The sequence below is a fragment of the Bidens hawaiensis genome, unplaced genomic scaffold (assembly GCF_021521415.1).
Source record: "Bidens hawaiensis isolate Kalapana, Puna unplaced genomic scaffold, B.hawaiensis_p1.1 tig00035931_1, whole genome shotgun sequence".
In the NCBI taxonomy this organism is placed as follows: domain Eukaryota; kingdom Viridiplantae; phylum Streptophyta; class Magnoliopsida; order Asterales; family Asteraceae; genus Bidens; species Bidens hawaiensis.
In genome coordinates, this window is record NW_027496259.1 from 101,042 (window position 1) to 172,152 (window position 71,111).

The 71,111-nt window shown below is 36.2% G+C and overlaps 8 protein-coding genes and 1 non-coding gene across 9 annotated transcripts in view; 3 read left to right on the forward strand and 6 right to left on the reverse strand.

The window, feature by feature from the left end:
* LOC143587952 (uncharacterized) overlaps positions 1-2,252 on the reverse strand; it is a 3,418-nt gene extending 1,166 nt beyond the window's left edge. The window contains exons 1-4 of the mRNA XM_077069098.1: positions 2,130-2,252; positions 1,931-2,064; positions 1,052-1,223; positions 38-184 (exon numbers count right to left, since the gene is read on the reverse strand). Coding sequence (XP_076925213.1) covers positions 38-184; positions 1,052-1,223; positions 1,931-2,064; positions 2,130-2,252 — 576 coding nt within the window. The remainder of the gene's footprint in view (positions 1-37; positions 185-1,051; positions 1,224-1,930; positions 2,065-2,129) is intronic.
* A 2,516-nt stretch (positions 2,253-4,768) lies between these two features.
* LOC143587953 (uncharacterized) lies at positions 4,769-8,527 on the reverse strand. Its single transcript, XM_077069099.1, has 3 exons — positions 8,152-8,527; positions 7,006-8,091; positions 4,769-6,417 (listed from the first exon to the last, which is right to left on the reverse strand). The coding sequence occupies exons 1-3, from the start codon at positions 8,525-8,527 to the stop codon at positions 4,769-4,771; spliced, it is 3,111 nt and encodes a 1,036-aa protein (XP_076925214.1).
* A 1,168-nt stretch (positions 8,528-9,695) lies between these two features.
* LOC143587948 (guanosine nucleotide diphosphate dissociation inhibitor At5g09550-like) lies at positions 9,696-12,070 on the forward strand. Its single transcript, XM_077069093.1, has 10 exons — positions 9,696-10,123; positions 10,193-10,365; positions 10,472-10,586; positions 10,663-10,743; positions 10,829-10,891; positions 10,986-11,084; positions 11,160-11,284; positions 11,363-11,573; positions 11,676-11,750; positions 11,877-12,070. Exons 1-10 carry the CDS (start codon positions 10,019-10,021, stop codon positions 11,928-11,930), a joined length of 1,101 nt encoding a protein of 366 aa, XP_076925208.1. The 5' UTR covers positions 9,696-10,018; the 3' UTR covers positions 11,931-12,070.
* A 2,875-nt stretch (positions 12,071-14,945) lies between these two features.
* LOC143587954 (F-box/kelch-repeat protein At2g43270-like) lies at positions 14,946-15,973 on the forward strand. The gene is made up of 2 exons (XM_077069100.1): positions 14,946-15,690; positions 15,777-15,973. The coding sequence occupies exons 1-2, from the start codon at positions 14,946-14,948 to the stop codon at positions 15,971-15,973; spliced, it is 942 nt and encodes a 313-aa protein (XP_076925215.1).
* A 5,378-nt stretch (positions 15,974-21,351) lies between these two features.
* Positions 21,352-31,998, reverse strand: LOC143587949 (uncharacterized). Its single transcript, XM_077069094.1, has 5 exons — positions 31,711-31,998; positions 30,896-31,112; positions 30,096-30,633; positions 29,926-30,024; positions 21,352-21,702 (listed from the first exon to the last, which is right to left on the reverse strand). The coding sequence occupies exons 1-5, from the start codon at positions 31,950-31,952 to the stop codon at positions 21,449-21,451; spliced, it is 1,350 nt and encodes a 449-aa protein (XP_076925209.1). The 5' UTR covers positions 31,953-31,998; the 3' UTR covers positions 21,352-21,448.
* Positions 31,999-37,481: 5,483 nt separating this feature from the next.
* On the reverse strand, positions 37,482-37,553 carry TRNAH-GUG (transfer RNA histidin (anticodon GUG)). Its single transcript has one exon. It is a non-coding gene; the product is annotated as a tRNA-His (tRNA).
* A 318-nt stretch (positions 37,554-37,871) lies between these two features.
* Positions 37,872-41,018, forward strand: LOC143587955 (ubiquitin-conjugating enzyme E2 22-like). The gene is made up of 7 exons (XM_077069101.1): positions 37,872-37,958; positions 39,644-39,712; positions 39,832-39,976; positions 40,065-40,142; positions 40,216-40,328; positions 40,429-40,532; positions 40,619-41,018. Exons 1-7 carry the CDS (start codon positions 37,872-37,874, stop codon positions 40,977-40,979), a joined length of 957 nt encoding a protein of 318 aa, XP_076925216.1. The 3' UTR covers positions 40,980-41,018.
* A 4,387-nt stretch (positions 41,019-45,405) lies between these two features.
* Positions 45,406-48,361, reverse strand: LOC143587950 (proline dehydrogenase 2, mitochondrial-like). The gene is made up of 4 exons (XM_077069095.1): positions 47,846-48,361; positions 46,206-46,854; positions 45,675-45,915; positions 45,406-45,561 (listed from the first exon to the last, which is right to left on the reverse strand). The coding sequence occupies exons 1-4, from the start codon at positions 48,359-48,361 to the stop codon at positions 45,462-45,464; spliced, it is 1,506 nt and encodes a 501-aa protein (XP_076925210.1). The 3' UTR covers positions 45,406-45,461.
* Positions 48,362-53,267: 4,906 nt separating this feature from the next.
* Positions 53,268-55,920, reverse strand: LOC143587951 (putative inactive ATP-dependent zinc metalloprotease FTSHI 3, chloroplastic). The gene is made up of 7 exons (XM_077069097.1): positions 55,534-55,920; positions 55,361-55,441; positions 55,116-55,164; positions 54,381-55,003; positions 53,969-54,292; positions 53,591-53,891; positions 53,268-53,509 (listed from the first exon to the last, which is right to left on the reverse strand). Exons 1-7 carry the CDS (start codon positions 55,723-55,725, stop codon positions 53,334-53,336), a joined length of 1,746 nt encoding a protein of 581 aa, XP_076925212.1. The 5' UTR covers positions 55,726-55,920; the 3' UTR covers positions 53,268-53,333.
* Between the last annotated feature and the right edge of the window lie 15,191 nt (positions 55,921-71,111).

Here is a 71,111-nt window from a genome sequence, read left to right on the forward strand (position 1 = left end):
TATAGTAAAATAACTATAGTAACTTCAACGAATTTACCTCTATTATTTTCAAGCCAGATGAAGGAAACTTGTCTAAACAGTATTTATTTGTCAGAAAATCATCCTGCCTCGAGGATCTCTTAGTGACTTTTCTCTTTAATCTATCAGAACGATCCTTGTTCTGTTTCGTATCAGGATGCAGATTCTACAATTGAAATTATTATGCAGAATAATAAGTGCCTAAACTGTTAGTCAAAAACTATTTAAGCATGCCATTAAGTCTAACACTAACAAGTTTATGACTTAAAAACACAATCTCCAATGATAAAATCATACCATCTGATTGAAAAGTTAACTAAAAACACGTGTTGTTTGAGCCAATTAAGCTCTGGCAAGTGGCAACAGATTTGTATAAAGAAACAGCATAAACTCTATAACAGTCAAGAATGATGTTGCATCTAAGGGGGTGTTTGGTAGAGAGAGTTGTGGGTGGAGAATTGAATTTCTCTTGTTTGGGAGAATTGAGAGGAGAATTGGGTAGAGAATTTCAATTCTCTGGGAATTGGGTTTAGTGTAAAATTGGAGAATTGGATTTCTCTCCATTTGGAAGAGAAATGGATTTCTCTACTCCCTTCTTCATCCCTTCCTCCCGCCGGCCATCACAGATTCGCCGCCGCCACTTCCGGCCAACTCAGGAAACCCACTTCTGCGATGAGGATGATGATGATGCCGACCGGCGATGAGCCGCCACTTCTGCGTTCGCGTCCGTTCATAACCCACGTCCCTAAATCGGAACCCTAAATCACGATTAGGGTGTTGCGAGGATGATGATGATGCCGACCGGCGATTAGAGCCACCACTTCCGGCCACTTCCGACCTGCGATGAGCCACCGGTGATTAGGGTCTCTGCTCCCGTTTCTCCGCCATTTCTCCACCCATTTCTCTATTGTACCAAATAAAGGAAATGATTTTCAAATCTCCACCCATTTCCATTTCTCACCAATTCCATTTCTCTCCCATTTCCATTTCCATTTCTTTTCATTTTTTTTCTCTGTACCAAACACCCCCTAACCTCTTTCAGCAACGAAGAATTCATCCACTCATCATCATCATCTTCACCAGACTCAACATCGATTACCGGTTTTTTGGATATGTTTCTGGTGGTGGATATTTCATCTAACACACTTCTAACTTCATTAACCGCATTCGGGATCTCCAACCGCAAGGGCCCCACCTCAAATCCGCTACAAAAGTTTTTAATCAAATCACATTTGAATAACTTATCAAGCATTGTTACTTTGCTAGGCCGGTAAACGAACCTAACATTCAGTGAGCTGTTCGTGAACCGTTTGGCGGGAAGTTCATTTATGTTCACTTATTTAATAAACGAACAAACATGAACAACAAATCTGTGTTTGTTTACTAAACAAGCGAACATGAACACATGTTTCATTCGCTCATTTATGTCGGTACACATTTGCTTATTTATGTTCATTTATGTCCAATTATTTATGTTCGTTTATGTTGGTACAAATATTAATAGAAAATAATAAAATACCACCTCGATAAGTCATCTACTTAATGATTTTATATTTGTTTGTTTGTGTTCTTATATGTTTATGTGTGTTCATTTACGTTTGTTAACGTATGTTCACTTATCTTTTTAGATATGTTCATAAATTGTTCATTTAGATTTTAAACAACGAACATAAACGACCACGAACATGTTCGTATTTTAAACGAACGAACATGAACACAAATATTAGTCCGATTAAGTGTTCGTGTTCGTTTAAAGTTAAATGAACGAACACTAACATGCCCTTGTTCGTGTTCGTTCAGTCGTTTACAAGTCTAAGCATTGCTCTACCCAAAATGTGAAATTGGGCACAGTATTACACAAATTAGTGCAAGCAAATAACAGCATTTATATTAAAAGCATTAGAAAGTATACCATTGCTTCATATAGGGCCGCTCAGAGACACGCGTGCCTTGCTTTATACAATCCTCAATCCAACGATGATTGACCACAAATTTGTTAAATTTTCTAGCAAATTCATACTTCTTTCCTTCGAATTTGTGACACACCTAATCAATCAATCAATCAATTGGAAGAAAATTAGGGTTTTAAAAAAATGGAAAAGAAAACTTACGAGATGTGTAGTAGAGGAATTCATTGCTCCAACATAGCTAGCACCGGATTGAGATATTAGTTTGATGAGTTTGAATCTCTCGGATCCATGGTAACCGCTAACGGTAGCGATAACGGAGTCCATAATTCGAACAGTGAAATGGAAATGGAAATGGAAATGGAAATTCGAGGTTAGGGTTTATTATTTTGAAAGGCTAAATAGATCCAAGAGTTGAACTGGAAGATTGAATCTCTACCATATAGTTGAGTGGAGGGACTGGAAGATCGTCAGTTTGCTGTGCTGTGGGTGACGGTTAGGCCGAGGGGTGTGGAGCGCGAGAATGGGCGCAAGAGGCCAGCCGCTCGCGCCCCGGGGCGCGAGCACCACACCACCGAGGCGCGAGAGGGGCGCGAGCGCGGAAAAAGAGGCAGGCGCAGGAGGGGTAGCGCGCGTGAGAGGCATCGGAGTGTGTAAATAGAGCCGTTGGGAAATAGGGAGTATTTTTTAATAATCCCAAAAAATGAAATTTCTGTAGCTGCAACGGTTCTCGGAAGTTTATGATGATGAATATGAAGATAGCATGAGGAGAAGAAAGGGAGTATTTATAGGTGGGAAATAGGGTTTTAAAAGTGGGCTGGATCAAGTGCAACGAGGTTCAGTGTACATTACGTGGCCCACCAAGGTCCATATCACGCAACCAACATAAAAAAAAAAACGTTTTTTTTTAATAATACATTTTTTTAATACATTTATAAAAAAATAAAAAAACCGCTCGCGCCCCCTCTCGCGCCCCTCCACACCATGGCCCGGGGCGCGAGCACCACAACCAACACCCATCTTATCAAGTTTCTCTCTCTGCCACACGTCACAATATTATTGGCTGGCGCCCCCACTCGCGCCCCCTCTCGCGCCCCCCACACCCCTCAGCCTTAGCGGGAAGGTTAAAAATTTTTGAATCTTTAGTTTGCTAGTAATATGAGGCCGATGGATTTATATTTTTGCAGTAATTACGAATTAAATATTTATTTCGAATGATGACGATAAAATGCACATATCATTTAATCATTTATCTTTACTTGATTAAAGTTTTGAGTCACTACCTCCACACTGTTGTAAAATTTTAGCACCACTGATAAGTGTTAACTGCCGTTTTGATATAACACATTGGTTGTTGAACCGTTTTAAATAACAGATTTCATATTTTGCAACACAACATATATAACGGTTTCCTAACCGTTTCAAAACCCCAAATAACGTTTTAAATGACTTTTTATTGTATCAGTTTCTCTCTCTTATATATGACACAAAACTTTTATATTAAAGCATATTATCCGTATGAAATCAATTATTGGATAATATAAAAGGTACAACACGAATGATATGTATTTTTCTCTGTTAAATTGATGTAAAGTCATTTATGTAAATAGACCAGAGGCTTCTCTTATATAGGTTGGAAATTGTCGCAACATTTCGTTGAATCAATGCAGCTATTCGTGAAAGAGTTTTAGTTGGTGGTTGCAATTGTATGCAGTTATTCAGTTACATCATCATAACTTTTGCAATCAGAACCCAATGAGCGATCACTTAGTTGTTGATAAGTAACCACTAACAAGCATGATGCTAATGCATAACTCAAAAAGTGTTAGTTGCTCATATATAGTTGTCCCCGAAGCATGATTGCTACTAATATCAGTTACCATTATAACATTCTTATACCGATGACCAATTTCCATACAACTTTTCATTAATAATGTAAATTCAAGGCAACTTTCATTAAAAGTCTAGTATGATAACTTCTAGCACATTCGCCACTAGAGGCACTGCTTCTTTAGATCACATCTAGGGCGATACATGTCAGAAACAAAACCTTCGTCTTTTATTAAATCGATTAGAAACCCTAAACAATCTGGATAATGTTTGTTTAGAGAAATACAAGAAGATGAACAGAAGGAATATATCTCTAAAACGTAATAAACGAACCCTCACTTTTCTAATTAAAACATCAGCTAAAAATATCCACCAAATGGGCCTCCATGTAACTTGTAGCTAACTCCTCATGTTTGACCCAAACTTGTTTAAGCAGCCCAAAAAGAAATCCAGACTCCAAAGCCACATAAAACATAAAAAAGAACACTAACATTAAAAACTAACACTATTATTGAATTGAAGAAGTAATACATTTTAACAACCCCCCCCCCCCCCCCCCCTCAATTCAATATTTAAACACTTCATGTAAACCCAATTTAGAACAAACATTATGATGAACATAAGGAAACAAACCTTTTGTAAAGAGATCTGCCAGCTGATCTTCTGATTTTGTCTTCAAAACTTTAATCATCCCGGAAGCAATTTTTTCTCTCAAATAAAACAAGTCAACTTCAAAATGTTTTGTTCTATCATGAAAAACTGGGTTTTCACTAATGGAAATAGCTGCAGAATTGTCACAAAACAACTTCACAAGTAACTCAACCGACACTTTTAACTCTTTCATCAATTTTGTTATCCACACGACTTCATCTAAAGCAGCACACATTTCCCGGTATTCAGCTTCAGCTGTTGACCGGGAAACAGTACTTTGCTTTTTTACTTCTCCACACAACTAAAGAGCTTCCCACAAACACACATATCCCAATCACAGACCTACTTTCTAGGCATTTAGCCTAGTCTGAATCAGCATAGGCTGTGACTTGAGTCAAAGATCCTTTTCTTATCATTATACCAGAACCAGGTGACAACTTTAAATATCTCAACAACCTCAGTGCAAGCTTATGCATAAATTGACTAAGAAATTGCACCGAATATGAGATGTCTGGCCTGGTATGTGATAAATATATCAATTTACCTACAAGTTTTTGATATTTAGTTATATTTTGTAATTCAGAATTACTGATCTTACACAAATGATTCACAGAATAGCTTTGTTCTATAGGTACATTAACTGGTTTTAAAGCAGTCAATCCAAATTCAGCTAACAACTCTAGACAATATTTTCTTTGAGATAAGCAAATACCTTGATCTGTTTTAAACACCTCAATACCCAAAAAATACTTTAGTTCACCCAAATCTTTAATGAGAAATTTAGTTTTAAGTAAACTTTTAACACTTTCAACAGCACTTACACAATTACCAGTGATGACTATATCGTCAACATAAACAAGTAACACAACTAACATATTACCACTATTTTTAACAAACATTGAATAATCATTTTTACTTTGAATGAAACCTATATCAAGTAAAACACTTACAAGCTTTTTATTCCACATTCTTGGTGCTTGCTTAAGTCCATACAAAGACTTGTTAAGCTTGCACATCCTAGTTTCATCTTTGGAAAAATATCCTTCAGGAAGTGCCATATACACTTCTTCATTCAAATCACCGTACAAAAACGCATTATTAATATCTAACTGGAAAATAGGCCAGCTATTATTAACAGCTAAATTTAACACACATCTTACAGTAACCATTTTCACAACATGTGAAAATGTTTCATCAAAATCTATCCCTTTCTTTTGATTAAACCCCTTAGCAACTAATCTAGCTTTATATCTATCTATCTCTCCTGTTGCCCTATATTTAATTTTGTATACCCATTTGCATCCAATGGGCTTTCTACCACTTGGAAGATCAACCAGATCCCAAGTGTTATTTCTATGTAATGCTTCCATTTCACTATTCATAGCATCAACCCAATGTTTGCCTAACACAGCATCCCTATACCACTTAGGTTCAATACTTTTGTTTAATGAAGACACAAAGGAAAATTTTTCATGGGATAAATTAGAATAATTTACAACCTTTTCTAATCCATATTTAACTTTACCCTCAATCATATAATCTTGTAATCTTTTTGGTAAAGTTGAACTCCTGGTTGATCTCCTAACAATTGTTTCAGCTTCTACATTTGTTTGTCCACGATTTCCCTCAGATAAGGTTATATGTTCACCATTATCAGCGTTAAGACCTACCTCACTAGAGCTGCCTCCTAAAACACTTGGTCCCTCAAAACTAGAAGATCCTAAGTATTCAGGGGTAACTCTAGGCTGCTGGTCAGTAACACTAGTATGAGTATTAACCCCCTCTTCATCATTAGGAGTATTTACACTATGAGGAATATTTGGTTTAGTGTCATCATACATATCAAAGAAATTTAAGTGATTAATAATTTCAGTTTTCAAAACAGTTTCTTTCAAAACATTACTATCTTTAAAAGGATATATTGTTTCATAAAACTTAACATCTCTTGAAAAGAAAACTTGTTTTAATTCTAAGTTCCACAACTTGTAACCCTTTTTATTAAAAGAATAACCTAGAAAAACACATTTTTCAGCCCTTTTTTCAAACTTATTAGTATTATTTAAAATTGTGCTATAACACAGACAACCAAAATTCCTTAAGTGTTTCAGAGAGGGTCTAAAGCCAAACAATTGTTCATAAGGAGATTTACTATTCAACACAGATGTGGGAGTCCTGTTAATCAAGTAAGTAGCAGTTAAAACACATTTTGATCAAAAATTCAAAGGTACTCCTCCTTCAAAAAGGAGGGACCAAGCGACATTTAATAAATGTATATGTTTTCTCTCAGCTATCCCATTTTGTTGGGGCGTGTGTGTACATGTAGTTTGATGTACAATACCATTTATCCTAAAAAAGTTTTGAATTTGATGATTTAAAAATTCACTTCCATTGTCACTTCTAAATATTCTAACAGTGACATTGAATTGAGTTCTTAACATATTAAAGAAAGTTTCAATGCTATAAAAAACTTCTGTTTTATCTTTAATCATATACACCCACACGGCTCTAGAGAAATCATCAACAACAGTTAGAAAATACCTATAACCCTCTTTACTTCTGACCCTATATGGGCCCCAAGTATCAAGGTGCACTAACTCACCTATCTGAACAGATTTGTGATCACTCAAGGGAAAAGGCTCCCTATGTTGTTTTGCTTTGTGACACACATCACAAGGCACATCAAGGTTTACACTTTTAAGACTTAAATCATTTTTAAGAACTTCTAACATCTGATTTGCAGGATGCCCTAGTCTAGTATGCCAAATATTATAATTATCTATACTATTATAACACACCTTTAGTTTACGAGTTGCATCACCACAGAAATATAAACCATCTATTTGACTACCAGTCATCAAGACTTTCTTTGTGCGTAAGTTCTGAAGAAAGCAATTATTTTCGTTAAAAATTACATCTAGCTTATTATCACTAGTAAGTTTATAAACAGATAGCAGGTTCACACAATATTCAGGAACCACAAACACATCTCTTAAAATAACATCACTTCTTAGCTTAATATTTCCAATTTTAGTAACACTAGCATTTGATCCATTTGGATGCTTAACACTTATGCTAAATTCAGAAACATCCAAAGAATCAAATACATCTTTATCATCCATAACCATATGTTGATTTGCACCAGAGTCAATAACCCAACCTGAATCAGAACTATTTGAATTAAAGCTACTAAAACAAAACACATTTCTTGAATAACAACTAATATTATTACCTCCTACGTTACCACTCTGATGGCCTTTTTCATCATTCAACAATCCTAATAACCTGTTCACTTGATCAGGTGTGAGTGTACAAGAAGTAGAATTCGAAGAAGACCCGGGCTTATTAACATTTGCATTATTATTATTCGGAGAAAAGAGTTTTTGGTATCCCCTTGGTCTAGGACCTTGAGGATACCCAACAACTTCAAAACATCTCTCAAAAGTGTGTCCTATCTTATTACAATGAGTACATTTGAGATTAGGATTAGGACCACGCATAAACTTTTTCTTCATATCAATAGTTTGACTACTTTTAGACACAAAACCAACATTTATCACTTGACTTTTAGACAAACCATTAGAATTCCTGTGTGACTCTTCCCTAGAAACTATAGAATAAGCAACTTTAACAGTAGGAAGAGGCTCACGGGTTAACAAGTTGGTCCTAACAGGTTGATAAACATCATCTAGACCCATAAGAAATTACATAAGAAATTGCTTTATAAGTGTATTAAAGTCATTAAAACCTTTTGAAGCTTGGCATGAACAAGAAGGTAACTGAACCATTGCATCAAATTGTTTCCAATAAGTATTAAGTTTGTGATAGTATTCAGAAACACTTGAACCATTTTGAGTTAACAAATTAATTTTCTGATACATATTAAAAACAACAGAACCATCTATTTTTTCATAAGTTTCCTTTAAATCCTGCCAAACTTCAGAAACTAATTGAGAGTATACTTGACCAACATATAACTCTTCACTCATAGAATTAAGAATCCAAGTTAAGACAATAGAGTTACACATTTCCCAATGATTTTTGAGAACCTCATCATCAGTGGGTTTTTCACAAGTACCATTAACAAAACCTAACTCGTTTTTAACTTGTAATGCTAGTTTCATAGCATTTGCCCACATAAAATAATTTTCAGTCCCTTTTAATTTGAAATTAATCACTGTTAAGGTATTACAATCACTAGCATGGAGAGATAACGGATTGCTAATATCACCCTCGTAACTCCTTGGTTACTAGTGGCTTCACCGTCTTAAACCACCGAGTTTGAAGATGCCAAGAATACGAACAATATTTAATTAAACTAAAATGATATTAATGACATTAACATTACCAATTTTATTTTCTATGTTTGCGTTATGAAATAATGCAGGATGTGTAAAGACCCAACACGTAGTAGCATGAATCCTTGAAATCTGGGGGACTTAATAACCGAATATTTCTGCTTAAGACGTGTTCGTTCGTTAAAACGATGCCCAATTATATCTCTTTCATCTCAATCAATCTGCAAGTTTTTTGTTGATTAAAATCATTCCATTCACCTATTCATTTAATTAATTAATGTTCTATTATGGATGAAGAGTATGACGTCATCGTTCTCGGCACCGGTCTCAAAGAATGTATCCTCAGTGGTCTCCTCTCCGTCGATGGCCTCAAAGTATGCCTATATGTCTATGATACATGCAATTTGTTAAACTTTTTATTCACATTTTTAATTCTATTGCTGTCGATTTAGTTAGGATCAGATCAAATGATATCGTAACTTTAGGATTCCGTTCATGGACTCGTTTCAAGCTTTTTTTCTAAGGCTAGTTTAAAAATTATAAATTAATTTATATACAATTTTTTATTACTTTTATATATTTTGAGGAAAACTTTAAACGTCGAGCTCGTGTGGTATACCTTAAATGAGCCAAAGCTCGGCTGTGAAATAAAACTTAATAATACGCAAGGGTAGACGAGCCTAACGAGCTTCCCATACGAGGCTCGAAACAAAACGTGCTTTATTTAAGAGTCGGCTCGAGTTTAAAAAAACTCGGCTTATTTCGAGCTTTTTCTATCGATCCGAGCTCGAGTAGCTTGCAAGCATCTCAGCTCGTTTGCACCCCTAATTATGATATACATGACTAGTATAACTTGATATAAAAAAAAATAATAATAAGACATATTAACGAGATTGAATTCAAGTATGTTGTAGTGAACATGAAATATATCATTCTTATTTGTTGTGAACTTGTATGATCATTGGTCTTATTATATGTAAAGGTACTGCACATGGACAGAAACGATTACTATGGAGGCGAGTCAACTTCACTAAACCTTAACCAGGTATAACATACAACTGAATGATTTATATAAACTAATATTTTTGCCGAATGACTCATTTGACAATAATATTTTTGTTCTGTATAGCTATGGAAGCGATTCAAGGATGGCGAAGCGCCTCCTGCAGAACTGGGCGCGAGCAAAGATTACAATGTCGATATGGTCCCTAAGGCATGACTAGTTTTATTACTACTTGTAAAATGATTAAATGTTAAATAGTTTCATACTTTCATTCCATCACATTGCACTGATCATCTTATTTTTGTTTGCAGTACATGATGGCTAATGGCACCTTAGTTCGTGTTCTAATTCACACCAGTGTCACAAAATACCTTAATTTCAAGGCAGTTGATGGAAGCTATGTGTTCAATAAAGGAAAGGTATGACTTGTGAGCATACTCTTACCATCTACTCGCAACACCTTTTATATTCGTTTGATTTTCTTTCAGGTTCACAAAGTACCAGCAACCGATGTGGAAGCGCTTAAATCTCCTCTCATGGGATTATTTGAGAAGCGTCGTGCTCGCAAATTCTTCATTTATGTTCAGGATTATGATGATAATGATCACAAATCACATGAAGGGATGGATCTCACAAAAGTACCAGCAAAAGATCTCATTTCGTACTGTCTTATCCTTCCCTTTTTCATTAACTGATTAAATCATCAAAAGCATGCTTTGTTAGCTTTATTGATCCTATTTTCGCCTGTTTTGACTTGTTTCATGTAGGAAAAAATATGGACTAGATGATCATACGGTTGATTTCATCGGGCATGCATTGGCACTCTACAGGGATGACAGTTATTTGGAGCAGCCAGCCATCGATTTAATCAAGAGAGTTAAGGTCAGAAATCCAACTTTAACACATTAAAACAAACCTGCAACTTTTTATATAACTTTCTAACTTCTGTCTTGAATAGCTTTATGCAGAGTCATTAGCCCGATTTGCAGGTGGTTCCCCATATATTTACCCACTCTATGGATTAGGAGAATTACCTCAGGTGCAATAAATATCATTGGGAGAATATATAAATTATATACGTTGTTGCTTTACCTATCTAACTGAATTGAGGAAATATTTACCAGGCGTTTGCTCGCCTAAGTGCAGTCTATGGTGGGACCTACATGCTTAACAAACCAGAATGCAAGGTGATCCACTAACAACCTTAAAGTTTAATGTAAATAAACTTGTTTTAGATAAAAAGACAATGCATATGATTAGAGACACTGCAATATATGACAGGTAGAGTTTGAAGATGGAAAAGTAGTCGGTGTGACATCAGAAGGAGAAACTGCAAAGTGCAAAAAAGTAGTATGTGACCCCTCGTATTTGCCCGATAAGGTAAATCGTCACCATCTACTTTTCATTTAATTCTTTTATTCATTACGAAATATTATATCGTGTTTATTACAACAGGTAAAGAAGGTCGGTAAAGTAGCTCGTGCTATATGCATCATGAGTCATCCCATCCCAAACACTAATGATGCTCATTCAGGCCAAGTTATCCTACCTCAGAAACAGCTAGGCCGTAAATCTGACATGTATGTTTAATTTATTCCAATATTTACATTTTTAACCTTGAACGGACATGGAAAATTTCCCTAATACCATTGTTCCAGGTACCTCTTCTGTTGCTCCTATTCTCACAATGTAGCCCCGAAAGGCAAATTCATAGCTTTTGTAACCACAGAAGCCGAAACAGATAATCCCGAGACAGAATTGAAGCCTGGGATTGATTTACTTGGACCTGTGGACCAGATCTTCTTTGACACATATGACAGATATGAGCCCGTTAACCAGGGTGAAGAAGATAACTGTTTCATATCTACTGTGAGTATTGGATTTTGCATGGAAGATAAAAAGAAAATTCAGTCTCTTCCCACTTATTATTGTTATTACTTCACATATGATTAATTCTCATGTGTCCTACAGAGTTACGATGCCACAACGCATTTTGAGTCCACTGTAGAAGATGTGATTGCCATGTATAGTCGCATAACCGGAAAGGTAAACCTTATTACACATATTTTTTCTTAAATACATTTATTCACTGATGAATACAGTTTGACTATTATTGTCACACATTCATGGAAACAACAATTGATTAATGTATTTGATGGTGTAATGTCACAGACTCTTGACTTAAGTGTGGATCTAAGTGCTGCAAGTGCTGCAGGCGATGAGTAGCAGTAACAGAATCGGTCTCTATGTTGGACATCACATTTTCATCTACTTTTTTATCACATACTGAAGAATCTATGACTCTAATTGGAATTAGTTATTAGTGTGTATTTTCCCTTCCAGCAACAATATCTTGGTTGAATAAGGATCTGAATTTTACATATATAGTTAATTATGAAATAAAGGTACAAAAATGTATTGGATTACATCGAAACAGAAGGCAAGCGGGCAACAAGCTGCGCCGCTACCCCCCTTTTTGAATCGCAAAACCCAATCTTTTAAAAACTATATTTGCTGATCTTGGAGTCATAACATTACTATGCATGACCCGCTGAACACGGGTAAGTAGCTCCACAGCTTCAGGCGCGAGGAAACCAAAAGTGTCAAAAGCAAAAGGAATAAATACATGTTGGTTGTCAAGACACGCCTTTTCATGTTGGTTGAATAATGATTTGCTTAAAATGGCACTTTAAATCAATAAATTTAGGCAATTTTTCTTTGGTTTAAATTCAAATAAGTGATTCTTTTCAATGCATAGAACCACATCTAATAAGATTTCGGTGAACATCTTCTGTCCATCCATTAGAAGTTCCATTTCATACAAACTTTAAAAAGTTTAAACATAGAACTTGAACTTAATGCAAAAGTTCTAACACTTCTTTCAAGTTCATAATGAATATTTACCGACACTATTTCTCTTTTGAACATTTAGATCTATATTCTTTCAAATAAATTAAGTCTATAAATTGAAAATAGAATATTGTTTCAGTATTAATTGTTTAAAAATGCAATTAGTATTATTTGTTCACAGTAGCTTGGTCTTACAACAACCAGATGGTTGTGGATTTTAGTTTCACTTGGTCTTAGCGTACTTCTTCTGCTTCGTGTGGCCTATCATGTGTTGTTTAGTTACTCATCTTTGTGTCTCTTCCTTTCTTATCGGTGTTTAACTTGGTCCTACTATGTAAGATGGAGTCGAGAGTTTCATTGAAGCAGTCTCTCTGTCTACTAGGTATTATTTGAGCTTTTTTTATTTTTCTTCATGACAAAATTGAAGGAATTTCATTTCCTTTTCTCAAAGATAACTCAATCATGAGAAACCAGTTCTAATTTTTAAGATCAACAACTTAGAAATCTTTTCTAAACCTAATATGAAAACCCTTTCATGTGTTATTAGTCAACAACTAACAATTTGTTTGAAGATCAAACAGTTTGGTTTTGTGGTGAATGTGCAGCCAAGAGTGTCATCTTAGCTCTGTGAGAAGGAATAAACCCGTGTAGTTACACGGACTTGGGCAAAATATTATAAAGTTAATAAAATGGCTGTAAATTTTACTTCTTATAATAGATATTTACTTGTTAGATTGTAATAATATAAAATGATAATTGTTACACTTACAACTACAAAACTATAAATAGTATAATGTTAGTTATCTCACAGTAAACATTATTTATGAAATAGTATAGGAAATAAACAAATTAGTTCTTCACACATGTTCAAGGCTTTTTCAATGGTAGTTAACTAATTTTAAAAATTAGATATCTCTCCATGGCAAGTATTCATTTTCAAGATTAATTTCATTCATTTTCAAGTTTGACTTTAATATCCTTTTTATTTTCATAATTAATTTTTAACATATATTATTTTCTCTTACAAATTTTAAAATACTATGTTTTCTTAAATTCCAAATATACAGTTAGGACATGCTTATTTTAATTTACGTTTTAGTATGATCATCTATCATAGTCGGATTCTGCCCTTGGAGGTGTTGGAGTCGTAGTGGCTTTACCAGTTGTCATCTATTGTTGACTGTGTAAATTGATTGCCCGGCAACACAGGGTCAAAAACCTTGTTACAAATTAAAAGTGAATTGACCAGAAAAATTAATTTGTTAAAACTTACCATAGTAGTTGTTATGTGGTTCCTTGTTTGATCAATCAATTCATGCATTGTCCATTAAAATCACATTTGAAAATCATTTAAAGGTTACTAAAATATCTAAAAAGTTATAATTAAGCGCTCTTGAGCTTTATTTATCAAAATAAATAAGGTGTAATATTAGTTATAATTAAGCGCACTAGAATATATATAATGCCAGCTGGGCTAGTCCAGTTGGCCAGGCAAAGGATGGGAAGACACGGGGAGACCCGGGTTCGATCCCTGATACCGACCGGATTTTCTCTGATGCATAAAACCTGTCGTGCCTTCGGGCGGGGTGAGCGGGGGTTTTACCGGGAATGCCAAATGATCCTTAGGTTCCAGCGTGGGTCCTGATAATGTCAACATAGTCTGGACCGAGGGTGATGGGGCCATGAATGCGATCGCGTTATCACTTAACTGAGAAAGCCGCCGTTCATAAAAAATATATAATGCCACATTTAACATTAACTTCCAGGTTTTTGTATACTCACATAATGCCCAGAATTCCAAACCCTCAACATTAGAGGTGAAAAAAAACTAGATACCAGAACCGCGGGGTTTTTGTTACCCGTACCCGACCCTACCCGGTAATACCCGAAAACCGGAACCGGTTCCATACCTGGAACCGGGTTTTTCAAATACTCGAATACTCGATCTATACCCTAAAAATACACGAAAAATACCCAAAAAAAGTGCAGCCCCTTAAAAAACTCAATCTATACATGGAAAAAACCCAAAAAACCCGAAAATAAGGTTTTCTAAATACTCGAAAATAGGGTATTCATATACTCGGTTTTAGAATACATGGTTATAACTTATATACCCGACCCGAACCCGATGCATAAGGTATGGTTTTTAGAGACAATATCCGGACCCGATTTTCCAATACCCGATCATACCCGGAACTGAGCATTAGAAAAAAAACCGATTTGTGCATCTCTACTCAACAATGCGACTTTGACTCGTCCGGAAGAAACACTTTTGGGCTGGGGTTTGTTAATATTTTTTGGGCAGGCCGGGCTTAAAACATAGAAGATGTAACATTGTAACCATATATAACGCAGCCACGTTAATATTCTTCTGGAGCTATTAGGGTTTGAATGGCGGAGGTTGCGTCTGATGTGGTTGAGCAGATACTTGTACGATCGGAAGCGATAGATCTAATCCGATACAAGAGCGTTTGTAAGTCATGGCACTCTCTTATATCCAGTCCTACTTTCGTTAAAGCTCAATTGAACCATTCTTACAACAATGATCGTAACAATCGCCAACTCCGAAATAGAAGGATTTGTATGGGGAAAGTTGTAGATCATGCAAAGGCCTGGCAGTGGGACCAGCGATCATTACGTGTTGCTGGCTCTTGTAATGGCCTCATATGTGTTTCTCCTGAAGTTGATGAGCCTCCTGAAGTTGATGAAATTGTATTAATCAATCCTTTAACTAGAAAGGTGAAGATACTACCAACGCCGCCCTATTCGCCCGAAATTCCAGTGAACGTATGTTGTGGCTTTGGTTATGATTCCTCTGCAGATGATTACAAGGTTATAGCAGGCTTCATGAAAACGGATGGCCAAAAGTGGACACTTTTCTATGTCTTCACGTTGAAATCGAATACTTGGAGCGTTATTGGAGAAATCGAGTATGGTACTGATGGTGTCTTATGTGGTGGAGCGCTTCATTGGTTTATGGATAGCGATGCAAAGCAGAAAGTTATTATTTCTTTAGATTTAACCACACACGAGTTTAAAGAACCCCCCCAACCTAAATTTGACGTCAATGACGATCACAAGCTCGGGATTATAGATGAATGCCTATGTATATATCCATCGGGCTCCCGTTTGTTTGGTAAGAAATGGGTAATGAAAAAAACAAGTGGGAACTATATAATGTTGATCGTTGTGAGACCAAGTATGATGTTTTACACATCGTAGAGGAATCAGAAAAGATGACTAATGTGTTCAGTGTTACTGATGGTAAAAAGGTGTCCGGTGGATACTTAATCTTTGCTAATATATTTGTCAAAAGCCTTGTATCTCCCCATTATAATTATGAGAGACAAAAGGGGAAAAATATTGACGAGGAACAAGACACGAACGGCAAGGTTCAATCTAAAATGTCTATGTATTGAAATATAATATATATTATACTGATACTAAAATGTCCTAATATTTGTTTATATATACTTGCAATGCAACAGGGCAGCAAGATAATGAAAGTGTTAAAAGTGGTGTCAAGGGCAACATAAGAAAGAGGAAGAGGTATAAAAAGCCACTCTTAGGCTGAGGGGTGTGGAGCGCTAGAAAGGGCGCGTGAGCCCATCCGCTCGCGCCCCGGGGCGCGAGCACCACACCACCGAGGCGCGAGAGGGGCGCGAGAGGGGCGCGAGCGCGGAAATCCAGGCAGGCGCGGATGGGCTAGCGGCTGGGATAACGCGTAAATGGCCTGCGAATGCGTAAATAGAGCCGTTGGGCTCGTTTTTTATTAAAAAAAAAAAAAAATTCTCTATATAACCTATATCAAACACAAACCAACAACAATATAACATACAATTTTTTCTCTCTATAAAACCTATATCAAACCCAAACCAACACCAATATCACATACCACACCCAAAACCCAAAATCACCCCATCTTCCAAACCTTTTTTTAAAAACATGGCTGGAAATTGGTACCCAAACCTAGATTCAGATTACAGTTACGACGATTTATGGTCGGCACCGGACCAAGCGATGTTTTATTCGGGGTCGCAACAATCATCCGGCTTTCAACCATCCAACATACAACCGTCTCCTAACTTTGTAGTTCCGGAGACACAAGAACCAGAAGGTGAAGCTGCGGGACAAAGAAGACGCGTCCACCGGAAAAAACAAGTTGCAACGGACGGGTCGGGTTCGGCTTCGACTGGAAGGACGAAACGGAAAACCACTCCGTGGTCATCGGATGAGAAGGAAGCCCTGTGTCGGGCTTGGATAGTCATTTCTGAGGATCGGCGTTGTGGTAATTGTTTTAACGTTTTTAAAAATGATTTTTAATAAAAAAGTTAAATAAAAAAGTTAAATGACTTACAAATTTATTTATGCATTTTGCAGCGGACTACCAAAAGAGCAAGGTCTTTTGGACAAAGGTTAGGGAGACGTTCTATTCGCTCGTTGGGAGTACAGAGCGGAACGCCGATATGATTTCGGGTCGGTGGACCGAAATCAGAAAATTTGTCGGCTTGTTTACTAATCTGTTCAACAGGAACGCCGGTCGTATGAGACCAAGTGGCAGTGACGATTTGGCGGTTTATAATTTCACTGTCGAAGAGTGGAAGCAGGAGTGCCTGCGGAGGTATGGGACGGTGAAGACGTGGGACGGTGTAAAGGTGTGGGAGAGGTTGAGAAGGTGTTCTAAGTGGGTTGAGCTGGTGGCGCCGGACCTTGATGCGGAAGTAGGGCCGAAACGGACTAAAACTAGTTCGTCTGGAGCGTATAGCACTTCCGCCGGGTCGGATTGCCGGGTTGGATTCGACCTAAACGTTGCGGGGGAGGAAACGTCTTCACCGCCGAGGAGGCGGCCATTGGGAAGGGACGCCAGGGGCAAAAAACCGGCTGAGGGGGAAGCCGTAAACATCAACGATCTTGTTGAATCCCTCAATAAATTCAACAAAACCATGGAGGTGGTCTCTAATGACAAAAAGGAAAAAAAAAAGAATGAGAGATTTGGACTTCCTTACAAGAGACTTCAGTAACCTAAATCTGGTCGACCAAATGCTGATGGAAAAACAAAAGGAACGTATCCGGAAGAGGTTGATCGAAGAAGACCAAGCCGAAGAATAAGAATAATGTTTTTTTTTAGTACTTTAATTTTTTTTTAGATATTAATGTGTTTTTTTAATTAATGTGTGTTTTTTTAAATAATTTATGAGTTTTTTTAATAATACGTTTTTTTAATACATTTATAAAAAAATAAAAAAAAAACCGCTCGCGCCCCCTCTCGCGCCCCTCCACACCATGTCCCGGGGCGCGAGCACCACAACCAACACCCATCTTATCAAGTTTCTCTCTCTGCCACACGTCACAATATTATTGGCTGGCGCCCCCACTCGCGCCCCCTCTCGCGCCCCCCACACCCCTCAGCCTTATGGATTTAAGACCTTCTCTGACCGGTGGTGGCTGTTTATAATATATATATTAATAAATTAGTTGTTTTTTTCCCTTTCTTTTCTTTTTTAATCTTTAATAAATATGCACTCCTCAGGTTATCATACATCTATAATTATTAATGAACTCCTAGTGAATATTCATTTAATGTCTCATCTCGTTATAAAGTTTTAGGACTTTAACGTATCTCATATGTGAGAAGAATTTAAATTGGCTGCATTAGATCCTTACGATGCTTGATGTTACTAAACGCTATATAATAAGATACAACTACATGCTAAGTTTACTTACTTTGCCCGTAGGATTCATGCTTTAATGCGTAGCTTATTTGTAAGTTAACATATAGCTATTTGGATACATAATACATATACAACTTTTGTAATCAGTCATTAGCATCTTATCAGTAACAACTCAACACACATATTCATTCCTCCACAGGATCCAACATATATAATTACTATATTTACATAAACATATATAAGAAACATGATATACGAAACATTTACTCATGCTCCTAATCCTAAACTACTTCAAGAGAAAATAAACTCCTATGTTAAGTTTTTTGAACCCCGGTCTTCACTGATAAAGGTAAGAGTTTTTACCACCCAATCGGCTGGAATGACAGGCTAAATGATTATGTATGGATAGATAAATTGTTTATTTAGCTTTGTCCATCCTATCAAAATATCATATAAATAAGATCTTATTCTCACTGTTTTAGTTTTTCATAATATAAACTAGGTTGATAGCCGGCGCGTTGTGCCGGGGCTGTTCTGTGTTGATAACACCTAGGCGTCGTTTATGTAAGTTGACGCGAATTCGTTTGGTATCGGCTACGTTCTTTCCGGTATTAAAACTAAAACAAAAAAAAAATTCCCCAAACTAACGTATTTAAAACAATTAAAAAAACAAAACACCATACCACCTTACTTTTTCATTGTTTGATTTAGTATTAAATCTATAAATACAAAAATCTATTTCTATTTAAAAAAACAAAAAAATACAAAAAACGGAAAAAAAAACAAAAAACAAAAAAAACAAAAATACCGGCTTCAAGAAGGCTTGAACTCAAGACTTGCAAGTTGCAACAATACAACAATACCATACCGCCGGCTGCCACTTAACAGTCGTTGTGCCACCATAAGAGCAGGGCTCTCTGGTGTAACATACGGTGGGACGAAAACCTAGGTGGGCTCGGGGTTTAAACTGACAACCTTTGCACACAAGGTCTAGCTCAAATCCTTCATTAAGTCTTCATTGGAAATTAAAACCCAAGCCTCTTACTAATAGGCCACAATTGAAGGATGTTACGAGGATTTATTCAGGTTTTTGTTTTTAATAGTTTTGCTATTTTATATTTTGTAGGGAGTTGTTTATTTTTTAAGGTAGTTTTGTTTTGATTTAATACGTATATATTACTTTTTTAGGTTTATTATATTTTTTAACGTTTGAGCTCTTTCAATTGAGATGTATAGGTTTTTTAGATTTTTAACCAACGAACACAAACATGTTGATTTTTTTAAACGAACAAACATGAACACAAATTCTTGTCTTATGAAAATTAAAGGGCGGTTGATGTAGGTGACGATGGTGGTTGATGCATGAGAGGGGATGTTGACAATGATGGGTGGTAATCGGAAGTTAACCGGTGATGGAGATGATAGACCGGCGACGGAGAATGTGTAGAGGAGAACAAGTAAGTTAGAGTTTGATGATTAAAGGGTTTCATAAATAAATGAGGTGTTATAACGAATTTAAGGGCTATCCGAGTTTGGTAAGACTCATGACCCATGAAAATTATTGTTTGATTATGAAAGGGTTTCACACATAAATGAGATGTTATAACTCATTTAAGGACTATCCGGATTTTGTGAGACCTATACCCGATAATTCGGGTCAAATGTATGAGAAGACTCAAATCACAAATCAAACAATCTGGTGGTTTGAGAGGAATTGGGAAGCAACCAAATACTGTCACAAATGATTTTGTAATAGACATTTATATAGATAGATATACATGTTGTGTGAAGAAATTACTTTTTAATACTCTTTGAATTCGAGCATACACTTGCAACGTGCTTCTTTTAAATATGCGTTTCGAACACGACTCATACAGTTATTTTTGCAATAAATGTAGGTCGTGTTCGATCCAGCAAGTTTTGAACTTTTAAAAATCGTGGGTGAAAAATGCAAACCTTCAAACAGCTTGAATATAATATATCACATAATTAAATCCCAACTATATAGGAAAACATGCCTTCCTGTTTTTGAAAGATAGAGAGGGAGAGACATACTCGGACAACAAATGTTCAAATCTTATACCAGAAAAAACAACCATAACTAACAAACATCCATTATTATTCAATTCATTCTCTGTAGCATATCCTAACTAAATTTTACCAAGAACCTTATTGAAAAAAAGGGAGGAGACAATGGGTGTGTTTGCAAAGGTATTCCTCACCATGTGGTTAATTGGTGGAACCGCGGGCTCGATATATTTGCTAGCCAAACGATTTGTAGACCTCGCCATGCGGGTCGTTAAACTGCATAACGAAACATGTTTAGAGGACCCCGTGTTGTGGCCAACATGGCTAATGACCCTCATCTTGGTTTCATGCGTCCTCGGCCTCATGGGAATCGTATGTAAGATCAAAATTTTCCAATGGTTCTTCAGTTTCTTAATAAACATCGGCGTTATTTACATCATTTGCATCATGGTTTGGCGTTTGATGGTATTCGGGTGGCTCAGAAAACCTACGCCCATGAGTTTTGAAGAAGTTTATAAAAACAACTCGCCTCTAGACGATGAGTATAAGCCTATGTTGATAGACGAGATGGCTTCAGACCGCGTATGGCCCGAGGTCGAGGAATGCTTGACCGAGATCAAGTTTTGTGAAGAAGCAAGTGGGAAGGATAAAATCTTTGCTAAAGAAGATTGGAAGATAGAAACTTACTATGAATATTACTGGGTATGTTAAAAGTATCAATTTTGTCACACGTTTTATTATCATAACCATTATATATTGTGACTAAACTAAAGATTTTCAGGAGGGGTGTTGTGTGCCTCCGCCAAGATGTGAAAACAAGGTGCTTTCGCTTAAAGGTGTAGGCGACGAAAATGACGACTGCTTGCGGTGGGCAAATGCAACAAGGAACAAGGTAAATAATCATATCAAATGTTTCAACTGTGATTCATGTAAGGCGGCCCGGTTGGCGACTTACCAAACGGACCAAGACAAGGTTCGTATGTATTCTCTTATTGCTGCGGTTTTCCTGTTTATCGCCAACCTCTTCGTTTCAATGGGTGGATTCGAGTAATATGACGAGAAAAGCGACACGGTCGTATTACTATTTGACCATGTAATGTGAATTAAAATTAATGTATTTGTAATGCTCTTATTATTATTAGTTTTATTTCAATGATTTAAAGATTACAACATAAAAAGACAGTAACTTTTTAGCTAGGACATATGTGGAAGGTTAGCAAGAGAAGCTTGCATTTTATCCTGTGAGAAAGACAGGTCAACCATGGCACCCTGCAAGTACTTCTCATAAGCAGGAAGGTCAAAATGGCCATGTCCACACATTGCGGTTAGTATCACTTTTGATTCCCCGGTCTCTTTGCAGTGAAGGGCTTCCCGAATGGCTGCAGCTATCGCGTGTGTGGGTTCAGGTGCAGGTATCAGTCCTTCTGACCTTGCAAATTGTATGGCCCCTGCACGCGTTTAACTCACCGAATTAAGATCAAGTAGAGATGGCAATGAGACGGGTTTGGGACGGGCATTGGTAATCCCAGTCCCATATCCGGGCCCAATATCAGGTATACTCGTTAATTAGTTTGTTAAAAAACACCCATTGGGATTTCCAAATACATTTTTTCTCTTAACCATTCTAATCTATATAAAGGAGTAAAAGATATTAAAATATGATATAACACATTCATATCAGTATGACCATAAAATTGTTTGAAATATTTTTAAATGTAAATTTCATGATGATATAAATTACAAGCAATAAGTTCATACTTTATAGCATACAAGATAAGGTGAAAATAAAAATTTTTTAAAAATGAAAAAAAATCAGGAATATGGTTAGGGTAAACGACTAAACGGATATATGATCTTAGGTAATCAGGTCATATATCACCTAATTCCATACCTACAAAAAAATAAAATTAGGGGCTGTTTGGGATTGCTTATTTTCACCAACTTATAACTTATTAACTTTTTAAAAAGTAATAAGGTGTTTGGGATTGTTTATATTATGAGAGGAAAAGTTCCATAAGTTACACTTTAGTAACTTATTAACTTAATGAAAAGTTATAAGAAGGTAAAATAAGGAATCCCAAACACCCCCTTAATCCCATACCCGAATATCGTCCCAGATGTTTCGAGTTTGTTTTTGAAGAGGTAGGTCCCAGCAGAGCCCAGTTGGACCCGCAAGACTCACCTCAAAGAGGGACGTCTGCGCAGTTGGACCCGCAAGACTCACCTTCAAGAGGGACGTCTGCGCAAAGACCAAACTCGCAAGACTCACCTTGAAGAGGGACGTCTGCGCAAAGACCAACTGGATCCGCAGGACCCACCATGCTCAGAGACGCGACGTCCTTACGCGCAGTACGCAAGCTGTTCCCGCAGGAAAAGCCTCCCAATGGTGACGTACTCCGCCTGTTCCCGCAGCTACGGATACTAGCCATCAGGGAAGGCTACCCGCACAGCAAGGCTACACGCACAAGGCACTAACTCTCAAATAATTCAGTAATGTCACCTGAAGAAGGAATGAGCAAGCCGGGAATACTCCCGCCCAAAGCCGGGAAAACTACCGCCCAAATGAGCCAGTCCGTACGCTACTGGAGGATCTTTTGTACTATACCTGCCAAGGTATGGACAAAAGATCTGACCAAAGCTGCGACAGCTCACTGACAACAGTACGACGAGCAGCACGCTCTAGTACTTAATGTCACTATCAGCCGCTGCCTACTCACCAACCCTTGTCGTGGCATGTACATAGCCTGCAGTTGGTGGAAAAGGAATAGTACACAGCCGGCCATGTCACTATCAGCCGCTGCCTACCCACCAACCACCAGCACGGCACGTGCGTAGCCCACAGTTGGTAGAAAAGGAATATTATACAGCCGGCTGTACCTTCTTGGACACCTACCTTCGGCTATAAATACTCCAACACCTTGGAAAGGTATCATCATCTTCTCTCTAGCTATTTCTCTTAATATACACTTATATTCAAGAGCAATCTAGTCTGATTCTCACGCCGGAGGGTGGTCACAAGGAGGTAGCCCCCCCCTTCTCAGTGACGAGCTCACGGTGTCTGTTTTGCAGGTCATCAGAAGAACAACCATCTTTGCCGGACCTAACCCTCGTGGGAAACATCTATTTAACCCCCAGATTATCCGTAATCTGCCGGGGTCGATTAGTGTTTCTTCATTGGCGCCATCCGTGGGACCCGAACCCACGACCACGTCCGGACCGCCCGGCAAATCAAAAAGAGGAAGCTAGGCATTTGGCAGTCAAGGGTAAACTTTGACACCTCATCCAGCTCTCGTTCTTTAGTAGGCGGAAGGGATAACACGCACCCATCAAGCCGATACCCCCGGTGGACGCCGCTCACCAAAAGCGTCACGGAGATATTTGCCACTGAGAAACTCCCATGGCCAAAAGCTCCAACGGTCCGGCACCGACCTGACGCGGATCAGAGCAAATCCTGTGACTTCCACGGGACAAAGGGTCACACCACTGAGAAGTGTATATCCTTGAGGGATATTGTTGAAACATTCGTCAATGATGGAAAACTTACACACCTTGTGGCATCAATCAAGAATGGAGGGAAGAATGACAACCGATACAAAAGCAACGGACGAAAGCCCGTTGACATCAGCATCCACATGGTTCATAGTAACATCAGAGGAAGAAAAAGACGGACGACAGAACCATGCGCATGGAAGGAAGCTGAGGTGCGCTTCCTGCGAGTGCCAGGAGGACCCAGCAAAGAGGGCCCTATCGTCATCAAAAGCCAGCTGGGGCATTACATCACTTCCCGCACTCTTGTTGACAACGGCGCCTCGTCAACGGTTATGTACAGGCAATTCTTCGACAAGCTAGACGACGAAGACAAGGAACGCCGGGAAACGGTCTACGCCTCGATGGAAGGGTTTGACGGCAGCACAAACACCCCCCTGGGTATCCTATCCTTCCCCGTCATTCTCACAGACGGGAAACACTCCCGCACAGAAGACGTGGACTTTGTCGTAATGAGGAAGCCACACCACACATACGACATTCTCTTCGGGAGAGACGGGATGGCAAGATTCAATGCCGTGGTATCTTCAGTCCACGGCATGATGGGATGGCCGACAGCTGAGGGCGTAGCGATGGTCACCGGTATTCCCCAGGTATGCATCGCATCTGTCTCAACACCCAAACCAAAGATGGCTAAACCAACCATCACCGAACCAGAAGAATGGGCCTTCAATGGCAAATACCCCGACCAGGCGGTTACCATTGGCCCAACAGTCACTGATCCTACGCGCACCTTACTCAAACGCTTACTACGGAAAAACGCGAATATCTTCGCGTGGACACCAGCTGACATGACTGGTGTACCTCGAAGTAAGGCAGAGCATAAGCTCAAGTGTGACCCGGCTTTCACGCCAGTCATACAAAAGCGCAGAGTAATGGGGGCGGAACAAGCTAACGCGTGTAGAACCCAAGTCAAGGAACTCCTTGACGCGGGCATCGTACGCGTTAGCAGATATCAAACATGGGTTGCAAATCCCGTCATGGTACCGAAGTCTAACAAGCAATGGCGCATGTGCATAGATTTCAAAGACTTAAACAAAGCATGCCCCAAAGATTGTTACCCGTTACCCGAAATTGATCTTAAGGTAGATTCGTTAGCACCGTTTCGCCTTAAATGCTTCCTTGATGCGTATAAAGGGTACCATCAAATCCACATGGCCGTTGACGATCAGGACAAAACCGCATTTCGGACGCCCGATGGCACATTTTGTTATCAAATGATGCCATTCGGACTTAAGAATGCCGGGTCCACATACCAACGCCTGATGGACAAAGAGTTTCATACCCAAATTGGGAGGAACTTGGAAGTCTACATGGATGACTTGGTCATCAAAAGCCTTGACCCAGAAACAATGTTGAAAGACATCGAAGAAACTTTCAACACGCTCAGAAAGATAAACATGAAGCTCAACCCGAGCAAGTGTTCCTTTGGGATGGAAGAAGGGAAGTTCTTAGGAGTCATTGTTACTAAAGATGGCTTCAGAGCAAACCCTGAAAAGGTCGAAGCCATTATCAAAATGGAATCACCTACTACCATCAAGCAAGCTCAGACACTGAATGGACGCCTAGTTGCACTTAACCGCTTCTTGGCAAACCATGCGGATAGGTCGTTCCCATTCGTGTCGACGCTGAGAAACTGTTTAAAGAAAACGCACTTCCGCTGGACACCAGAAGCGGAAGCAGCTTTTCAGGAAATTCGGTCACGCTTGACCGAACTCCCAACGCTCACAGCACCAGAAGCGGGGGAGGAATTAATCCTATACCTCTCCGCCACAGATAGAGCAACCGGGGCCGTCCTGCTAGTCGAGCGAAAAGGCATCCAGATGCCAATCTACTATGTTAGCCGTGTCCTAACAGACGTAGAAACCCGGTACTCTACCCTGGAAAAATTAGTCTTAGCACTTGTACAGGCTTCACGCAGGCTAAGACGATACTTCCAAGGTCACCCAATCACCATTCTCACCAACTTCAAACTCGCAAACGTTCTAGGCAAACACGAATTGTCGGGACGCCTAGCCAAATGGGCAATAGAATTGGGAGAATACGCGATAAAGTACAAGCCGCGACCAGCCATAAAAGGCAAGGTCTTGGCCGACTTTATTGCAGAAGTCCCCGCCTCGCGGGAGAAAGAGTGCCAGGAAGAGGCTCAACCCTCTCCAGCACAGGACATCGATGATGTCTGGCGACTCTACACTGATGGAGCAGCCAGCAACGAGGGCTCAGGCGCAGGATTGAAACTAATCAACCCAGCGGGCCAAGAATACACTTACGCTATTCGACTGGATTTTCCAAGCACAAATAACGAAGCAGAGTATGAAGCATTCTTGGCCGGGCTGAGAATTGCGCGTAAGATGGGAGTGAAGAACTTGGAAGCCCACGTGGATTCCATGTTCGTAGCCAACCAAATAAACGGGACGTACACGGCCGTGAACGACACAATGGCGCTGTACCTCGCACAAGCAAAAACCCTCATGCGCGATTTTAACGATTGTAAGGTCATACACGTCAAGCGTAGCGAAAACAAATCTGCGGATGCGTTAAGCAAGCTTGCGTCATTGGCCTTCACCCACTTGGGAAAGGATATCCGCATTGAACTCCTTGGCGCACCATCAGTCCCGCACAAGGAAATCTGTGTCATCCAAACCGGCACAGAAACATGGATGACACCAATAATAAATTACCTTGCGACGGGTATACTACCAGAGTCAAAAACACAGGCAAGAAAACTACGCTGTAAAGCACTGAACTATCAACTCATCGATAACATCCTTTACAGACGTAACTTTCTTGGCCCACTCCTCAGATGCGTTGACGACCAAGATGCCGACTACCTCCTAAGGGAAGTACACGAAGGCATCTGTGGGATACACGCAGGTCCACGCGCAGTTGTAGCTAAGCTAAACAACGCGGGATACTTTTGGCCGGGGATGCATACGGATGCACTGGCATACATCAGAAAGTGTAGGTCTTGCCAACTCTACGCACCCAACACGCATCGCCCGAAGAATGAACTTGTTCCAGTCACCTCTTCATGGCCATTTCAGAAGTGGGCCATCGATGTGACAGGCCCATTTCCCACAGGAGCAGGGAACGTTCAGTATCTAGTGGTAGCCATCGACTACTTCACCAAGTGGATAGAAGCAAAACCCTTAGCCCAAACAACAGCAAAACATATCAAAAAATTTATTTGGGAATTTATTATTTGTCGTTTTGGACTTCCACAGAATTTGGTAAGCGATAACGGCACCAACTTTGCTGACAAGAAGCTACAACAGTGGCTGAAAGAACTTCAAATCACCCACACCTTTACCTCAGTGGCGCACCCGCAAGGTAATGGTGAGGTGGAAAGAGCAAATAAGAGCATCGTCGACGGCATTAAGAAAAGACTCCTGGAACACAGATCCGGCTGGGTGGATGAAGTTCCACACATCCTTTGGGCACACAGAACGATGAAAAAGGCAAGTACGGGAGAAACCCCGTTCAGCCTCACTTATGGCACTGAAGCCATGGTCCCGGTCGAAATTGGTCTACCCTCACCAAGGGTCTTGATTCAACCAGAGGACAATGATACGGAAAGACGGTTAGACCTTATGCTAACCGAGGAACGCAGAGACTTAGCCGCAGCGCGTGAATAGAACTACAAGCGACAAATGCAAAAGTACTACAACACGCGGGTAAAACTCTGCAACTTCAATGTCGGAGACTACATACTGCGTAACAACGAGGCTTCGAACCAAGAACTCCCAGGAAAGCTGGCCCCGGTCTGGGAAGGGCCATACATTATCAAAGAAGTTTTGGGAAAGGGCGCATACCGGCTCGAAAGGCTCGATGGCACCCACATCCCAAGAACATGGAATGAAGCTCAATTACGCAAATGTTACATGTAGATCAATTCCAAACTTATAAAGAAACGGCCTAGAGCCACTTCTAATGGAAATGATTCTCCTTTATCACATCGTGTTGATCGCTTTACATTTATACTTATGAACTTTCCGGACGGATATGCCGGTATTCACCGCATAAATATGGAAAGAAGTCGTTGCGTGTGGACGGCGGTAAAACCCGCATAAACACAAAAAACGGCAAAAGTTTCTAAGGAAAAGATGAGGAAAACCTTCACGCAGGTCAGTTATAGGTAAAGTTTGGTCATCCCACTAAATGAAAGTGACGGTCCTACCCGCACAACCATGATAGAGGAAACTGAACATTAACCTATTTACAACCGCGCGTCGAAAGGTTAACTTATTCAAAACACTTGGAAAATTGCTAAGTTAAACTAAAATATGCATGAGCAAGTCATATAACGTTTACAACGCAAGTCAAAAAGATTCAAAAGTAAGCGGGAATACACCCCCTTACCTTGGCAACCAAGTAACTATAAGACGGGTGCGGGTACAGTGTCAAGGCAAAACCCTTCACATACTTAGCACTCGCAGGGAATTGAAGCCAAGAATACCTTGGGAAGTAAATTAACTATAAGACGAGTGCGGGTACAGTGTCAAGGCAAAACCCTTCACATACTTAGCACTCGCAGGGAATTGAAACCAAGAAGGATCTTCTGGGCCATGCTTGCGGAAAGGGATATAACATCCCCGCATAGCGGGAACGATGAGAACTAGATTGTTTGAAGCTCCAAGATGGAATTGATTGTTTAAACATAATTGATCACTATGTCTAAAACTACCAAAACCTCGTGGAGAATCTATACAAATGAAACTCAACGCTCCTGACTTGCGAGGAGGTTACACACCTACCCGCATCATACCCAAAGATCAAGCAGAACAGTGGGAAATTCTGCACGTGACATTAGGAAACCCGCGGGAAGAATCCCCGCGGAGAACCTTAAAACTAAACCGTTTTCAAAATCCCTTGCTTAAGTCCAAAAGTTCACCTCACTTATTAACAATTCATGAGAAGAACATTGGACTGGGGGGACTTGAAGAGGTAGGTCCCAGCAGAGCCCAGTTGGACCCGCAAGACTCACCTCAAAGAGGGACGTCTGCGCAGTTGGACCCGCAAGACTCACCTTCAAGAGGGACGTCTGCGCAAAGACCAAACTCGCAAGACTCACCTTGAAGAGGGACGTCTGCGCAAAGACCAACTGGATCCGCAGGACCCACCATGCTCAGAGACGCGACGTCCTTACACGCAGTACGCAAGCTGTTCCCGCAGGAAAAGCCTCCCAATGGTGACGTACTCCGCCTGTTCCCGCAGCTACGGATACTAGCCATCAGGGAAGGCTACCCGCACAGCAAGGCTACACGCACAAGGCACTAACTCTCAAATAATTCAGTAATGTCACCTGAAGAAGGAATGAGCAAGCCGGGAATACTCCCGCCCAAAGCCGGGAAAACTACCGCCCAAATGAGCCAGTCCGTACGCTACTGGAGGATCTTTTGTACACTACCTGCCAAGGTATGGACAAAAGATCTGACCAAAGCTGCGACAGCTCACTGACAACAGTACGACGAGCAGCACGCTCTAGTACTTAATGTCACTATCAGCCGCTGCCTACTCACCAACCCTTGTCGTGGCATGTACATAGCCTGCAGTTGGTGGAAAAGGAATAGTACACAGCCGGCCATGTCACTATCAGCCGCTGCCTACCCACCAACCACCAGCACGGCACGTGCGTAGCCCACAGTTGGTAGAAAAGGAATATTATACAGCCGGCTGTACCTTCTTGGACACCTACCTTCGGCTATAAATACTCCAACACCTTGGAACGGTATCATCATCTTCTCTCTAGCTATTTCTCTTAATATACACTTATATTCAAGAGCAATCTAGTCTGATTCTCACGCCGGAGGGTGGTCACAAGGAGGTAACCCCCCCCCCCTTCTCAGTGACGAGCTCACGGTGTCTGTTTTGCAGGTCATCAGAAGAACAACCATCTTTGCCGGACCTAACCCTCGTGGGAAACATCTATTTAAACCCCAGATTATCCGTAATCTGCCGGGGTCGATTAGTGTTTCTTCAGTTTTTTTTTCTTTTTTTCTTTTTGCCATCTAAAGATTCAACTTGGATTTCACGGGTCACATTCCAGAGTTTTCTTGTAAATGGGACCCAAACCAAGTCCATAAACACAATGTAAACAATATAAACATGTTAATATTAATACATACCTTGAAAGCACTCAATTTGTGGAATTGCAATTGCTTCCATGTAGCCCAATTCATAGATATGTGAAATCAGGGGCGCCATACCATGATACCGCAATCCTCCTAAAGAAAGTTGTAAACTTATCATTCAATTTAAACTCTTATCATCATTTAAACTTATATAGAAATATTACCAGAATGAATAGGGTCAGGAATGAAATCATGACCGAGTGTATGCATCTTCATCAACGGGGTCAACTGAGCCGTATCTCCATAATCATAGGCATAAACACCTTTGGTCAATGACGGGCAAGCGGTAGGTTCCACAGCTCTTATTACAGGATTAATTTTCCCTTTAAGTTTTTCCCGAATATACGGGAAACAAAGCCCTGCAAAATTCGACCCGCCACCCGTACATCCAATAATCACATCAGGAGTCTCACCTAAATCTTCCATCTGCTTAATACACTCTTCGCCAATAACAGTCTGATGTAGCAAAACATGATTTAAAACACTTCCTAAACAATACTTAGTATCTTCATTGTTGGCTGCCACCTCCACAGCCTCAGAAATAGCAATTCCTAAACTACCCGGGCTTGACGGGTCCATTTTGAGAATTCTCCGACCGGATTCGGTTATGTCGGAAGGGGACGGGTGAACTTTCGCTCCCCATGTTTGCATCATCAGTTTCCTATATGGTTTTTGATCATAAGAAGCTCGAACTTGCCACACCTAAGCTCAATAAATTCAATCATACAAGCGGCTAAAAAATTAAAATGTACGAAGGAGCCAAAGGGGGGGGGGGGAGCGGACTCAAAATGTATGAAAAATAAAAATTATAAACGGGGAGCGGCTAAAAATTTTGATCAAAAAGGGTAAAGTTACACTAATGCGCAAAAAAACAGTGGGGCCGGGGCCACCTCTGGCCTTCACTATACTTCGCCCCTGAATAAAATGCTATGTCATTATGTTTAATATGATGGGCTGAACTTACTTCACAATTGAGACCGAATAAGCTGGAAGCAAAAGCTAAAGAACACCCCCATTGGCCTGCACCAGTCTCGGTGACAAGGTTCTTGACACCTTGTTGAGCGTTGTACCAAACTTGAGGGACAGCAGTGTTGGGTTTGTGTGAGCCGGCTGGACTCACACCTTCATACTTGTAATAAATTCTTGCAGGCGTGTCAAGTAATTTCTCCAACCTCTTCGCTCTGGATCAAACCGAAACCAAACCGTTAATGTTTCCTATGAGTCTGACCCATGATTGTTCTTTCACAAAATCTATAGACAAACACTAAACAAACACCACTAAGACGGCCCAACGGGCCCGTATCATTTTTGTTAGATACGGTTCACCGAACGTTCGGTTCGTTTACAGGCCGAACGGTTCACAAATAGTTCACCGAACGTTCGGTTCGTTTCCTTCGTTGTCCTCCTTCAAAAAAAAACCAACCCAAAACCCATTTTGACCCGTTCCGACCTCGACCCATTCTGACCCGAACCTGTTGACCCTAACCCGTTCGACCCGAACCAAAACAACCCTTTTTTTAATTGACCCATTCCGACCCATGACCCATTTCAACCCAACCCAACCCATTTGCCACCTCTAAACAAACACCACTAATACGGCCCATATGATATTTTTGACTAATAAAGAAATGATCGATGTGACCACTGATAAAGTCATAAAGTCTATCCTATATAATATGATAGCTTTGTAAAGCAGAGTTGATTTGACATTAATCCATTATATAGCCTCGTGACAAACAAATCCCAAATTTACACTCTTTAGGTGGTGCAAAAAACAACCTTATTAAAGGGGTAGGCCGCCAAAGCCGATAAATATCGACAACTTCATCAGGGATTACAATCAGTCTTTCACTGCTTGTCTCTTGCTTAATCAGCTCATCAGGAAACAGATGAGCCAGATCTTGAGGTTGCAAAGGTTCAAAGGTTTTAGGATGCAATGGTGGAGGAGGTTTAATGGGCAGATCAGCAATAATATTGTACCAATGTGTTGGGATTTCAGTAGGTACACCATGTGACAACATGGTTACTTTTGGTCTTTCTTGAACTGAAAACTTGATATGATTTGGTTTTCCATGATTTCTCCAATTACCTAAAAACAGAGTTGAGTAAAGTAACAAGATTGTAAAAACTATTCAGACTAGTAATAAACACCAAATCTTGATTACCTTTGAAGGAAGCATTTGGGGTGGAAAGATAAAGAGACTGAGACATTTTTGCGGACTTTGGAAATTGGTATGGAGTTGCAGAGAGTTGGGTTAGTTATTGTACTTGAAAACAATGGACCACTTTCCTAGTGGAAGAAACCGAGCTGTTTACATATGCATTCAATATTGCGTCGACTCTCTGGCACCCGGGCTAGACTAAGTAATGTGAATAAAACAAAAACGGGTGTACTTTTATGACTTTTATAAAAATGTGTTAAATGTTTATCATACTCTGCATTTTCTCAATTCTATTCTTTTTTTGTTTAACACTAGCAAGTAGTTAGAAAAGAGAGTACAACGCCAATACAGGTTAAATAAATACCAAACTACAACAAAACAATATCACACCCTGAATGAATCGACACCAATCTTTCCAAGTTAGGTTGCGCTTGTTCCCTCTATTCTAGTTGGATAAAAGAAAAGGTTTCTTTAAAATAAAGTTAAAGATGTTGTTTTGGTTGGCACTTGTGATTGTGGGGTGTTGTTGAGGGATGATCTTGCATGGCCTATTTTCAAAAGAGGCAATAGTTTTTTATCGTGTTTGTGTATTGAAATAACCATAAAATATATATAAATAAATATATGTGTTTATATAACATGAAAACACAAATATAATCATATGTGTATGTTTGAAAAAAAGAAAGAAAGAAAACATACACACATGCTTACTGGCTTCGTAGCATAATAAAATAATAATAATAATAATAAAAATAATTTAACATGTATAAAAAAAGAAAGAAAGGAGAAATTTAAAACAGAAATAATAGTGACTGATGAATGCATGTATGGCTTTGTGATTGGACAATACAAAGACCTGCTTCATGACTTCTTCTGCATAAACGAGTACACATAAAATACATATATAAAATAGTTAGTAATAATAATAAACTTGGACAACTTCTTTAGTTTGACCATAATCTCTTTCGTCCCCATCTGCAAAAAATTTCAAACCTCTCCATATCCCTTTATTGTTTAGTAGATATTATTGTTCCAAACAAAATTATTTCCACCACTTCTCCAAGAAATCAGAGGAACACCATCATTCAAACCATCCCCTTGATCAATCATGTACCTGCTTCCCAATATATTTTTTTTGTTTTACTCCTGTAATATCCACTATATAAACTGCCATTGCCTCAACAAGATATCCAAAACTTTCAACCCATCTGAAGAGGTAGGTCCCAGCAGAGGTGGTTAGGACCCGCAAGACTTCCTTAAAAGGAGACGTCTGCGCAGTTGAACACGCAAGACTCCTTAAACGGACGTCTGCGCAGTTGAACCCGCAGACTTCACCATAGGGACGTCTGCGCAGCGACCTACCAAACCCGCAGGACCCACCACGCTCAGAGTTGTGACGACCTCACATGCGGTACGCAAGCTGGTCCCGCAGGAAATGCCTCCCTATGGTTTCCAAGTATCCGCCTGTTCCCGCAGGTGCGGATACCCGCCATTAGGGACTGGCCACCCGCGCAGCATGGCTACACGCATAAGGCTCAAACTCGTAATAATTCAGTAGTCACCTGAAGAAGGAATGAGCAAAGCCGGGAACATTCCCGCATAAAGGCGGGAGGGGGAAAACTCCCGCCTAAATGAGCCAGTCCGTATAATAATGGAGGATCTTTTGTGTGATACCTGACGAGGTATGGACAAAAGATCTGACCAACGATACGACAGCTCACTGACAGCAGCATGGCAGACAACACGCCACAGCACTGTGACCAATAGCCGCCGCCTGCTCACCAACTCCTGCCATACCACGTGCCTAGCCTGTAGTTGGTGGAAAATGAAAAGTGAACAGCACGCCTGGTCACTGTCAGCCGCTGCCTATCCACCAATTACCAGCAGAGCACGTGCGTAGGCCACAGTTGGCAGAGTAGTAGGCCGGCTAAACCTCCTTGGAAACCCACCTTCGGCTATAAAAGACATCAAATGGTATTATCATTTCATCATCTAATATCTTGTATAATTTACCTGATAACTGCTCTAGTATTCTTAATATACTTTTATATTCAAAGAGTAATATAGACTGATTCTCACGCCGGAGGGTGGTCACAAGGAGGAACCCCCCCCTTTCTTAGTGACGAGCTCACGGTGTCTGTTTTGCAGGTTATCGGAAGAACCATCTTGCCGGAATTAACCCCTCGTGGGAAACGTCTATCTAACCCTCAGGTTACTTGTAATCTGTCGGGGTTCGACTAGTGTTTCTTCACCATCTCTTTCAAAGGAACTAATATATTATCCGGTGACGGAGTTCTCATATTCGAACAACAATTTTTCACACTTCCCACTCAAAACCGATACCGTCACTCATAATCTCCACCACCGCATGCTACCTCAGCCAACCACCCGAAGTACCGCATGAATCACTAACCGACGCTGCTGACTTTCCGGCGAGTTCTGACACCAAAACTATTATCGTCGAGGAACATGCTAACGCTACCATCATCCACCTTCGTCGCCTCCTAACATCCCTATATGACCCTCGGATGAGTGAAAAGCGCCACCGCCGCAGTTCTCGTTTTTTTTTTGGAAAGTATCTCCGCCATCGAATCGCGAGTCCGACTAAGGTAACCCGAACGTAATCCTATATTAGTCATCTGCTTGCTATTTGAATGCAAATCATAATGCAAACAATAAGTTTTCAACGTGAATTCATAAGCTTAGGACTATGATTAGTTTATATGGAGAAGATGAACAAGCGAAATTAATTAATAAATTATTAGCATTCTGAATCTTACAAAAAAAACTGACAAGCTCAAATGGTTAAGACGTTTCAGTTTTAAAACGCAGGTCTAGGGTTCGAATGTTTCAGTTTTAAAACGCAGGTCTAGGGTTCGAATCCTCCTTGCTGCATTTATTGAGTTTTTAATAGTTATCAGCCTATTTGACTATATAGTTAACTATTTCTGAGACTATTAATACAAACTGACCCTAGGTTCAATTGTTAGCTCATTTGGATTTTTATTGGAAGGTCATGGGTTCGAAACCTTTATGCAACATTTATTTTATTTTATTAGTTAACAGCTCACTTTAAAAGCTATTTAATAGTTAAATCTTTCCATGATTATAAACATAATAGTCTATTGCTTCACTGGTTAAGTGAATTGAGTTATATAAACAAGGTCATAGGTTTGATTCCAACTAATAACACTTACTTTTTTTAGTTAAGCTGGTTATATAAATATTTTTGGAAACAATTTAAGCGAAACACTAAACAAAGCATGGTTCACTGTTCGGTCTTTAAAAATTTATTTCATGGGTTTAAACTTGTGTCTTTCAATCATTTTTTTTTTTCTCTTTTCTTTTACTAACACTCTGTTTATTTAAAACTAGAATTTTATTTTATACTTTTCAAATAATAAAATAGAGTCATTAAATGATTTTATCAATCTTTGCTAATGAAACAATTGTTTATGTTCCTAATCTAAGCAATCGAAAGTTAATATTTGAAACTTAAAATTTCGCTAAAATGAGATACCACGAACACGACCTTACGAGCTACATGAACATGATGTAGGTTGATAAAAGAGCATAACGTATATCACTTACTTGTGTAAGACAACTAATCAACAAACAAGGTACGGATCCTAACCCCCCCCCCCTATTGTTATCATATTCAATTGTTATAAACCCCGTTGATATTATATACCTTTGGAACTCTTAACGTCTTTGACATCTCGATTCATTTGGCCGTCCGTTCGTTTCATGTTCAGATTATAAATTGTTAGTTGACTTGTTAGCGTGATATATTTATTATTAAATTGTACTCATTATCGCATGTTCCGTGAATTGTTAAGATATGAATTTTTATTGTATAACTCATATTATTTGTACTCTGTTACCCTGAGCACTCGCTTCCCGTGGAGTGTCCCACGGGCATAACATCGTGGCATCGATGTTATGTGCTCTTTCGTGACGGAGAGATCAGTTCACGGCGTCTCTTAAGTACAGGTATGGTACATAGCTATTAGGAGGCGTATGGATATATTCTAGTTCAGTTTTTCAGTTTCAGTTTCAGGAATGGTTGTGGGTATGCCAACTAACGCCATTTCGGGTGATTGACATACAGGAATGGCCCCCTGTATGTCGTCACATATTTTTAGACTCAGTTATGCTTATGGGTACATCCGTATGATATGTTTTCGTTAAGTTATTTTAGTTATATAATTTAAATCAATTATGTGTTAACCTATATTGTGATATCGTATTCAGTTAATTATTATTTGCTTTTGAGCCTTAATATTCCGTACTGGGCATTCGGCTCATTTCGTAAACATTTTACACTTCAGGTTCACAGGATACTTTGGGCGGGATCAAGAGAGAAGCCTAACACTTAGGAATAATCTGAAGATGTCTGTTAAGCTTATGTTATCTGAATAATATGTATTTTGGACTTAGTATATGATCTATCAGTAGTCTGTACTTTTTACTCTAATGAAGTAATGGAATTATGTCTTGTCTCTGTATACCTCCGTACATTGTGACACGTCAACTCATCGGGGTTAGGGTGTTACATGTATATAGTAGGGTTTGTTTGTTAGACGATTACATTTTATCCCTTCTAGCCTTTCTTGTAAGGTAATAATCAAAGTTTAAATCAGAAAAAGAGTAAGTTGTTATAGGTCTTTGTTAATTGATTCGTTGAAGGTGTCTTGAAGAACTGAATTTGTAGGATAAAGCCAACTGACTACGCCTTAGTCCTCACTGAGTCATTGACAAATAGCAAATCCATCCCAATTGTAGTCGAATCTATCGAGCTCATACATTAAGGTTTCATATTAGTTGTCGCGTGAAGTCTTCAAATTTTACGAACCATAGGTTGCGTTTTTAGGAGTGTGTATTCAATTCCACCACATATCATGCATTATCACATTCACATCCCACTATTGAACACCAGAAAGAATTAAATGCACAAATATTTGACAACGGACGTTGGCAACTTGGCATTTCTATGTTTCTTACCTCTCTATTTCGGTCCGCTTGTAATTTATAATTTTGTGTTAACCGGTTGGTTTAAAATTTGAACAAAATAACACAACTAATGTAATCATAAAACTCGAAACGTGTACTTGACAACGATTTTGTTAAGATACTTAGCGATTTATAAAAAGATTTTATAATAAAAAAAGCAATGGGATTTTAGAAATTACGGTGTTATAGCTTTTTGATTGTAAAGATAATTGTTTGAAAACAATTAGTCATTTATAGCTTAATAATGACGAAAATAGTATGCTTACAAAATATAAATGCAATTAGATAAATGCTAAATCGTATTTGTGTTAAAACTAAAGTAAATATGTCTTATAGTGCCTAAACGGACTTATAAAGATGGAAACAAAAAGGCCCTGTGGCTGCTGGGATTCGAGCCCAGGTCTCCACGGCCACAACGTGGAATTCTTACCACTAAACTACAGCCACAAGATGTTTTCAATGTCTCAATTTAAGAATATAATGAGATATGGATTGTTGACATAGTGATCTGAAGCAATAACCATCTATTGTCTCAATTATTTATATTTTTTATACGCAAACAAAGATGCTAATTGTTTAACGTAGAAAAGGTCATAAAACCATGTATGATAGTTGAACAATCAATCAATCACTAATCTTAACTTGTGTGTTATCTTTAAAACTAATAGTTGTAATAAAATCATGGTAATAATCATGTGACATGATTATAGTTATTTTGTTCGAATATTAAATTTATTACATGGAGATGATTCTTATTACTCTAATATGGGTGTAATTAGCGAGACTCTCGAGATATATGATTCCGTTAGAGATAATACTAAGGAAGCCATGCAAACATTTTCTGGTAGCCAAGTCAATTCAAACTCTATTAAGGGCTGTGATTTACTCCAAGTTTAAAATGTGCCTCGTACAAACAAACCCATCAACCCTCAACCTCACACGGTTTTAAGTGGGTCTGATATGACACGATACAAGTAAACATATGGGGCAACTTTCAACTTGTCAACCAAAACTCATCAACCCCCAAACCCCACACGATTGATATTCCAGTATATTAGAACTCGGCTATATAATAACCATGATTAAATCATTGATTCTTCGGTTAGTTCGATTATTAGTGTTATATCTTCCCTATAACAACTTGTTCTGTTTAACTAACCAAGGGCATAATGTTAACTTAATTGTTGCGTAGAATATTATTTTTTATTTATTTATTTTTGATCGGCTTCTAAACTACAACAACTGAATCTATCAAATACCCAATTGACGTGATTGTGGATATCTAAATCTCATCCCTTTTGTGATAATAAGATTTAGTGGATATTGTTTTACTTAATATGGATTTTTTAACAACATTTTAAAACTATCACAATATTCAAGTGAGCTTTCATAAGACGTAATGTCAACCATCCAAACTGATCTGATGGTCCAGTCCCCACTCGTCTACAGACACCATTAAGTAAGAAATTGACCATTGTGAAAAAGAAACCCTCTTTAAGTAGTTTCGAAAACAAGTTTCGAACTTGATAACTAGTCTCAAACTTCAACCATTACTAGTTCGTGTCACTGGATCTTGGCCACTCAGAACAGACCAATATAAATAATATCTTCAAAGAGAAGAAACATAATTAACATTACATCAAATTCTGAACTCCTTACGACAATTATCCGAATTCCTTTCTAAAAAGATACAATAATTGAGAGTTTGAAAATGAGAGGACTCGAGGAGTATATAATTTTACCAATTTCAATAATTGGAAATAAAATATAATAATTATAATAAAAAACCAATAAACGAAAGCCAGCTGTGATTGACACTGACTTTTATCTATTTCCTAGGCCCACTTTGTACCGACGAACATTTTCAACTTCACCCCAAAACTATAAAAAAGTAACAAAAACAACCCCTCAACGGTAAACTCTTGCTTGTTGGGTATCTTCTATATATCTATGCCAACTGCCCAACGGTCTTCCTCTCTCTCTCTCATCAATCAATCATTTGATCCACCGAATCTCATCTCATCAATTTGCGAAGTCTTGATTTGAGGTAATTAATACTTGTTGTTCTTGAAGTCAATCATGAATTGTGATGTGTTTCTGAACCGGGTTTTGTTTCTTTGTTCGCCATTGCTAGTTTGATTTCGATTAATCGTTGTTTGATTGACAAATTCGTTATCTTGTTGGTGTTGTGGATGCAATTTCGAATATTGGATTTGATGGTTGATTGTTGAATTAGAGATTTAGGTTTAAAATTCTTCGTTTTTGGTTGTTAAAAGATTCAATTATGGATATTTGAGTTTGGGATTTGGGGGTTTAGGGTTTGTTTGTAGTTTTTATGATTGATAGGGTTTTGTAATCAAGTCAAGAGAGATCTTGCATTTGTTTGTTTATATTGAGTTTGTTTGATTATTATATCTTGAATTTAGGGTTTTTTTTTCTCATATGCAAAACATTCTTGCAGATTAATAAGTTTCATATAATCATACTTTGACTCTTATTTGGTGTTATAACCTTGAAATTATTTATAATCTTAACAGGTTACTCGGTGTCGTATAATAATCTACTCTTGTCATTTTGGTTTCCAGTCTATAATCTTGTTTGTGATGGTAAGTTCTCAATCCCAACATCTTTCTATGAATTGAATTGTTTTTCGTCTATTATAATTATGCTAAAAAACATAATTTTTATTTGGTAAGGTTTAAGGGTTACTATGTAATTGTTGCAGGCTACAAACGAGAATCTTCCTCCGAATGTAATCAAACAACTTGCTAGGGAATTGAAAAATCTTGATGAGACACCACCCGAAGGAATCAAAGTAGGAGTAAATGACGATGATTTTTCGACAATATTTGCTGATATAGAAGGCCCTGGTACTAATTCGCTTTATATTTTCATATACTTGTTTGTGTGTCATAATAAGAACATATATATTGAGACTTGATTGATTTGTATGTGCAGCTGGCACTCCATATGAAAACGGCGTTTTTCGCATGAAATTGATTCTGTCGCGTGATTTTCCTCACTCACCTCCTAAAGGTCTGTGAAAGTTTTATTAGATATGAAATCATTTATCTTATTCTGTATTCATCTTGTTTTTGCCTGTTTATAGGCTATTTTTTGACCAAGATCTTCCACCCAAACATTGCTTCGAATGGTGAAATATGTGTCAACACATTGAAAAGGGATTGGAACCCTACTCTTGGCTTACGTCACGTTCTCATTGTAAGTTTCTTTGGTTCAAGAATCATGCTTTATGCTTTCTAATTGAAACTTGTTATGAATTAAATCAGTCAACTTATGATCAATTTGTTCCTGGTTGCAGGTAGTCAGATGCTTGCTGATTGAACCATTTCCAGAATCTGCATTAAACGAGCAGGCTGGTAAAATGCTGCTTGAGAACTATGATGAATATGCTAAGCATGCGAGGTAAGCTGGTGGCTGGTCAATTTGGTTATATATCATTAATAAACTTGATCCAATAATAATTACTAATTTCATGATAATGTTCATAGGCTGTATACTGGAATTCATGCTCTAAAGCCAAAACCAAAGTTTAGATCTGAATCTACCGCTGCAGCTGTAAACGTTGACCAGACAAACACCGCGGTTTGTATTGTTGACCCGAAAACCGCTGTCTCTGGAGCAGTGGTGCAGCCGACGCCTTTGGCCCCCTCATTGAACAACATGAAAGGGGCAAGTGGACAGGAACCGCCATCCGCAGCCCTGAGCACGGTGGTTGAGATTGGAGTTAGTAGCGGATCGGCTGCTGCACCACCTGTGACAGCAGTCCATAAGAAGGAAGGAGGGCTGGCAAAAGGTCAACCCGATAAAAAGAAGATTGATGCTAGAAAGAAAAGCTTAAAAAGATTGTAATTTGTGATTTTCTAGTCATGTGTGCTATGTATGTTACTACTATCCATTTAATTTTTAATGCATAAATGTTCAAAACATCATAACATTTTCACTTTGTTTTACATTATACACATTATAGCTCTGACAGGCATCATATAATTTATTTAACATCTTTAGATAAATAAAGTAAAAATCAGGCGGTTTGTTTATTTGTTGACACCGGCAGCATCCTTGGCTCCTTCTTTCGCCCCTTGTGCTTTAGCCATCATTTGCTGGCCACCCTGAACACCCGCATAAAATGGTTAGACTAACTGACTTGTTTATTAAAATTCAATTTGACTTGTTAAATAACATGTTCCATATAAAATGGTTGAATTTGTCACTATCATTTAGGTATCTTTTGACAGTCTTATTTGTATGTTATTATGCTATAAGCAAATGAGAGGAACAAACCTGTTGCACATTTTCCTTGACATGTTGGGCATTTTTATCAGCCTTTTCTAATATGTTACTGGTCTTTTCCTGAAAATAATTAGATAAATAAATAAACGCATTTCTTTTGTAAGAATGATGATATAATCCAATGATCGTAACGAATACCTGAGTTTGGCCAGCAATTTTACCAGCATCATATTGTGATTTATCCATAATGTTTAGGAAAATAGTCTAGAAATGTAATTGAAAATTTAGACTTTTTGTTGGTCTTAAGGTTGTTATATATATAGGTGTTTTGCTGGACACATGTCCTAATTTGGTGGCGTAAAGGGCTCTTGACCATCACATTTTTGGGTAATCTGGATCACTACTTGTTTGTTACAAGTTGAAGGTCATATTTTGTGAAGTTAAATATAGAAGGGCTGCTTAGATAAAGTTAATAAAATAGAAGGTTCTTAAGGTGCTACTATTTTCATTATATTCTACCCAATTGATTTGAGTATTTTAAAAATTGTTTTTCTATGTTTTTTTATTTGTATAATTATGGTTCTCTTATATAACTTTTAATATACCATGGTATAAAAATTTAAATCCACTTCTATGATTTGTTTTTTTTAATCTATATTTTGATATAATACTTATAAAAAACGACCCGTATTAATTTTTTTATCTATATGAAATACATGAGGAAGAAATTAATGATATTGTTTTTATTATCCTCAAAGAAATCACGTTCTCCTATTGATTAACTAGGTTAAGTACTCGTATACAATACGGGTTTAACAAATTTAATTTCATATGTCCAAAATATCAATAACAAAAAGCCATGATAAATAATTTTGCTTATTAGACTATATGGTATGGATGCATCCTTGTTTCCCATTTTAAAAAGTCATTTCATCACTATATCCACTCCACTCCATTCCACTCCACTCACTTTCACAATACGAAGAAAATATTATTATTTATGTAACTAAAATAAAATTAAAATTTAGCATAACTAAACTAATACCACATAAAATATTACCGATTAATTAAAATTTGCATTGATTTATGTAAACATTTAATTAATAAAAAAGGTGAATTGGCTTCAAATATTACCGGTTATTCTTCTTATTACTACTACTACTATGATTTGTAATTAATGACAACTCATTGTTCCCGTCAGTTGGTTAAAAGACACATCAGGGGCCACATCACTAAAAACGAACGGCTTGTTAAATTTTCGTTAACCTTGCACCCACATGCGTAGTTAGGATTATTTTTTGTCATTTCAATAGCCGAGACATATCTTTGCCAATCGAACATAGTTTGGATTATTTGAAACCAATTATAAAAAAAAAGTTACAATTAACCTACAAGTTCCAACACACAAAAAGAAAATAAAAATCATAGAGTATTGAAATTAAATGTTTTTTCCGTATGAACATATAGGCTACCCACTAACAGATTACCGCTCAAAATAAATAAATATCTAAACATAGTATTTCATGTCTTACAATACCTTTCGAATATGGTATTCAGTTCAACATTAAGGGATGGCAATTTAAATAAAAACATTGATTATAATATAAGAGAAATTTAAATAAATAACATGTATATCAAGAAGATTAAGAAAATAATAATCAAATTTAAAAAAGCAAGAAAGTTGATTGAAATAGATTACTTGAATCTAGTCTCCATTATCCACGAATAATTTAGGTGCTGCAATAACATCTTTATATTCATCAATTGGAAGTGGATAAGGGACTAACACCTGCATATAATTTTTCATCTACTCATTAAAACCAACACCACATATTGAATCACAAAGATATAAATAGGCCAGTTTGTTTCTCATTATTTCCGAACTCCTTTTGTAAAGAAGAATCAAGAAGCTATCATGGCGAATCAATAAAACGCATTACAAATATTTGTTAATTTCATCTAAGAAATTAGGGAAATTACAATATGTTTTACGTTCAGATTGATAAAAACTGAACAATATTATGAAACCACAGAAAATATTACTCAGATATAAGCAATTTATTGATCATGTAAGAAAATCAATCAGAGGCATGGGCACGAACAGATTCATGGTTTATCATAATACAAATAATATTTAAATTTAAAATTAATAATCTTCCAGAATCTACATCTCTTCAGGGTATATAAACCAAGATATTCAAGTTTAAAATTATAACTATGGCTTATTAATTTAAAATTTTGAACTGATTTCACTCAAATCACAATCCAACGCCGTAAAACATACACTTAGGGTTCCACAACCCAAATTTCCAACTAATTTATTCTCCAATCATGAGTTATCACACACATCTCATAGTCATAATTCCAGAATCCGGATGTAACATCGATATTAAAAAACTAATTATTATTAGTAATGAAACTTGGGAGTGATGTTTTGGTTAAACAGTATGTTGAAATGGGTTGCAGTTTGACATTATGATATATGGTATGTTTTCTAAATCCTAATTATACTTTAATAACAATATATGTAATTTTACAATAACAATCAATCTAGAAGTTGAACACAATAACTAATGAATTTGATAATTTCCTGTAAGCTTCAGAATATCAATTGTTTAGATTAGCAATTGCGTCATCAAGTTGAGCATCAATATTTAACTTCAAGAAACAAAAGTATATAAAACATCACTTCAAATTAAACCAGTACAATGATGTTTAGAAACAAAAATCACTAAAGCATGTAAGATTACTAATGAATTTAATAATTTACCTGAACAATTTGACTTTTGAGGATACCAATTGTTTCATCAAGTTGACCTGCGATAATCATTTTCAACAAATAAAAATAATCAATCAAGAGCATAGAGATGAGAAAAATAACAAAAAACTTGACTGTTATGATTCAAGCACTATTCTATATAAAAAAATACATATTTGTATACACAGCTAAACCAATAATGATCGTTACACAGTCCTTTAAGGTTTATACAATAGATTAAATTAACTAATTCAGAAATACAACGAATCAAATGATTTTTAGTTATAATGGTAGAAAAAAGGTCAAACGTGATCCAAAACACCATCCCGATGTCACACGCATAATCGTAAATCCGTGCTTAGTAATTAAGTACCTCAATGTAGAACTGAGATTTACAAATTAGCAAGAGTAGAAAACAGATACTTATATTGCATAATTTTTTTAAATGATCAATAATTTTACAATTTGAGAATATGTTCCAAATACAATGCCAGATCACTACCCTTTCTCTAATTTCGTCCTTAACATCACAAGCCAAGCAATAAACCAAAAAAGAAACACTCAAAACATAATTTTCAGGAAGGTATTTAAAAGAATATTACCAATAAATCTGATGAGTATAGAGACTGATTGAATTTACTTAACTACACATAACACCAAACATCAATTCAATCTCCATCGAACAACTTCAAAACACAAAATCACTAAGCAAAATATCCAAAATTAATAACAAACTAACAAAAATTGAAAACACATATGTAAACAACCTTAGAACATAGAGGTAAATAACAAAAAAAACGATTGTTATAATTCAAGTACTATTATATATTGAAAAATACATATTGTGAACATACAGTAATCAAAATTGGCTAAACCAATAATGATTGTTACACAATCGTTTTAAGAGTTTATACAATGAATTAAATTATACAATTCAGAATTAATCGAAGACTCTGATTAGCAACATACCGTCTGAAATAAAAGATTTCGATTGAATAGTCACCGATGGCGAGGAGCATGTACTTCGACGGAGACGGAGATGAAACTGAAAAACTTGGTCGCCCGTGATTTTAGAGTTTAGGAATGAGGTTTGACAGATCTGAAACATTAGGAAAGAGGCACAATTGATTTAGGGTTTTGCAAACATTGATGAATCTAATTGTTTGGATAAGGGATCCGAACCGGCGCTGTGAAAGGAGAATTTTGGGAGGCGGGAATTAGAGAGCGAGGATAGACTAGATACAGGACACGTGGCAAAAGCAAACTTTTATTTATTTAATAGTATAGATACACATAATTGGATCACAACATGATCTAGAAGCAAAAGTCCCAACCTCATATTTTTAATTACATTTTAACTTGAGCAATGGATCTTGCTTGTGTTTTGAATCGACTCTCTCATTCTGCCAAACACAAGCTTTCATTCTCCTCTTCAGCTCTTTCCTGCATAAAAAATAATAATAATAATAATAATGATAATAAAAAGAAAACCATCAATTCACTCATTAAAGAATTTAGAAGAACCAACAACTTATGTTTAGAGTACAAATATTTACATCATGAGATGTCTATCAAGATAAGAAGATGATAGTAACCCTCTGTTCTCTTCTGCCCGCCTCAGAAGGTAAGGCATGATCTCTGAAACGGGCCCGAATGGCAAGTATTTGCTCACACCAAACCCTGCATTTCTCAATCCAAAACTCATTGCATCTGCCATTCCATAAAGCGAAGCGAATTCAAGCTTATCACTATCTTTACCAATCCCCAAATCACGTGCTTTTCGGGCAGCCATTTTCCCTATAAAAACTTATTCAAAAGTTAGTTTAAGCCCATGCTGCGTTGAAGATCTTGAATGTTTTAAGAAATACCTCGTGTTCGAAAAATTATGTTATCAACGGTCGGTTTTCATAATCGGTAGTACGTACACTTCGTATTCACAATACATCTATCAAATGCAGTGCACTACAACTAGCTCATGATCCATTCCAAGAACATGATAAAAATGCACCTTTTTCAATCTTTTTTAAACAAATAACAAAAATGCAAAGCAACCCACATGATCAAAGCCATAAAGTTACAAACTTTACCTGATTCAAGATTATGGGTAGCAAGAATGAGCCCACCAGGACCACTAGAAACCTCATCTAGCATGTATGAAGCACACTCATTAAAACAATGGTGTGTGTCATTGATACTATTGTGAATAGGAGACTCAACACCAAGCGAATTAGCCAACTTTCTTTCGCTAGACATATACGCACCCCTTACGAGCTTAATCCCTATTGGCAATCCCATCTTATCAGCAGCCTTCTTGGTCTCAAACAACCTTGGGCCCGCATCCTTCAAGTAAGCTTGAATGGTTCCAGAAACTAGAGGCTTTGTCCCCTTGTTGTACTCGACAGCAGCCGAATATGTGAAGTAGTCAATGCCCGGTTGGATAGAAGTATCCTCTGCATCAATGACTATAGGCACATTGGTTTCTAAGGCTTTATCGCATATTGTGGTTAGTCTTTTGTGGGCTAGTTCAAGGTCGCGCTCTTCGGTTATTGTCAAAGGGGATGGTTTTTGTAATGTGTGGTAAAAGGGGCTGCAGTCTGAGAATATGGGAAGGGCTTTAAGCTTCCATGGAAGCTTAACTGAAGATGGGTTCTTGTATTCCCATCTAAGAAGATCACTCACTCTCTTTAGTAAAGAGACAGGACAAATGGCTGTGATCTTCACCACCACAAAACTAACCTGTTGTTCATATATAGAATCAAATTCAAGGTTTCATAAAATAACAAACAATACAGATTGATCTGATAATCTAAAATGAATTTAAGAAAAGCAAGAGAAAGAAAACAAACAAACAAGCACACTCGCAAAGTACGTAGGTGCATAAGGTGAGTGAGATAAGAACAAATCTTTCGTCAATCCCTGAAGATACGGAGGCGACTCCCAAATCCCAATGAGACCCTGACTCAAAAAGCCTCACTTTTCACGCAATTTTACCGAATAAAAATACAAACATAAAGTATAGTTTTTGCACACGGATTCTAAAGCTAGTAAAATATATAATAAAGAATCGGGCAAAGTTGTCAAATACGAGAAAGCTTGTTTAGAATATCAACATGTGTTTCTCCCTTTTGTTTTTGATACATTTGGGTTTCTGGCCTTGGAGGCTGTGAATTTTGAGGCTGTGAATTTACTAAACAGACATAGTACATTTTCGTCTCCTACGACCCAACGCTTTGTTTTTAGTAGAATTGGTTTTGCTATTCAGAAGAGGGTTGCAGCGCAGCTTGTTGCCCGTTTATCTGCCACTTTATTATAATTGTTTTGATTTTATTAAGTAATCATACACGTGTTAATGAAAATATTTTGTTAAAAAAAATACACTAATAAACAAGGAGTGATGCTGATACTATACCCCCCCCCCCCCCCCGTGTCCTGCCCCCACTTGTGACAGTAGGTTTGGACCCAGTTAAGACAACATAGTCTTGTCAAGTGGGACAACTAGGCTCTCCAAATTTGGAGGGTACGATGGCCTAATACATAAGAAAGTCGTCATTACAAATAAATAATAAAATAAAAATACTAAAAAAAAAGAAATAAATAAGACTATAAGAAAATAATCGCGAACCATCTAAAAAATAAAGACATGGCTAAGACAAATCTATACAACCCAAACAAACAAATCAATAAACACAAAATTAGACGTGCATATTACAAAATCTAAAGAACTTACCGAATACGGAGGAAGACCTCGGGTCGATTCAACAGTTTTTAAAACCTGTTGAGCATTCTTATCACACGAGTCATTATCCTCTGCATGTTCCAAACCATAATCCAACATGCCCCTCAATCCATACTGCCACAGCTTCTCCACCGTCCGACCAACCTCACAAGTATCCTCACCCGCAACAAAATGTTCATACACCGTACGTTTAACCACACCCAACACCAACTCTCTAGCCAAACCCACCTTCATCAACCCAGAACTCATAACCCACATCCCAAAATCCACCACAGGCTCCACGGAAGCCATACTAAGGTTCGCGGTGGAGCGGATGAGTTTGTACGTGTCAACGGATGAGAACAGGCTGTTGGTGTCTTCAAATTCATATGCAAAATGATGAGTTATGTGTTCATGTGGGAAGATGGTGGTGTTAATGATGGTTGTTCTTTGAGAAAAATGGAAACGATGGGGAATGAGAGACTGGATGAGGTGAGATGAGCGGCGGCTGGTTGTGGTCAGAGCCATCAACGGGAAGTTAGCCGGGTAATACGGTTGTGGTGAAGATATTATTATTATTATGGTAAAGGTGGTCATGAGGTGTATTTATAAGGAAAATCGGGTACGGAAAAGTCTAAGAAAGCTGTACTTGACTTGAAAGTTTCTACCTGGCCTACAATATTTAGTGGCATGTGCATAGAAAATTAGAAATTAAGTCGTTTCATTTTGAACTGAAAACTTAATAAAATAATAACCAACTAGAATGGTCATTTTGACCAAGTAAATTTCTTGACTAGCCTAAAATGGCTATTCAAAAAAATAGTTGGATTGTTTGATTAAGATCTACCGTCTGATACGTTATGCAATCATCCACGACCAAACAAGTGTCTGGATAAAAAGTTAGGTTCGACCCATATTTTTTTTCCTAATTGATAGATTTTGCTCAAAACCAATGACTTATTTACCAGTCGGCCTGGCTATTTAAATTTCTGTTTCTGTTGGATCCGACTGTTTTAAGTTCGGCCGGGTGGCTAATTTAAATAATATGATTTTTATATAAATGGCTAGATGGCAAATCTTGTTAAGAGGTGGAAGGATTTTATACAAATTGAAAGGATGATAGATGAAAATGGTCAGCTGATGAATTTTGAAGTGGTCATTTTAAGGATTTACAAAACAAAGGGCTAGCCATAGGATCACTTTAGTCGAAATGATCATTTTAGGGATTTTTTCTAAATTTAATATAACAATAACACTATTTCTTTACACTAAAGCTCTAAATATGTTATATTCTTATCATGATTTATTTATTTTGTATATAATTCTATATAATTCTTATAAAAATAAGTTAAGTTTTAATGCATTTAATCATGCAAAAAGTATATTAATAAGTTAACTTTACATGTTCTTTAAACTATTTAATCTTTTTTAGCATTCACTCTTTCCTTTTAAGAACATAAATATGGCTTAAAAGGCTAAACCACAACTTGTATTTTTAACCATAAGATATATAGCTAGGTCTTCATAGATGTTATATATGTTAGGTAACATGATACAGTCTTAGTGAAAAAAGTATGGATTATGCATATAGATGCTCTAAAGCTCCTTTCAAATTCGTGTTAATTACATTCTTTTCATAGTAAAAAAACATACCCAATTCATGCTTAATTACTTTAAATTAATTTTATGGATTCTAATTAAAGAAAATAACAAACAGAAAAAAGGTAGTGCATCCGTGCCTCCAGCTCTGGTTTTAGGTGAGATACTGACGTATCAAAAGTTTCCAAATTTTTATGAACCGTTAGTTTAAATGAATTAAATATATATTTTTAAAAACATATGGAACCACCCGAATATCCAAATTAACTTCTTTTGAGACGGGGTGTCAACCATCTATAATGATTTTGACACTGAAGACCTGAGTCACCAAGAACACCTTCAGGCTTCAGAAAACTCATCACTAAGGATTAAGTTTCCAACCTGAGACCATAAGATTTTAAGCTTTAACTATCACCCCAAGCCTTAAGTGAATTAAATATGATAAACACAAACGAAAACTTACATATGCGGAAAAAAAAAGTAAATATTTTTTATATTATCAAATAATAGAAAATTATTTATATAGATCACAGTTGTTCTATCAGTTTATAATCTTACATTTTTTTTATAAATGGATACATATTTATACTGAAAACTTGAAGCACTAGAAAACTTATTTTGATAATATTTTCATTTAGAAAAATAGTATGGTTTGACAGCACAACTCACGAACTTAACAAAGAAATCGAAATAAATAAATAACTAAACCATGTATAAAATTGAAAATAAGTTATCTTGATTAGTAAGTTGCTGACTTGGAATTGATCTTCTGGTCCACTGCTGTGGGAAGATGGTTAAGGTTTGAAAATTTTATGGTTTTACGTTCGAAACTCAACTTATAGGGTTTTCAAACAGTGGTGTGTTTATATCTTGATGGCAGTACTGGTTGAGTTAGGCTTTAGCATCAAAATCAGTATGGACAACATTAGTGGACTTAAGAAACTTTCTCACATGGTTTGGAATTTGTTTACTTAACTATCGTCATATGCTCATAGGGCCGAACAAAATTTTTACGCTATAATAGTACGTACTAAATAAATGTCTTTAAAAGATAGTTGACATCCCGTCTAAGAAAGATTCACAAAACTAGGGAATTCCATTTACCAAGAAAATTAAGTTTTTGAATTTATCATTTTTTTAGTGGGACAAGAGGAGGGAAGTGGGACCTGAACCATGTAGGGATGATGTGTGTATGAGTTGGAGAATCATAAATACCATCGTACAAATTGGACCTACATACTTAATAAGTGATTATTGTTTGGACTCACGAAACCATCTAATCACTTAGAAAATCACCAAAGTAGAAAAGTTTTTTTTAGTACCTTATATCCTTTTCCACTTGTGATCATAGTCATCAACTCATCACACACGCTTAGGGTTGTAAACGAATCGAACGAACACGAACAAGGTTTTGTTCATGTTCGTTCGTTAAGAAAATAATGTGTTTACGAACGGTTCACAAAAACTTACCGCGTGAGATTTTATGTTCGTGTTCGTTCATTAAGGAAATTAATGTGTTCACAAACGGTTCACAAACACAAATGAGCATAAATAAAAGCGGCAGAGCCTAGAGATTGAGACCGATATATTCATCAATGTGAATAATGAAAGCCTGTAAAGTGTAAATGAATCAAATGAACACGAACAACAGCATGCTCGTGTTCGTTCGTTTAACTTTAAAAGAACACAGACACTTAATCGAACAAATATTTATATTCACGTTCGTTTATTTAAAAAGGGACATTTGTGTTCGTTTGTTTAAAATCTAAACGAACATAACTGAACAAAGATAAACGAGCATACATGAACAAATGTAAATGAACACAAACAAACATAAACGAACTTAAATGAAAACATTTAAATAAACACAAATTAATAAATATGAAAGCTTTAAGCAGATAACCTATCTAGATAATATTTAATTATTTTCTATTAATACATAAACGAACATAAATAAACTAACATAAACGAACGTTCATGAACATAAACGAACAAACCGAACATGTGTTCATGTTCGTTCGTTTAATTAAACAAACACAAATATTTTGTTCATGTTCATTCGCTTATTAAATAAACGAACATAAACGAATTTCCCGCTGAACGGTTCACGAATAGTTCACTGAGCGTCCTTTTGTTTACAGGCCTACACAAGCTTAGCTGTTGAAATGCAATAGATACATAAATAATAGATCCGTAATGTCCATTTTATTCACATATATACATGACAACTGTATTTTGTAAGTACATGTTTTAAGTGTGGCATTGTTTAATATAAAATGAACCGATGTCATAAATACACCCGATAAAATAAAGAAAGAACAAGGTTCTAAGAAAATAAATAAAGCTCAAAGAAAATAAAGCACGCTTTATGGTGTTACAAAACATGTAAAGATACAACTATAGGCATAAATGAGCTAGTTACCAAATCTATATTGTTTACAAGATGATGTGGTTTTCTTGAACGGAACAAAAGCCATCATCGTAACAAGATAGCAAAAGGAAAACTGAATGTGTACATGATGATAAACACAAAGAGCATGGTGATTTGGACTTCGTCACAGCAACCGTTTATATTTCTTAACACACACAACCCTTTTAACTTATTTTGACTTGAAGACTTTACAAACTATTGTACTTTTTAGTATGGACTGATATGTTTTAATACTCGTATAATAGTTTTGAAATTGATGAGACAAGTTTGGAATATGTAGAATTGGCTTCTCCTGAAGTTGGCCTTTGATCATTCAAAAATGTTTTGTTGAGAAATGATATCATGTCTAGACCAACCAACACGTAGAGATTCATTTTATAGGATATGGGGTCAACTGAACCGCGAGTTTTTAAACTTATTTAGAAAATAGCAAATCTTTATATGCAGCTTTTGAAAAAAAAAATCTTATTTTTAATTTAGTATTTCAATTATTTTTTTCTAAATGATTGGTTAATCTTATTTTTAATCTTATCAACCGAACCATAACTGATGAAACCGAACCGAACAATTAACTAATGGCTTGGTTAAGTCATAACCGCCTAACTGAAATTTGTGGTTTGGTTTGGTTTGGTTTCGATTTTAGTGTGTGGCATAACCGATTAACTGATAACCAAATCGTGATGGCTAACTTGCAAGTAATCAACTACTATGAGAAGTCAAACAAGCCATACAAATTACTAACAAATAGATCCCCTTTTAATAGTCCTAAAATTACAGCTTCATCATCTAAACCTCTCTTAGCACAAGCAACAAGCAGTTGTACTCAATAGCCCTTTAACCCTTTTCAATCACACTAGCCACTAATACATGATTCAATGAGAGCACTCTTGTAAGTCCTGGGGGAATTTGCTTTTGTACATTCTATTAAGTTATATTAGGAGAGTGGTCACACACTTTTGTGAAGCAGCGCATATAAGTGAGTGGTCAACTGAACCATAACCGAACCGAAAACTGATTAGCCAAAACCGATTGGTCCACGTAGTATGTGCAGATTATGAATTTGATACATGTTCATTGAAAATTACATGTTTGGTACAAAACATTACTACATCAACCATCAACCTATTTAACTCATAAAACTTGCATACACTAGATGCAGTGCTATTGCAAGGAAGAATATGCATAGCTAATCATCTACACTCAATTATCATGTTTAGTTCAGATTACTACAATTATACTAATATCATTATAACGAGTATGTATAGCCCTTAAATAAACAAAAGCGTAAACAAGATGTTATTTAATGAAAGTAGCCTCATCGTCCAAAGTTTGAATTGCATCCATCTTCCAAATTATGAGACAAATCAATCCAATGCAAATACCAATAACTACTGAATTCCCTATTTTACCATCCCTCAACGCCAACAAATCTATATTTTTAAAAATAACTAATAAATCACAATGAAACGATTAATGGAACCCAAATCCCAGGGCTCCGCCCCCATACTCCACTGGCGCTTGTGCCATTGGTCCAAATGGATACGGAGATTTAGTGTCATTAGCATCTTTGTCTTCGTCGTCATGGACCTTCTTTGTGGCCCGCTCCACAGCTTGAAGAACATCATCACTCGTCACAAAATTGCCATCTAAAACAATATTACTATGAGTGATCCAATCCTCGAAAGATATTAATATTTTTTAAGTTTAGAACAAACAAATAAACAAACCTCTGCGCGCAGCAAGTAGTACTGATTCATGAGCTATGTTTTCAAGATCAGCCCCGACTAGTCCCGGGGTGCGTGAAGCAACTAGGTGGGAAATGGCTTCTTTGTCTTCCTCCATCGGGACGTTTCTTAAATACAACGAGAATATCCTCCGCCTCCCCTCTTCATCCGGTTCACCCACTAGTACTTTCCTGGAAAACCGACCCGGTCTCATCAAAGCGGAATCTAGTGTCTCCGGTCGGTTTGTAGCAGCTATAACCACTACATTTGCATCCTTCTCGAACCCATCCATCTCGGTTAAAAGCTATAAAAGTAACCAAATATCTTAGACCTCAAAACAAAATATTTAACCAAAACAAACGGTATTTAAAGTATGCCTACCTGGTTTAACGTGTGGTCACGTTCACAGTTAAGAGTTCTTCCTCGTTGCCCACCAACAGCATCGATCTCGTCTATGAAAATAATGGATGGTGAATGTTTTCTTGCCTCACGGAAAATATCTCTAACACGAGCAGCTCCCGTGCCAACAAATATCTCTACCAATTCACTAGCAGAAATTGAGAAAAACGACACTCCGGCTTCTCCAGCCACAGCACGGGCCAACAATGTTTTACCAGTTCCTGGAGGACCCGCAAGCAATACCCCTCTTGGTAACTTGGCACCGAGTTTCATGTATTTGCTATCTTCATTTATGCACAACACAATCTACAATCAAATGCATGATCAAATCTTTGTTACCAAAGTCACTAACAACAATTTTAACAACTTTCATATTGAAAAAAGGACAAATTACCTCGAGAAGCTCGGCCTTTGCAGAATCTACACCCTCCACATCATCAAATGTTACAGATTGTTTCTTACTCGGTTTTCTTTTGGTCATTCTGCCAAGATTAAGCTGATGGTAAAGCTGAAACCCTTGAACACCCAACATAAACCAATATGGAGCTAGTTGCAGCATAGCAAACGCGAAAGTCTTCATTGAGTCAGATAAAAGTTCAGGGTCTGAACCGTAAGTGATCCCCTGATCCTTAAGCATCTTAATAAGCTGATACTTATCATCTCCCACATTTCTTGTATAATACTTCCATTTGGGCTCCAATGCTTTCAATAATCCTCTCTGTCCCAGCCCGGTTTGCGGGACTTCAACATCTTGTTCAGCAGACGATTTGGTGTTATAATAAATCACACGTGAGTTCTCCACAAACTGAACATTTATCACACTCCCTTCACGAATGCTGCCAACTAGATCCGAATACGGGACAACCGTGTGGCGCAGCTTTACTTGCTTTGGAAGAGCAAAAGAGATAAATGCTACAACTACGCAAAACGAAGCTCCAACTATGACAGTGTATATCTTTGTCCTTAGCTTTCCATATTTCTTTTTGCTTGTACTCTTGGTTTTTGCAGACCGCGCGCCTGTAACAAAACTCATAGAAACAAAAAAACACTAAATTAAGTTTCAAAACATATGTCAATAATCAAATAATCAATAAACATATGTGATAACATAAGTAAGAAAGATGCATACCATCTTCAGTCTCAGCAACATTGCCTTCTTTCGCCCATTGACATTGAAACTTTAAACAAAATAATTTTCAGTGGTTAGTGTACATATTTAAAAAAATAATAATAATCACAATTCACATAAAAATACAAACTTTGATTTCAAGAATCCTAATATCAACTTCCCAGCTTCAAGCTAACACAAATTAACCTAATTTTTACTTTTTTTTTTTTACTATTAATTAACACAAATTCCAGTAAAAAACCAACCTTTTCATCAGTTTTATTATCCAAGAATGGTGATGAGCTTATTCCTGATAAATTAGTCCAACTCAATTTGCCACCCAAGCCCTGAATAGCAAAACCCACAAAAATTATAATCTAAATATAAGCATAAGGTTAACAATTGAAAGAAATATAAAATTAATACTACTAATGGCGACCTTAATTAGTGAGGAAACTGGTTGTGCAGCATGCATCGAATTGAGACGACGGTGAGACAGAGGAATTAGCGTTAAGGATGAGGGTGACGGAGTATTAAAGCAATAATTTTTGGATCGAGGATCAGACTGTGTTGTGGGTTTTGTGGCGGTGATCATAGGTGAGGATGTCAAGAAACGTTTAGCCATGGCCATTAGGGTTTTGGTGTGTAACGTGCGGTGCAAGGTACGATTAAAATAAAAGAGAATTGAAGGGTGAATGGATGATGGTTAGGTTAGGATTGTGTAGGTGGATCGATGGTTATGGGAATTGAGGTTAAGGCGGTGGTGATGATGTGGTGGCGGTGGAGGGTTCGAGAGGCTCCGCCGTCGAACTTAAGGTTAACGAAGGCTCGATTTTTGTTACTCCTTTATATTCGGAGTGTATATGAACAGGAAAATCGTTAACAAATTGTCAATTGTGATATCGAGAATCATTTATATAATTAACAAAACGATTAGTATTATTTAAGAACTTGAATAAACTTTTAATAACTAACGTTTTTTATAAAAATTTTTGTATAATTGATGTTATTTAAGTGTAGTTTTATCAGTTTTGACATCTATATTTAAGATTACAATTATGAAAATTAGTTTTTTTTACGCATATCTATGTTTTTTTTACACATATGTAAATTTTTATCACATAAATTTTACACATGTGTAACTTGTAATTTATATACGTAATCGAAATTTTTTTTTATAAATATGATAAAGCAAGTCTCAAATAATGTTAATATATAAAAAAAGTTAAAAAAATATTTGGTTTTTAAGAGTTTCTAAAAGTTCTTAATTTTTTTTGAGTTCTCAAATGAAACTAATCCTTAACACTAATCGGATAAATAACTAATTTTGTGTGTTATTTTTAAATTAGATTTTGTCACTCATGCATATTTTTCTCAAATCGGGTCATTAAATCTTCAAATAGAGTCTCACTGATTTTTTTTGTGCGTCAATAAACAAATGGATGATAAGATGTGAGGGCTAGAAGTTGCAATATATATAGTTAAATTTAAAAAAAAATAATAAAAAAAACGTTAATTATATTAAAACTAGTGTTTAACCCGGCGCGATGCGCCGGGCTGGTTGGTAAAACCCAACCGTTGTCGTCGCAAGTGTTGAGGCGGTAAGTCGATGTGAATTCGGTTATAAATGTTATTGTACTGGAACTATAACCAATATAAAAACAAAAATAATAAAATTTGAGGTGGACCATGGGTGGCGTCGGCTGGTAAAACTCGACCGTTGGTTAAACCCGGCCATTTTCGATCTTGTTCGTTGAGGCGATTATTCTATGCAAATCCGCTTGGTTTTTGTCACATTTGTTACGATACCTGGACTAAAAAAAACAAAACAAAATAAAATCGGCATTAAGTTGGTTTTCATTACGTTCGTTACGGTAGTGGAACTAAAGCAAAACGTTGAGTTTACTCGAATTCGGTCGGTTTCTGCCACGTTTGTTATGGTACCGAAACTAAAACAAAAAACAAAATTGACATCCGATCGGTTTACGTCACATTTGTTACGGATCAAAACTAAAACAAACCAAAAAAGACCAAAAGGTGCCGCAAAGTGTCCCAATCGAAACTTTGCGGCGCCAAACTCCTTAATTGTATTATATCATAATTTAAAAATAAAAAATAAAATTGACGTCGCAATTTAACATCAACATAAAAAAAAGATAAAAATATTTGCTATAAGAAGCAAAAAAGAAAAACGCTTAAAAAACATTGTAAAACCTTTAATTTAATAAAATATGAAAGTTGAGTGATTTAATTGGAACATTTTTTTAATTTGAATGACTTAATTGAAACGCTTTTGAACTTAGTCACTATTCTCTAAAATTATCCCACCCATAACTATGTTAAACTTATATGAAACCAATTTTATGTTTTGTGGGTATACGTGTTCTTGAGGATAACTAATTTTATTAACCGAAGGTTTAAACTTGTAAAAATTTTACTTTAATCATTAATAATGAGAATCAAACCTAAAAATCAATTTCATCACAACATCATATTTAGACAAAAAATAAATAAATAAATAAAATTAATTAAAACATACTTAAAAAGAAAAACTAATTATAAAAAAACCTAATAAAACATACATATGAGGGATAACTTGCAAAAAAAAAAAAAAGGAGAGAAAAAAAAAGATTCATAAGAAAGAATTGAACATGGACAGGGTCAGATGAGGAGTCTCTAAAGAAACCAAATAAGCCAACTTAGTTGTGTTTTATTACTTTATACCATACATATGTTTTAAATACCAATAAATGGTAGCTATATTATTCTGTAACACTGACAACCACTTTTTATCTTAAGTTATAATTAGCAATAAAAAAGTAATTATAATCACTTAATTTTTACTGATTTAGCTGAAAATTCAAGGTTTAATCACAAGATTACAAGTTTCAATTATGTTACTTTTTAAATTTAAAAGGTATTAAAAAATAGAGGTCTAAAACAATAACTTTATTTTCTCCTCTTTAGCCACCCTGATCACAAGATTACAAGTTTCAATTAAAATGATGATTTTCTATAAAATTGGCATTGCTTTAGTGAACAGTGTTTTTGAATTATTTCAAATAATTTCATACGTGTTATCAAACATATAAAGCGACACGGAAAATAGGTTAACTCATTTTGTTGGTTTAAAAAAAAAACATAAGTGTGTTAGTTTAAATTATGTATACCGGAAAATTAAACTCAAATTCATATGTTTGAACACATGGCCGTACGGAGGGAAGCTACTGGATAGTTGATTAATTAGACTTGAATTAGTTTAGTTGATTGGAAATTTGTAACAATGTCACTTGTGTTTTATGCTCAAAGTGTCACATTCATGTGGCTTTAATGTATCTTAGGGGTTTGTTTAAAATAACAAATTGTTTCGGCTAGATCTAAACTTGTCAACCTGTATCCAAGCTCTTTTGGCTTCTTAGGATTATGTTTTCGTTCATGCTTAGGGGAAAGTTCATAGCATTCTCAACCGACAAAAAGAATATCTAGCATTGTGAATACGTGTTGGTGTATGATTTCAAGAGAAAACACACAAGATGCCAAAAAAAAGTAAAAATGGCACCTAATGATGAATCAGTTTAGACGTTTAAGAGTGTTTAGTGTAATTATAATTGCATTGAGCTTTTTGTAGAATACATATCGGGTCACAACGTAAATACTTTTTGAAATTATAATTTGATTCTTTATAGTTTAGTTAACGTAAACTAGTAAATCATTCTAGAATCTTTCACTACTTTTTGGGATCATATTCTAGGTAAATTTTGAATTATAATACTTGAGTTCAAGCTCACATAAGAGAATTGCGCTTCTAAAAGTTTTTTTCCACCCGTTTGTCATTGTTCTGTTTTCTCTTGTACAAGTTGGTCAATTTGAGATATACTTTGCATCTATTAGTCGAAGCAAAGAACAAATATAATAACAATTATGAGAGAAAGTGGCAGTTATGTGAATAGAAGAATGTGAAAGGCGTACGTTAGAATTGAGAAGGTAGGTTAAGAGATGGTGCATAAGATGTTTGTACAGTGTGCTTCAAAACCTGTAGAGCTAGCACAGTAGCCTTTTGTGTCTTAACTGAAACTTCCTAATTAATATATATAATTAGATTTACGATGTTACAAAAAAAAGTAACACATTTAGGGGGTGTTCGGCCTAGCTTTTTTTAACCTAGCTTATAGCTTTTTTAGTTTTTTTTACAAAATAAGCTTAATTTGGTGTTTGTTTTAGTTTTTTAAGCTTATGCTTATAAGTTTATATAAGCTAATTTGAAGAGGCTTATTTGAAGATGGTTTTTTAGCTTATATGAAGAAGTTTAGTTTTGTAAGTGTGTAAGTTACTCATTTGTCCTTAAATGGTGGTGGATTAATAATTATTGAAGCAACTTATTATGTAACAAATTAAAGAATGGTGGATTTAACAACCTATTATCAACTTGTAGAATATAAGCTAATCCAAACACTTAAAAAGAGCTTATCAAATAATAGAAAATAAACTATAAGCTACTTTAAAATATAAGCATAAGCCAAAAAATAAAAGCTAGGCCAAACACCCCCTTATTTGTTTGAGGATGACCAAATGTTATGAGGCGTGAAAAGGGGGCGCCAAACCACCACCATGGCACCATCACGATGTAGAAACCACCACATACTAGCACAAAAGCAAGTAAAAATGGGCTAATGTTGTTGGGATGGGGGCGTGAAGCATGCTTTGATTATTTTTTTATTTGATTTTTATAAATATTAAATTATAAATGAGCCAATAACACATTCTGAGTTTACTTCATCCATTGATTATTTTGCTTTTTCACTCATCTCTTCCATAACACCATCTCAAAATATTTATCGCTTACATGTCAAGATTATTTCTCTTCCCTTTCGGGTTTTTCACCCCTATAAAACTTTTCTTGACGGTGAATTTTACTATCTTTACCGACTCCTAAGTCACATTAGATTTATAAACTAATTCGTGCATCGCATCAAACCCAAAACCTCTCATCTAAAAAACTTACACTTCTACCATATGTGTAATCCAATCCTACCATCACTAACACATTGTGTATCAATTTTAAGGATATAGTGATATATAACTCAGTATCAACCCCCCTATATAACAAACCAAGATCTCCATGGCCACGTGTCCTTTTCATATTCACCAAGCTTATGTGTCAATCATATACCACATTAGCTGACGTGTCAAGTTTACGTTCAAGCTGAAAAAAAAACCCGGTCTGCTATCATTCATCCACTTTTGAATAACCATAAAAACATATCAAACACATACACATGCGCCTCTTTTCTGCATCTTCTTATTTCTTCTCAACCAAACCCTAATCACCGTTTCCTACCACTATTTCCTGTAATATTTCAACGACACATCTCTATGTCCTTTCAATTAGCCTAAATCCGATTCTCAATTTCAATTTCTGGTTTGTTTGCAACCTTGGCGTTCCACATGCCTTCTCAATCGGCCTAAATCGGAAACGCGGTTCATCCTTTTTCCGCTCCGTCGTTCTTCAGGTGATTTTTGTTTAGATCAGTATTATTTGTTTTTGGTATCTAGGGTTTGTAGTTTTTCTCTACTGTGTTTTGATTTGTTATTGTGTTAGAATATTAACACCGAAAGAAACGAGAAAAGCAAGGCTTCTTTGGTGGATATTAAGCATGCTACTACCTTACTTCTCTCCATCAAATTAACCCAGCTTATTGAATAATCTACCATTGAGTTACTTGACAGGAACCCCTAATTTCAAGGTACGAGTTTTTCGTTAAACTTTAGATCTGGTTACTTTGTTCATTTTTGTTGAAATACATTAGCATCATTACTTTGATTCTCTTATTACTTTCATTGGTTTCACTTTTTTTATAGGTTTGACAACAACTAAAGACGATGCTCGTCGAATCAATCGGTCAAATCTAATTAAATTGTACTTTACAAACCGCTAATTCAAGGTATGGGTATTTTGCCAAACCTTAGATCTGATTACTGATTGATGATGCTTTTGATTATGATATGATGCGTATACGTATGTGTTTGTTGATACGGTTTTTAATATTGAGAGTTTGCTGTTACCTTTTTTTTGTTATACGCAGACGAATTAATTGATAATTGTTAACTTAATAATTATGTTTGTTTGATGCTGTTGTATTTATTATTGGATGGACCAGACTTGAATTCTTAATTTTGTAGAAAACATGTTGTTTGGTTGTTTTGGCTACTTCTTGGAGGAAACTTGTGAATCTTTACTTATAAGGCTTTTCTTAATTTAATACAATTATGGATCTTGTGTTATGTTTTTAGGATTGGTTGAATATTGATCTTTTAAGTGTAGAGATCATATAAAAAAATTGATTTTTAAAGTAATTTTTGAATTAGGATTCTATGGTTTGTAAAAATTCGTGAGTTAACTGATTCAACCAAGTTATGGGGTTCTTATATTTCTCATCATATGCATTTTTATTTCTCATCTAATTTATTATAATCTTAGGAGTTGCTACTGAATGTGATTTTAGTCACAAGGGTATGTTTCTCATGTTTATTTGTGAAATTTTTCAGAATCCTGAAGCTCAAAACCATATGGAAGCTTATTTCAAGGTACGAGTCTTTCCTTAAACTTTATATCTGGTTACTACGTGGATGTCATTGTTGAATACATTAGTATCACTACTTTGATTCTCTTATGACTTTCATTGGTTTCACTTTTTGTAGGTTTGACAACAACTAAAGTCGATGTTCATTGAATCAATCAGTCAAATCTAAGTAAGTTGTATTTTACGAACCGCTAATTCAAGGTATGGGTATTTTGCCAAACTTTAGATCTGATTACTGATTGATGATGCTTCTAATTATGATATGATGAGTATATGTATTTGTTGATACAGTTTTTAATATTGAGAGTTTGCTGTTACTTTTTTTTGTCATACGCAGACGAATTAATTGATAATTGTTGACTTCATAATTATGTTTGTTTGATGCACACAATCTCGAATAAACCATACTCTACTAAACTGTTAAGTCCAACATAATATTTAGGTGAGGACATAACTAAAAATCGCTGTATCCTACATCTTTATGATTTTGTGATTACCTAGGTTTTATGTTCCTAAATCCTATCATGATTATATTTTCCTAAAGTCTTATGATCATTTAGTTATGAAGAATTTTTATGATAACCTTTAATTATTTAAATGCTACTATTGTCTTTTATTACCAAAATCGATCCCAGATATAGAATATATCACAATAAAACTGGTTATTAAATCTGCCTAAAATTTCATAATCGATTAAACAAAATATACCAAAATCAAAATCGAGTGAACAATGGTTTTTTTTTTATAAAAAACTTTGTTCGGGCTTTTCGGGTTGACCCAAAACCCAAAAGTTAGACCCAAGAACCAACCCAAATTAGTTTGGTTCGGGTTTGGGTTTGTCTTATCTCGGGTTCGGGTTTTTCAGGTCGGGTTAGTTCGGGCTCGAGTGCGGGTTTTCTTGGGTTTCGGGTAAAAGTGATAGCCCTAAAGCAACATGTTGTTTGGTTGTTTTTGCCTACTTTTTGGAGGAAACTTGTGAATCTTTACTAAGGCTTTTCTTAATTTAAAATTATGGATCTTGTGTTATGTTTTTAGGATTGGTTGAATATTGATCTTTTAAGTGTAGAGATCATATAAAAAAATTGATTTTAAAGTAATTTTTGAATTTGGATTCTATGGTTTGTAAAAATTCCCGTTAACTAATTCAACCAAGTTATGGGGTTCTTACATTTCTCATCATATGCATTTTTATTTCTCATCTAATGTATTATAATCTTAGGAGTTGCTACTAAATGTGATTTTGGTCACAAGGGTATGTTTCTCATGTTTATTTGTGAAATTTTTCAGAATCCTGAAGCTCAAAACCATATGGAAGCTGTTGTTTGGAATCACCAAAAATTACCATAGATGTGGATTATGCTGCTATTTTAGCTGTAATGACCCCAAGGTATATATCGGTCTAGGGTTAGGTTCAAATAAGAAGTTTGATTTTGCTAAGGCTAGGAAGGAGGGTATTTTAGTCTAACACTTTAATCTCAAAACCCACTTACTTTAATCTCAAAACCCACTTAAATTAATTTCAAAATCCACTTACATAAAACCCAATTACATCTTCACTCATCTCTTACAACCACCACCACTCCACCGCCCACCGCCACCACCTCGGCGGAAAAGTCCGAAAAAACACAATGAAAAACACTATGAAAAACACAATGAAAAAAACACAATGGAAAAATAAACTATGAAAAAAAAAACAAAATAAAAAACACAATTGTATGATACAATGTAAATAACACAATGGAAAAAACACAATGAAAAATTCAATTGTATAACACAATTTTGTAAAATACAATTCGGTAAAACACAATTTGTAGAAAACCTATTAATTTTTTTTTAATTTTTATATTACAATATGGTACTCATATAAAAGATAGACACTCGTTATTATGGTTAATTTGTTTTTCAATAAAAACGTCGTGAAAAAAAGTTATGGACATTTTAAAATGATGGGGGAATTTGGCATGTGCCTTGTATGTGGAGAGAGAGTCAACAAATGTGTTATTCCTTTTATGCCCTTTACCTTGTGTTCACACTTGATTTCCCCCTAAACTAATCTCAACCCTCCATATTCAAAATTAATGGACAAGATTACTTTTTATCCTTCCTACAAAAAGTATACTTTCTATTATAACTTAACCCTATCTGTCTATTTTCTTACTTGATTTTATATTGTTGTTTAAATTTTAATTACATTTAGTATTTGAGGTTTCTTACTTCTATAAATTTCATATGGTCAACTATTTATGTTGACACATATTCATTTTTCAAACTTTTTAAAGAATTTACACCAAAAAAGTATAAAATTTTTTACTCTAAACACTTAAACTTTCTTCATGTGTTCAACCCTCCTTAAAATAGCTTTACACTATTTCTAGATTTAAAAAATAAAGTGGCAAAAAATTTCCATCAAATTTGCATTCTTTCATAAAGTTACTTTAAACACATATTTGAAATTTTCCATTTATTATATACAATTCAACTTATATAAGATTATCTTCAACATTAGCATTAGTCTCAATACTTTACATAAGTTATAATCTGAATTGACCATACAAATAAGATTATCTTGAAAATTTTCATTTATCGTATATAAGATTGTCATTTGAAATTTTCATTAATTAATATTTTTCATATGGTCAACAATTTATGTTGACACATATTCATTTTTTAAACTATTTCAAGGCTTTACACCAAATAAGTATAAAACTTTTTACCCTAAACATTTAAACTTTCTTCATGTGTTCAGCCCTCCTTAAAATAGCTTTACACTATTTCTAGATTTAAAAAATAAAGTGACAAAAAATTTCCATCAAATTTGCATTCTTTCATAAAGTTAATTTTAAACATATATTTGAAATTTTCCATTTGTCCATTATATACAATTCAACTTATATAAGATTATCTTCAACATTAGCATTAGTCTCAATACTTTACATAAGTTATAATCTGAATTGACCATACAAATAAGATTATCTTGAAAATTTTCATTTATCTTATATAAGATTATCATTTGAAATTTTCATTAATTAATATTTTTCATATGGTCAACAATTTATGTTGACACATATCCATTTTTTAAACTTTTTGAAGACTTTACACCGAAAAGATATAAAACTTTTTACCCAAACACTTAAACTCTCTTCATGTATTCAGCCCTCCTTAAAATAGATTTACACTATTTCTAGATTTAAAAAATAAAGTGGCAAAAAATTTCCATCAAATTTGCATTCTTTCTTAAAGTTACTTTTGAACACATATTTGAAAATTTCCATTTGTCCATTATATACAATTCAACTTATATAAGATTATCTTCAACATTAGGATTAGTTTCAACACATATTTGAAAACTTTCATTTGTCTCATTAGTATTAGTTTCAATAGTTTACATAAATCTTAATCTGAATTGACTTTGCAAATAAGATTATCTTGAAATTTTCTATTTTATCTTATATAAGTTTATCATTTGAAATTTTCCTTACTTCTATAATTTTCATATGGTCAACAATTTATGTTGACACATATCTATTTTTCAAACTATTTCAAGACTTTACACCAAATAAGTATAAAACTTTTTACCCAAACACTTTGTAACATTTCGGGTTTTTACCATATTCGTTTGTTTTCATTTTGTCATTGTACGAACATCTTTCGGATCCTAATCTTGTAAAATTTTGCAATTATAAGTATTCACTTTCAGCCCTCCATGATTTATTTAATGTTTATTCTTTATTTATACTACAAAAGTGCATGTATAACCTAGTAAAATCCATATATTTTTAAAAGCTAACAAAATTAAATCATATTTGTATGACATAATTATAGATATATTAAAACACGATACACATGCTTCCTTTTTCCTTAATCTGTCGAGATATGCACACATATAAGTCATACATTTTTTTATCCAATTCTTGAGATAACTTCCAACTCTCCTAAAAATATAACCCCTTGGATTCTCTACTTAATAACATATGCAATTCCAAGTATCTAGTCATAACATTTTAAAGTTACAAAACCATTTCCTTCCTACATTTCTTTTTTCTTTATCTATTTACCTTCTAGATGATAGTTGACTTAGCAAAGATATTTCAAATCTTGCAAAGATATCTAGAAGTCAACTGCTTGGACTCTTCAATATTTTGGACAACCTTACACTCCACTCCAACACCTACATAATCTACCAAATCTTTCACTATCTCTATCCTAGATTCTATCAGCAGTTGAAAGTCAACTTTGAAGACCCATATCTCACTCCAAATTCAACTAAATGACTCCATTCTTCTTCTATATTAACCTTCAATCTCCTCCTGAAAGATTGACACCGGCCTCACCTCATTTTATCAAGTTTTCGACCTTCAAATGCACTTAACATCAATATTGCGCAAGAACCGATACTGCAGTGAAACTTTTACTTTGTCATCCTGTTTAAGGTATCAAACGAACTCTGATTTCGTTGATTCTTTTTCCCACTTCCAAGGATTTCATTAATGTTTAGTTTGGTTGAATTCCCAGGTGCACTTGATTCCCAGAAACGACCAGACATTCGCCCAAAAGAGTCACAAGTTCTAGAGGCATCATAGGTGGATTTGCACTCTTGTTGTTTTGTGAGTTCAAAAGCCTTTATGCTCATGAAACTTTTCTTAACTCTTGCAAGGTTCAAAACCCTCCATTGACAAACAAACATACCCTTGAACCCTTACGATTGGCTGGAATCAATCAAGATAGAAGACTCATTATTCTTTTTCTTAATTATTATTAACTCGCTTATTACTAAGATGAGTTTTGTCACTCCCCCGTTTTCACATATTTTCAAAAGTTTTGGGGGCGTACACGTACTTATAATATTTCATATTATACATATCTTAACATTAGCAAACGTGGTATTGTGTGTGAATTGCTAAACCTAGTTGCTAAATTGATTACTTGTTTAATTTGCGCATTCGGAGAGGTCCGCCATATTCTCAATATAGTATGATCATACGACCGTCTAGTTTTAACCGGCGCCCGATTCGCTTAGCAATGGTTCACTTGACACTTATTTGCTCATTGGTTTGGTTTATTTACCGCTTTACTTGCGTTTTGCTACTTTTCATATTATATATATCATTGCAAAATTAATGGCATGCTCACTCAGCATTTTTTATTGACAAAACTATTGTATTTTCTATGTATATGCAGGTTATCGTTTAAACTGAAGACTTGGAGTATTAGAATGCTAGATTGAGACCTTAGGCCATTTCAAGAAACACTTTATTTAAGTTATAATTTGGATTATTTCTATTTTGTCATGGATTTGTTTGGAAATTAAATTACTATTTTTGGATATTATTTGGTTATTTTTGGAATGAATTAATTATTAGATATTGTCACAATTATTGCATGATAGTTACCTCGAGCTATGAGCAATCATGCTCATGCCCCGGCATTTCCGCCTTAGGTTGGGGTGTGACACACTTAAACTCTCTTCATGTGTTCAGCCCTCCTTAAAATAGCTTTACACTATTTCTAGATTTAAAAAATAAAGTGGCAAAAAATTTCCATCAAATTTGCATTCTTTCTTAAAGTTACTTTTAAACACGTATTTGAAAATTTCCATTTGTCAATTATATACGATTCAACTTATATAAGATTATCTTCAACATCAGCATTAGTCTCAATAATTTACATAAATTATAATTTGAATTAACCATACAAATAAGATTATCTTGAAAATTTTCATTTACCTTATAAGATTATCATTTGAAATTTTCATTAATTTATATTTTTCATATGGTTAACAATTTATGTTGACACATCCATTTTTTAAACTTTTTCAAGACTTTATACCAAAAAGGTATAAAACCTTTTACCCAAACACTTAGGTGCTGTTTGTTTTTGCAGACATAAACTGTCTGTAAGCTGATTTCATCTGTTTTTATGTCTGCAGCTGAAGATGTGGTCTGAAGCTCTGTAAGCTGAAAAAATAAGACTGTTTGTTTTTATAAGTTGATACTGTCTGCATAAACTGAAAATATGTAAATTATCAAACTTATCTCACTGGATAGAAGTTATTTAACATTCAAGTTACATAAAATTATAATATTAAAAACAAGTTTAAAAAACACATAACATAAAATAAACTCAAAGCACATTGTTTTGCATTAATTGTTGTGCTATTTGATCTCGAAGTTGACTCATGAATTCACGATCCGCTGCACTTCCATGTCGAGCTTCTCCTTCTTCACCATTATCTTGTGCATCTTCATCTCCATCTTGAAAACGTACATTTGGGTGATCATATTCATCAAAAAGGTCATCGCTTAAACCCTCTTTCCGTATAAAATTGTGAAGTGCAAAACATGCAATCGTAATATTTCGTTGTGTAACCAACGAGAAAGGCGCCATTTTTTTAATATTGGAAAACGTGCCTTTAATACCCCATAAGAACGTTCAATAACATTTCTAAGTTTTGCATGTGCGTGGTTGAACTTTTCTTTTTCGGTCAATGCACGATTTCTTCGAAAATCTCCAAGCCAGTACCTCACATTTCGATATGGTGCCATAAATCCACGAGTGTGTGCATACGCAGCATCACATAGATAATATTTATCTAAAAAAGACGATGCATGCATCAAAACTATATATGTAATATAAGAAATAAAGTTGAGATTGTAATATATATACCCGGAGGAGGTAGTGGAAATGGTGCATTAGCATTTGTTAAAGATTCAGACAATATTCTAGAATCATGTGCTACTCCTTCCCATCCGGCCACCAGAAAGGTAAATACCATATTGAAGTCACAAATGGCCAAAACATTTTGATAGCACTCGCCTTTTCCTCTTCCTCTATACAAATGTTGTTTATGAACAGGGACAATGGCATGTATCAAAGTTCCATCAAGTGCACCAATCGCTCCCTATATAGAATTTAATCGTTAATAATATACATGGAAAGAGATCACAATAGGACTTTTAGGACGTACCTTAAAAACTCTTCGTAATCTTTTATTACGTCTTGGAGTATCTGGATTAGATGTTGGTACTATAACCTCTTTAGCAAACTCCATCATTGTTGCCAACACTTCATGAAAATACTTATGAATTGTTTGTTTCGAGTGTTGAAATCTACGTTTAATAACGGAAAACCGTTGATTGTGACCGAGCATCATCAGAAACATAGCCATTTTTTCTTCAACGGAGATGTGTTTGCTATCTTTTAACCAACCTTTCACTCTAAAATGTGTGCAAAGTCGAACAAATGAATCACGTGACATACGAAGGAGTTCAATGCTTTGTTGATTGTTCCCACGCAACAGCTCTAAAGTAAAATGGTGTCCAGACATAACCGAAGTGTTATCTCCTTTTCTTTTGTGATTTCTCGGCCAAAAGTATCGAAGATATAAGAACATCACAATGAGGAGCAATAACTTTTGATTATAATCCATGATAAACCTGTCGAATAAGAGCAAAATGTTTATGTTGAAAATTGAATATAAAAAAGGCCTAATTGCAAACATAATAGTTCAAAGTAGTACAATAATTGTTCAAAATACAAAGCAAATAAAGGTTCATATAATACGAATCACATACTACAAATCACACCAAAAGACAAATACCGACTGACCAATGTCATCCACTACAAATACCGACATACTACAAATCACACCAAAAGACAAATACCGACTGACCAATGTCATCCACTACAAATACCGACATACTACAAATCACTCTCCCTACTTAAACATTCCTAATGTCGTCCCGGTCATCTTAATCCACCCTTTCAACACCTCAGGGTCTGATGGCAATGTCATCCAAGCTTGTCTCATTTGTATCGACTGACCAAAAATGTTAAATGCTGCCAAAAACAAGGGATCTATAGGCTCTAAGCCAACTAATTTCAACTTATCATAACATTCGTCAGTTGATGGCCCTGTGCTTTTCACCATATGCTTGAGTGCTTGTTGCATATCTTTCGCTAAATCATCTAGGGTAATGGTGGTTTTAGAGGTTTTGGCTTTTTTGTTACGCCTAGCTTCATTATGATTAGAAGTTTGACCCTTATTATTGGAAGGAACTTCATCATCATTTTGAAAGCTTTGTTCATGAGAGTCTCCATCATCATCTTCCGGATTACAAAAGCTACCATCTTGTATCTGAAGTGTTTGGACATGTGGGGATGATGAAACTCCAGATGTTTGAGTAGATGTCCATTGATTACCACCTGTAGCACTAAGCCCTTCGAACAAAGCTATGTGAAGGTCAAGATGAGGCAACGGGCGTGTTTTTAATGACATTGCCCTCGGGTGACCCTGCGCCAAATTAATATGGACTATAATTTATACTTTTCACTCTAAAATATAACACAATACTAAAAACATAAAGAAATATACACCTTCTTAAAATCTTCCCATTCCTGAGGCGTTAAAGTGAACATGTTTGTTTCTGGGTTGTAAAGATTTCCAGTCTTGTTTCGCAAATAACACCATCCTACATATTTTGATTTCATGGTATCAAAAGCATTTCTAATTTGCTTTTGACTCAAATCCATGTGAAATTGTTCCTTGAGTTTCTTTCCTAATATAACCCAAGACTCTCTGCGCAAGCTTTGTCCATTTCTACCTACCCGCCCAATTTCTTCAAGACATGTTTCTAATAAACATTTAATTGCGTCATCCGTCCATTGTTGTCGACCATCATTAGTTTCCATCTACAATTATATATATTCTTAACAATCATTTGTTCACAATACTCAAATAGCATAACAAAAACAATCATGGGTTCACAATACTCAAATACCATAACAAAAACAAATGGCTTAACAAAAACAAATCAAAGGTGGTTTGGGTCAAATACCATAAACCGACACACTCTTTTTTCTTAAAATGTATTTTCCTAAAGACGAAAGTTTATGGACCAAAATAAAAGAAATCATTTATATATGTTGACTTCTCTGAAAACTACTACCAATCTTGCCATATATCTCTGAAAACTACTACCAATTTCATAAATCTTCAACAACTCTCAAACAAAAACAACCAGACAATCAAACTCTAAAATACACACTTATAGCACATCTGGTACACTAGAATCTATCTACTGATTACAACAATCATAAAGACTAAAACTGGAAAACAAACGGATTCAAGAATCAAAACCCTAAATTAACAGAAGATGAACAAAATTGATGTTTGAGAGAGAAACTGAACGGATTGTATGAATCACGATAAAACTTCTCGACTCTTTCAATTTATATAAGCAGACCAAATCAGCCCAAAACACAACCACCAGAACGAGGTGGTCGAACGGCGGTGGTCGAACGGTTTAATGATGAAGCAGCGGGGGGTCGACGGAGGTGGTCGAACGGTGGTTATGGCGGCGGTATGGCGACCGAACCAAGGGAGAGAGCAGGAGGCGGTATGGCGACCGGAACCAAGGGAGAGAGGAAGAGAAGGAGT

What these genes read in the sequence shown, in the direction of transcription:
- LOC143587948 (XM_077069093.1), top strand. Translation starts at nt 10,019, where the DNA reads ATGATGGCTAATGGCACCTTAGTTCGTGTTCTAATTCACACCAGTGTC. An exon ending in ATTTAATCAAGAGAGTTAAG is followed by an intron (nt 10,587 to 10,662) that starts GTCAGAAATCCA and finishes TGTCTTGAATAG; the next exon opens with CTTTATGCAGAGTCATTAGC. An exon ending in ATAGTCGCATAACCGGAAAG is followed by an intron (nt 11,751 to 11,876) that starts GTAAACCTTATT and finishes GTAATGTCACAG; the next exon opens with ACTCTTGACTTAAGTGTGGA.
- LOC143587953 (XM_077069099.1), bottom strand. Translation starts at nt 8,527, where the DNA reads ATGAAACTAGCATTACAAGTTAAAAACGAGTTAGGTTTTGTTAATGGT. An exon ending in TTCATGCCAAGCTTCAAAAG is followed by an intron (nt 8,092 to 8,151) that starts GTTTTAATGACT and finishes TTATGGGTCTAG; the next exon opens with ATGATGTTTATCAACCTGTT. An exon ending in TCACAAATCTGTTCAGATAG is followed by an intron (nt 6,418 to 7,005) that starts GTGAGTTAGTGC and finishes GTGTTTTTCTAG; the next exon opens with GTTATTCTTTTAATAAAAAG.
- LOC143587950 (XM_077069095.1), bottom strand. Translation starts at nt 48,361, where the DNA reads ATGGCTCTGACCACAACCAGCCGCCGCTCATCTCACCTCATCCAGTCT. An exon ending in GAGGTCTTCCTCCGTATTCG is followed by an intron (nt 46,855 to 47,845) that starts GTAAGTTCTTTA and finishes TATGAACAACAG; the next exon opens with GTTAGTTTTGTGGTGGTGAA. An exon ending in TACCCATAATCTTGAATCAG is followed by an intron (nt 45,916 to 46,205) that starts GTAAAGTTTGTA and finishes AAGTTTTTATAG; the next exon opens with GGAAAATGGCTGCCCGAAAA.
- LOC143587955 (XM_077069101.1), top strand. Translation starts at nt 37,872, where the DNA reads ATGGGTGTAATTAGCGAGACTCTCGAGATATATGATTCCGTTAGAGAT. An exon ending in AAACATTTTCTGGTAGCCAA is followed by an intron (nt 37,959 to 39,643) that starts GTCAATTCAAAC and finishes TAATCTTAACAG; the next exon opens with GTTACTCGGTGTCGTATAAT. An exon ending in GCTTACGTCACGTTCTCATT is followed by an intron (nt 40,329 to 40,428) that starts GTAAGTTTCTTT and finishes TCCTGGTTGCAG; the next exon opens with GTAGTCAGATGCTTGCTGAT.
- LOC143587954 (XM_077069100.1), top strand. Translation starts at nt 14,946, where the DNA reads ATGGCGGAGGTTGCGTCTGATGTGGTTGAGCAGATACTTGTACGATCG. An exon ending in ATCGGGCTCCCGTTTGTTTG is followed by an intron (nt 15,691 to 15,776) that starts GTAAGAAATGGG and finishes TACACATCGTAG; the next exon opens with AGGAATCAGAAAAGATGACT.
- LOC143587949 (XM_077069094.1), bottom strand. Translation starts at nt 31,952, where the DNA reads ATGTTGTCACATGGTGTACCTACTGAAATCCCAACACATTGGTACAAT. An exon ending in TCCTGACCCTATTCATTCTG is followed by an intron (nt 30,025 to 30,095) that starts GTAATATTTCTA and finishes AACTTTCTTTAG; the next exon opens with GAGGATTGCGGTATCATGGT. An exon ending in ACAAATTGAGTGCTTTCAAG is followed by an intron (nt 21,703 to 29,925) that starts GTATGTATTAAT and finishes AAACGCGTGCAG; the next exon opens with GGGCCATACAATTTGCAAGG.
- LOC143587951 (XM_077069097.1), bottom strand. Translation starts at nt 55,725, where the DNA reads ATGGCCATGGCTAAACGTTTCTTGACATCCTCACCTATGATCACCGCC. An exon ending in CAGTTTCCTCACTAATTAAG is followed by an intron (nt 55,442 to 55,533) that starts GTCGCCATTAGT and finishes TTTGCTATTCAG; the next exon opens with GGCTTGGGTGGCAAATTGAG. An exon ending in ATAATAAAACTGATGAAAAG is followed by an intron (nt 55,165 to 55,360) that starts GTTGGTTTTTTA and finishes TTTTGTTTAAAG; the next exon opens with TTTCAATGTCAATGGGCGAA.